Raw genomic sequence first — 72,089 nt, 5'->3', positions numbered from 1 at the left:
GGGCCCCTCTCATCCCTAGCAGGGACATGCTCTGCGGCAAGGTTCTTTGGTGGCCGTCCCCATCCCAGGATGGCAGCTCCATGGCACATGCAGTGGGTAAAGTGGTCAGGGGAGGAGGGAGGGAGTCTCCTACCCACCCTCATCCAGGTACATTCTTCCAGCATTTTGAACAGAGACCCTGAAGAATGTGCATCTTGCACTGGACTCTATAATTGCGTAACGAGCCTCGCCAATAATATTCATTCATTTCTGTTTATAGAAAGCTACTCTGGTCTTTCCCCGCCAAGTCCTATAGTTGGTCGTCTTTGTGCTGCAGGAATCACAGGGAAGAACTTCTTTCTTAGGGCTTCTGCGGGCACAACGTGGTAGTGCTATGCCGTAGCTGACTGACACTGTGAGGGTGTGTCCACATTTCTTCCCCACTCATGTTCACATACAAAGGAGCAAGTTCCCCCGTGTGTGCGACAAGCCACCGTGCTGAAGAGTTGAGGCTCCTGGAAGCAGTGCTCAGCAAACGGCTCTTGGGAGCCAGTGTATAAATACCCCAGCTCCCTCCTCCTGAGCAGCGAGAGCTCCGAGGTGCATGAGCTACGCTGTCTCCCGGCAGGTTCCCCCACCCCCCGCCCCGCCCCGGGGATTGGGCTCCAGCTGCCCACGGTGCTCGCAGGCTTGGTGACGCTCCCCTTATTGGCCACCTTCAGTTCCCTTTCTCACCTCCTCACTCTGCTACAGCTGTCTCCTGGGATTTGCTCACATGTCAACCTGCTTGCACTCAAAGCCTGTCTCAGGGTCCGCTTTTGGGGAAACCCAGATCTGGACAGTTATCCAACTTAGAGCCCCACTGTAGGCATGAAGAAGACTTGGGTCCATTCACGTTTTAAGATGACGACAGTGCAGCAGCAAGACAGAGCGTGGGCTCCTTAGCCCTTGGCTGTGGGGATTAGCAGACAGTTGTCAGCTGCGGTCTAAAGAGAGGGTGCACCAGCACCAGGGACTGCCGACGGGAAAGTACAGGCCCCACGGCGGATGTGATTAACGGTTAATGTTTTTTTCTGTTTGGTTCATAAATGTAGCATGTCAAAGCTAAATCAATTGCTCTACAGCTCAGACACCTGACCCTTCAGAAAACAACATCTCTGTGGAAAAAAGAGCGACCAGAGAAGGGAACACATGGGACACCACATCACAGTCTCAATTACCTGACTCACTGGATCAGACTTCTCAAGCAGAAAAGATTAAATATTGATTCTCAGTGGGGGCAGGGAGAGAACCATCTTTATTTCTCCTCCTCTATTCCCTGCATCTGCCTCGTTAACCCCTACGTAGAAGGAATATTCAAATCCCCCTACACGTCCATGACAACGTCCCACCTTTTATAGGATAAGTGATTTTTGGAAGAACCATTTTACTGAGATTGTTAGCCATTAATTGTCGCTGAAAAAAATATGATGCCCCGCCCCTTGCAGAGAAAATATAGTTTTACATTAGTGCTAGTGAAATTTGAATGTCAGAATTATTAGCTGTTGCATTAAAACTCAGTGCACACGTGCGAGGTTGAAAAGACTCTTACTATCTCTCGTAGTCTCGGATGGATTTTTTTTTTTTTTAAACATGATTGCTTCTATTGTAATGGATGGAAAAGTCATTATTACATATAGTAAGTAAATGATAAAAACAAACCAACTAGATTTTAAAAGATACTTCAAAAATCTGCTTCTCATCATCCTTCTAAGCATTCAGGGAGATCATTTCTGTTTTTAACAAGGAAACATAACAGTTTCTTACTGTGACTTCTTAAAATATGAAATAAGCAATGATGGTTCATTTCAGCCATTTAAATCTTTCTATTCTTTTTGGTTCAGTGATGATCAAACCCGAATCTACTAAAAATACATAGTGGATTGCTCTATTTGAGTTGCGGCATCATCTTAAGCTTCCTGCAACTGTGTTGGCTCCTGGCTTGAATCTCCACAGGGGTTTTCTTGCATATTTGCAGTAATACATCAAGCTTGCTTTCCTGCTACTCACGAGTGCCGAGGAGGACAAACCAGCTAGCTTTTACTATGAGGAGTGTTTCCAACCCTACTTCACAAGAGAAGCCAAATTGAGAAGGGATCTCTTCTCAAGGCCGAAAGTAGGGGGCTGGGGAAGACGGTGAAATTAACTTCTCGCTTCTGTCTTTCGGTCATGCCTATTTTGGATTCCCACAACCTTGGTCTTCTCTCGGGTATTACAGCTGATGATGGCGTGCATGGGTAACTCATCCTGTACAAGTAGGAAGGTAACTTTCTGCGCCGCTGAGCCCCACCAAGACCAGAAGAAGCACCTGTCTGAGCCCAACCCGAACTGCTGGCCCAAGAACCATGAGCTAAATAAATGGTGTTTGTCTTAAGCCATTAAATTTCGGAGCTGTGTGTCAAACAGCAAAAGTTAACCAATACAAATACTTTGAAGAGTTATTTTTTTTTTAGCTCTAATGAGCATACAAGAGTGATGGTCTGAAAATCATTCAGCAACTCAAAAACAACATTTACAGTGGTGAAAAAAATTTAATCTTAAAGCACAATTTTTTAAAAAATTAAATGATCATAGAGTAGAAAGCAAAGAATGCCACCAAATATCACCATCTAAAACATGGTCACAGATCCTGTGGGATTAAATTGTTCCATAGATCTAACCACAAAAAAACCCACAGCTATTTACATACATCATCTTTTTATTTACAAGTAGCAAGATAACTTTCACATTTTTTAAATTGAAGTCTAGTTTCCATACAGTGAAATGCATAAGTCTAAATGTTCAGTTAGATCAGTTTTAATGATGCATATGCACATGTAACCCAAGCCCCTATCAAAATATAGAACATTTCCATCATCCAGACAATTCCCTCATGCCTCTTCCTAGTTAAACCTCTACCCAGAAGCAACCACTGATCTGCCTTCTGTCACTAAAAATTAGATCTGTCTTTCCTAGAATGTCATAAATCATGTAGTATGTACTCTTTCATGACTGGCTTCTTTCACTCAGCAAAACGTTTTGGAAATTCATCTTTGTATGTTGGTGCATGTAGCAATAGCTCTTTCCTTTTTAGTGCTGAGTAGTATTCCATTCCATGGCTAGGCCACTGCTTATTTACCCATTTTCCTACTGAAAGATGCCTGGACTGTTTCCAGTTTTTGGTGACTGGAAATAAAACAGCTATGAACATTCTTTTTTGGGGGGGGGTGTATTTTGGTTTTTTTTAACATCTTTATTGGAGTATAATTGCTTTACAACGGTGTGTTAGTTTTTGCTTTATAACAAAGTGAATCAGCTATACATATACATATATCCCCATATCTCTTCCCTCTTGCGTCTCCCTCCCACCCTCCATATCCCACCCCTCTAGGTGGTCACAAAGCACCGAGCTGATGTCCCCGTGCTATGCGGCTGCTTCCCACTAGCTATCTGTTTGACATTTGGTAGTGTATATATGTCCATGCCACTCTCTCACTTCGTCCCAGCTTACCCTTCCCCCTCCCCAAGTCCTCAAGTCCATTCTCTACGTCTGCATCTTTATTCCTGTCCTGCCCCTAGTTTCTTCAGAACCATTTTTTTTTTTTAGATTCCATATATATGTGTTAGCATACAGTATTTGTTTTTCTCTTTCTGACTTAACTTCACTCTGTATGACAGACTCTAGGTCCATCCACCTCACTACAAATAACTCAATTTTGTTTCTTTTTATGGCTGAGTAATATGCCATTGTATATATGTACCACATCTTCTTTATCCATTCATCTGTCTACAGACACTTAGGTTGCTTCCATGACCTGGCTATTGTAAATAGTGCTGCAATGGACAGTGTGGTACATGACGCTTTTTGAATTGCGGTTTTCTCAGGGTATATGCCCAGTAGTGGGTTTGCTGGGTCGTATGGTAGTTCTATTTTTAGTTTTTTAAGGAACCTCCATACTGTGCTATGAACATTCTTGCACTAGGCTGTTGTAGACATACATTTTAATTTATCTTAGATAACTACCTATGAGTAAAGTTGCTGGGCATAGAACTGATACGTTCTAAACTTCTTAACAAAATGCCAGTCATTTTTCCAAAGCACTTGTGTTATTTTAAATTCCCACCATCACTGTGTGAGAATTCTGGTGGCTCCACATCCTTGCCCTCCTTCAGTGTGGTCAATAACTGAGCCATTCCAGGACATGGTATTTCATTGCAGCCCAAATAACTTTTTTTTTTTTTTAATTTATTTATTTATTTTTGGCTGCACTGGATCTTTGTTGCTGCGCGCCGGCTTTCTCTAGTTGCAGCGAGCGGGGGCTACTCTTCGTCGTGGTGCACGGGCTTCTCATTGTGGTGGCTTCTCTTGTTGCGGAGCACGGGTTCTAGGCGCGCAGGCTTCAGTAGTTGCGGCAGGCGGGCTCAGTAGTTGTGGCTCGCGGGCTTAGTTGCTCCGCGGCCTGTGGGATCTTCCTGGACCAGGGCTTCAACCCTTGTCCCCTGCATTGACAGGCGGATTCTTAACCACTGGGTCCCCAGGGAAGCCCCCAAATAACTTCTTTTTAAAAGTTTCCTTTGCATGCAAATGTTGAGCAACACTTGTTTCACTAAACAATAATGATTTGGGCTAACTCATTCGCATCACAGAGGCAGCTTGTTCAAGTACCCCATCATAAGGTTAAGAGCCACTGGGACATGTGATGATAATGAATAAACAGAAATGAGCATGTGGGAGAGGGGGTTGAAAACCAGAAACCAGGCCACTACTATCCAGGATTAAACGTGTCCAGCCCCTTAATCATCTTTGACGGTCTTGAGTTTGTCATGGGTGATGGTTGGAATTTAATTCATTCAGATATTTATTAAGCCTTAATTTTGCACTGAGCATTGAGTATAAGGTCATGAACAGGGCAGATGTTACCCCTGCCTTCATGGAGGATACTGTTCAATATTTAGTGGGTGAAAGTCGCCAAATAGAAAGGAACTTCAGGACAGTGCAGTGAGGACCATGGTCAGGAAGCACGTAGGAGGCACCTATCTAGGACTTGAGGGCTTCGTAGAGAACGTCTGGGAGGGTGAACTGCCAAAGCAGGTGGAAAGACGGGGGGGTTCCAGGCCGAGTCATGAGCCTATAGGACAGATGAGAGAGAGTGGTGAGAAAGAGCGTGGTAAGCAAAGAATACCACGTGTGGAGCAGAATAGGTAGGCAGGGGCCAGGTCTTGGAAAGCTTGTCATGTCAAAAATGTGGCTGTTACTCAGAGGACAATGGGAAGCCATGTTTTTGGATTTATGAAGGAACGTGAGCGGGGATGTAAAAGGGTATGGCCGCAGTGGAAAATGTTTTGATGGTTCCTCGATAAGTTAAATATGAAATTCTCATAGGACCCAGCAATTCTACTCCTGGGTATGTACCCCAAAGAACTGAACACAGGGGCTCAAACAAATATGTGCACACAAATGTTCACAGCAACACAATTTACAATAGCCCCAAATTGGAAACAACCCAAATGTCCACCAACAGGTGAATGGATAAATAAAGTGTGGTATTATAATGGAATATTATTCCAGTATAAAAAAGAGTGAAGAACTGATACATGCTACAGTGTGGATGAACCTTGAAAATACTGTGCTAAGTCAAAGAAGCCAGACCAAAGCATATTGTGTGATTCCACTTACATGAACTATCCAGATTTGGCAACTCCATAGAGACAGAAAGCGGGTAAGTGGTTGCCAGGGGCTTCGTGTTGGGGGGAGAATGGTGAGAGACTGCTTAGTGGGTGCAGGGCTGCCTTTGGGGGTGATGGAAGTGTCCTGGAACTAGAGAGCTGAAGGTGGCACAACGTCGTGAATGTACTGAATGTCACTAGCCGTCAGTTTTATGTTATGCGTGCATTACCACAGTTTCTTTGAGAGGGAGTATGGTACCATGGAGTTTGTTTGGGGAAGATCAGTGTGGCTGTGAATAGGGAGAGACAAGTCTGGAGTTAGGGAGACCAGGTAAGATCATTTAATTCAGGAGGGAAATGAGAGTGCGGGAGCAGTGAGTGACGGGAGGAAAACAGCAGACGAAGGTCACATCGGGAAGAAGTCAGGGCATGGTGACGAGCGTCTGGGGATGAGGAAGGCAGGGAAGGCAAAGATAAAGCACCAGGTCATCGGGGCAAAGACGTCTCAGAAATTATTTTGCTCTTTTCACACTTCTCTCGCTTTTAATAATACACCTGCATGGCCTGCTATTGGAGACAGTATGGATTTTGCATTGTAAATATTTCCATTTTTTCCATAGCTGTGTTTATCCCAAAGCATGCCGGCTTTCTGCTGTTGGAGACAGGGCCTAAGTCCCTAAGGAGAGATAGGCATCAACCAGTTCAAAAAGCTAGACTGCCCTTCAGGCATCTTACCCATTTCTAAGGCCCTGCTGACACAGATGGAGCTTTTCCAGCTCCACAAGTGGTTAGGATTGTAATTTCTAATTCAAACGATAAATACAGAGAAAATTGTAGTTTATCTGATAAACTCATCACTGAAAGATAAAATTTATCTTGGGGAAACCGTCATTATAACGATAACATCAACCAAAGAGCCCGGCTATTTACTACATGCCAGGCACCATGACGAGTGCTTTACATCTCCGAGTGTGCGTGGCCTCTCCTCCCCAACCTACAAACCCCCGCACCTCCCTGCCCAAGAACCCAGGTCCTCCTCTCAAATAATCCCCAGTCAGGGATTATCCGGGGTTCTTGCTTCTTGTCTCTATTTCTCCTCCCTCCCTCCCCTTGATAAGGTGAGAAGAAACCCTATTCAAACCTGAAGCTCCACAGTGTCAAGTCCTAACAGAGCTGTTGTAAACTCAGGAGAGACAGATGGCTTCAATGGCCTTCTGAACCAGGAGTCGGCAGACTTTTCTGCAAGGGGCCAGAGAATAGGTATTTTAGACCTTGCCTTCCATTCGGTCTCTGTCGCAACCACTCAACTCTGCCATTGAGGCTGAAAGCAGCCAGAGACACTATGTTCATGAACGGGAGTGGGTGTGTGCCAATAAAACTTTATTTGCAGAAATAGACAGTGCACCTTACTTGACCCATGGTCTACAGTTTGCCAGCGCTTGTTGTAAACTGAGGGTTTGCGACCACGTTTTGATTTTACTTACCTATAGTTGGCCTGGTCCTCCCCGCGAAAAATAATCCAGGAGTGATGAGTGGGCTGCCAGGGAAGGGACTGTGGGCTTCAGCTGAAAGCACAACCTCTGCTTTATGCCCCAGCGGGCTCGTGATCATTACTGTCCTCTCACCATTACGCGCTCAGATATTGTTGCGGTAACGGCCTAGTTAGAGGCTGCTTGGTCATGTTCCACTCAGCAATGCCTGGCCCTCCCACCAAGCAAAGTGGGGAAGAGGAAAACCATCCAACTAATTAATTCTTTGGTCCCCAGCAATTATGCAGGCCAGGACTAGTGAATTATTTAAAACTGAAAATTAATTATTCAATGAGAGTTCCCAAGACGCATCTCTGGCCACACAGTCAGAGAGAAGAAAGCAGGGCATGCCGCCACTTTAGAATTCAGATGGAATAGAGCGAGAGTCTGAACTTGCTGCTGCTGGTTGGGTCCGGGGAGGAAGGAGCCACGGAGGCTGCGACAGGTGTGAGGGCGGGCACAGTCGGCCCCACAGTGGACCGCATGCTTCAGAAGAGGGAGGGTACAGACATAAAACGCAGAAACGATCTTAACGTGGGCTTCCCTGGTGGCGCAGTGGTTACAAATCCACCTGCCAATGCAGGGGACACGGGTTCGAGCTCTGGTCCGGGAAGATGCCACATGCCGCGGAGCAGCTAAGCCCGTGCGCCCCAACTACTGAGCCTGCGCTCCACAACTCCTGAAGCCCACGCACCTAGAGCCGGTGCTCCGCAGCAAAAGAAGCCACCGCAATGAGAAGCCCTCGCACCACACCGAACAGTAGCCCCCGCTCGCCGCAACTAGAGAAAGACCACACGCAGCAGCAAAGACCCAAAGCAGCCAAAGATTAATTAATTAATTTTTTAAAAAAGAAAAAACGGTCTTAACGCAAATGCCCCTACCCATTAGCAGACCGAGACTGAATAACTGTGCCTTCATCGTGTGTTTGGCTTGTGTCTTTCTCTGTAATTGCGGATTCTTAGAGAAAATGTGATTTTTAGACAAAGGTACTTGAGGCACTTGCTTCTCTTAATATTGCCGGCTAAGTATTGTTACTTGCCTGATAAGAAGCTGGAAGGCGCAGAATACGCGATCCATTCCAGGTGAACTTGTCACCAGGTGTGTGAATGAACTAATCCAGCAGATCTCACGGAGGATTTCCTAGGAGCCAATATTTTTTCCACCAAATAACTTGTATTTTGAGCTAATTATAGATTCACAGGAAGTTGCAAGAATAATGCAAAGGAGTCTCTTGTTCCCATCACCCTTTTTTCCCCAATGGCAGCATCTCACATAAAACCATGGCACGTTATCAAAGCCAGGGAATCGACAAAGGCACAGTACAATGAACTAGCCTACAGTCCTTACTCGGATTTCACATTTTTTTGTGCCACTCATGAAATGGGTGTGTCATTGTGTGTAACTGTATGAAGTTGTACCACTTTTAGATTTGTATAACACTGCCACTATCAAGACACAGAACTCTTCCATCACCACGAGGGAAATCCCCATGTCATCTCTTTACTCTCACATCCCCCTTCTTCCCCAGCCCCTGGCAGCCAATGATCTGGTTTCCATCTCTATACTTTTGTTATATTCAGGAAGTTCTGCAATGCAGTCATAAAATACGTGACCTTCTGAGATTGGCTTTGTACACTCTGCATAATTCCCTGGAGATTCTTCCAAGTTGTTGCGCGTATCAATAAATAGTGTGTCTACACTGAAGGGCGTCCAGACTGATACCAGTTTTGGGCTCTTACATATTTGGCTGCTGTGGGCCAGTGTCTGTGTGAACCTCAGTTTTCGTTTCTCTGTGATAAATGCCCAGGGGTGACTGCTGTTGTCCAGATTTCCAGAGAGGGATCCAGCAAAGTTGAATGATTTTACGTTTGTCCCCCTATTCCAGTTCCAGAGCAAACCACTGGTGTGCACCAACTGTTTGGGTTCCTGACGAGATGTACCGTTAGCCCCCAAAGGCAGGGAACACCCTGGCTTCAGTGACTATTATTCAATCTCTTCTGTTTATGCAAGAAATCTGGATTAGAAATAAGTCTTTCCTATGGGGCGAGGAGGGGCGGAAGACAAACTTTCTCTGCAAACAGGTGTTCGTGTAACCGAGCAGGACCTTCTGGGGCCTTCCTGGGACAGACCCCTCCCCCATATTCATTCTCTACTGTAGCTCCTCTCTGAAGTACCTAGATAACAGTACTTGATGCACCTTCCTGAGTTGTTTTACAGATGCTAAGCCCCCACCAAATGGAAGAGCTAGCTACTTGGTGACCATGAGCCCATAGCCCCCGGGCCTACTAGAGCCTAAGGAGTGATAATGTTAACCCACGGGACACGCCCTGTTACCTCACCATCAGCCAGTCAGAGAACTGTGTACAAGCTGATCACACACCCTGCCACCTGCCTCCCTAAGCTGGGCTTTAAAAATGCTTTTCTGAAACCCATTTGGGAATTCGGGCTTTTTGAGCACTAGCTGCCCTGGACTCCTTGCACGGTGCCTGCAATGAAGGCTGCACATTCCTTCACCACAGCCCCTGGTCAATAGATGGGCTTTACTGTGCGCAGGCGATGGGACCCAAGCTTGGTTCAGTAAGAGCTGGTTCAAGCTCTTGCTTTAAGAAAGCAAAAGAGGGACTTCCCTGGCAGTCCAGTGGTTAAGACTCCGCACTCCCAGTGCAGGGGGCACAGGTTCAATCCCTTGCTGGGGAGCCAAGATTCCACATGCCGTGCAACGCGGCCAAAAAAGAAAAAGAAAGCAAAAGAAAAAGAGTTTCTAAGAGATATCTGTCAAGGGCCAAAGAAGTCTAGAAAACAATGCAGGCTTTCATACGGCAGGCTCTCGTGAACAAGATCTCCTCCCAGACATGGATAATGTACCGCAGGGTCCCGTGGGATTCCTTTGCAGCACCTACTGGAAGTAAGTATCGCTCAAGAAAACCCACATTTGTATGGGGAGCAGTGTTTCCTTGCCAGTTCCTCCACCTTGGACTCGGATCTGAGACTTGAGGCTTGGGAACAGGACATCTGTTAAGACTGGCCCAACGGCCCCCAAACCCCCCTCTCCCCAAGTCACATTTGCTTTGGGTCGTTTTGAAACCAGCACCTCTTTGATGATGAGTAGGTAAAAAAAAGCAGGTACTACCCACAAGGTTAATTTTTCACTACGTCTTGTTTGCATTGTTGGTTTCCATTGCCCACAGTAGAAATTAAGCAGTGATTTTTATGCTCCAGGGGAAAAACAATGTTGAGTAAGAAGGCAAGTTTCAATGACTTGCTTCTGGCCAGAAGGAGATGGTGTGTCCCAGGCTCCTGGAGGAGGGGGAAGAAGACCAGCATCCCCCGCCAAAGTCTGGCAAGGGCTGCTTAGGTAGGGCATGGCCAGAGCCATGCACCACAGTCTCCACTTCCCCACCCAATGGGCAGAGGCTTACTGAGGGCCCTGTTTACATTGCCATTCAGGCACAATCTCATTCCTTCCCCAGAATGCAGAGAGCAAGGACTCTGTGTGTACCGCTGCCACCTCACCGACTGTCCGTTGTGAAGTCCAAGTTGTGCGAACACTTTCTCTGAACATGTAGCTGGGGGGAAAAGGTGATGCAATTAGGTAGGGCAATAGCTGCCGTGAACAACAAGTTTTCTTGAGTTGATGAAATAAGTAGGAGAGAAAAGAGGTCCCTTTGTGTGTCTTCCCCATCTCTGTGTCTATTTTCAGATCCAAACTGTTTCCTGTTAAAATATGCATGCCAGCATTTTATTTGTAACAAATGCTAGCCAAAGTATGCATTAGTGTCTTCTCCTCAGTCTCTAAAATTGGGTACGATGACCTAAATAGCTGGGGAGTAGCAGGAGGAGGAAAGGTTCTGAGAAGAATGCATAGACAGGAGGAGCTGAGTGGAGGGAAAGGAGAAACTTGCTGTCTTGGTGGTGAGGGGCAGACTCCTGGGTCAGCCTCCAAGCGGAGAGGACAGGGGTGAGCGGAGGGCAGGGGTGACTCACTGAGGATGCTCTTAACCCCCTGGCTTGGGAAATTCGTTTGCAAGGGTAGCTTTTTTTTTTTTTTTTTGCCTGCGTTGGGTCTTCGTTGTTGCACACAGGCTTTCTCTAGCTGTGGGAAGCGGGGATTACTCTTCGTTGCTGTGCGCGGGCTTCTCATTGCAGTGGCTTCCCTTGTCGCAGAGCATGGGCTCTAGGCGCGCGGGCTTCAGTAGTTGTGGCTCGTGGGCTCTAGAGCGCAGGCTCAGTAGTTGTGGCGCACGGGCTTAGCTGCTCCGTGGCATATGGGATCTTCCCGGACCAGGGCTCGAACCCGTGTCCCCTGCATTGGTAGGCGGATTCTTAACCACTGCGCAACCAGGGAAGCCCAAGGGTAGCATATTTTTGAAACTTGCTCCTTTATGTTGTATGAGGAAAATCACACCATAAAGACTCAAATTCTGGGGACATTTCATTTCATACAAGGTAGCTCGGCTGGCGAGGAATCTCCTTGTACTTGAAAAAAAAAGTATTAAATCAAACTAAAGCTCGCATGGAATTCAATCAAAACGACTAACTCTCAATGCCCCACTCCATCTCTCCTCACCCCCATCCCATTCACCCACCCCAAGCAACAACTTTCCATTCCTACCTGTTTCTTCTAGAATTTCTGTCCATATTTCTAAGTACTAATAATATGCACATGCTGTTATTTCTTGATTTGTTCATTTCAGTCAACTTCTATGATGGTACCTGGGGATTTGGCTGGTGTAACCACCCCAGTTCAACTCCCTCCAGCCCCTCAACTTAGATGTTATGATTTTTGTTTATATAGTCTTTCTATTATTTTTTTTATAAATGTATTTGTTTATTTATTTATTTTTGGCTGCGTTGGTTCTTCGTTGCTGCACGTGGGCTTTCGCTAGTTGCGGCGAGCGGGGGCTACTCTTGGTTGCGGTGCGCGGGCTTCTCATTGCGGTGGCTTCTCTTGTTGCGGAGCATAGGCTCTAGGCATGTGGGCTTCAGTAGCTGTGGCACACAGGCTCAGTAGTTGTGGCGTGCGGGCTCTAGAGCGCAGGCTCAGTAGTTGTGGCGCCTGGGCTTAGCTGCTCCGCGGCATGTGGGACCTCCCCGGACCAGGGATCGAACCCGTGTCCCCTGCATTGGAGACCACTGCACCATGAGGGAAGTCCCTAGTCTTTGTATTATTATGGCTTCCTATGTTCTCTGCTAATCCAAGTGGCAAGCTATGATTACATTTCCTTTCTTGTTGAGCTCTGAATATTTTCTGGAATTAAAACCTGTCGCATGCCATTGCTTAGTTTTCTAGGGATGTATGCCAGTTTCTTCCACATGCTTTGCACTGTCCATTGATGACTCCCCCAAATGCTCAGGCACATTAAGTAACCTAACCGTCCTCGTTTTCCCCATGCAGAGACCACCGCTTCACCCGCCTGCTCTGCAACGCACTGGTTTGATCTGGAAACCAGCACACGGCTTGTGCTGAAACACCCCAGCCTCTCTCCTGCACTGGCTCTCGCCTCCTGGTCTCCTTGTGTTCCCCGTTCTCGGTTTACTACTTCGTGTTTCAGAAACACATTCTCCAGGAGCTTCCGAAGAGAGTGTGCGGGTGAGGTGCCTACCGTTGCTATCTTTGCAGGAGGCGGAACCTGCTCCCTCGACCCCTCGGTTCTACCTGAGAGAGAGCTGTCTGCATTGGAAACGTCCTCAGAATGTTCTCTGCTTTCCTTCTGGTCCTGCTGCCCTAAGGATCCAACTGCCCTTGGACTCTTGTTCAACCTCGTCGGAAATGACTTGTTTTCCTCTGCAGAACCTTTTCACCCCTAGAAATAGAACAGGTGCCCCAAAGTCAGTGGTCTAATAGCTGCAATTTAAAAGGTAAAAAAGAAAGATGTGACATTAATTTTAAGAATATATTTTATTTATCCAGTATATCAAAAATGTAATGGTTTCGACCTGTAATCAATATAAAAATGATCAATGAGAGGTTTTACCTTGGGGAGGTCTTTGAAATCAGGTGTGTATAGCACACTCACAGCCCACTTGATTCGGACCTGACATGTCCAGTGAGCCTGGGTGCTCAAGTATTTGGGTGAGGAAGAGGGTCTTTGTGGATACAAAGCTGGCCAACCTTCCTGGTAGGTGGCCGTCACACAGCAGGTCATGTCACTGCCCCAGGACTTCTCTAGCCTCTGACACAGGGCCCAACATTTGAGATGTGTTCTTGGAGTCCTGGAGGAGTCTTCAGGTTTGCAACATTTTCTGTGAAAGAACCCACAATTCCTGGAAGAAGTGACTCTTTGGGCCTTACTGGGTAACAGGCAAAAAGGAAACTGGGTATACGGCCAGCAGAGGGCCGGCCCCTGCCCAGTGGGTCTCAGGTTGGGTGACGGGCCGAGGGGCGGAGGGCAGGAGGAAGGAATACAGGACAGGGCTACTCTCCTTCCCCTTCTCTCTCTCTCTGTCTTCTCTGTCTCCCTCTCTCTCTCTCCTCTTCCCCTGTCCCCTCCTCCTCCTCTGCCGTGCCCCTCCCCCAGTCCCCATGACAGTCAAGACCCAGAGGTGCCCACCAGGGGACCTTTTATGCTCACTCAGGCGGCGAAGGATTCCCCACTTGTATCTGTCATCTTCAAACTACAGACAAGAGCAAGGTCCTACTTTGCTTGTCAAACATTTACATCATTTACACAGCGCTCATTCTCAGCCTGCCACTGTTCTAAACCCTTCTGCAAATATGCCCTCATTTTAGCCTCATCACAGCCCTGTCCCCATTCTAAGGATGAGAATGCCGAGGCCCCGAGAGGGTCAGTGTATAGTTCAGGTGTGTCCCCAGGCAGTGGCTCCACGCTCCAAGCTCTCGGCCACTGCTGGTGGCTCCCCGTCTCCACGGGGCTCCCGCACAGTGAGGTGGAGCACGGCAAGTGTGGGTGCTTCGCCGTGACGTGGTCTGCGCTGGAAACAAAGCCCGGGGGCTTTGAACTGAATTGTGCAGAATGGGTGTAAATCCAGAGCCGAGGCGGCACTTCCAGCAAGGTCTGAGTTCCACGTGCTCCCTGGGGCTTCCGTCCTGACCCTTTCCGGTTTCACCGAGTCTGGCCCCCTCATCCACCCTCACTGCCGCAGAGAGCCAGCTAGAGACAGAGGGCATAGCTCACCGGCTGGTAGTACCTTAGAATATGAAAATCCCACTTGAGCACATTCCAGCCGGGTGAGGCTCCCTACTGTTTCCAACTATGAACGTTTACTCTACCTTTTCCTTTCTGCCTGATTCAACTTTCTGACTTCCAGGGTTTTCAACATGTTGGTGAGTCTCAGATCCCTTGTATGTGTCTTGCTAGGAACCAGCAAGCTCATAATTAATAAGATTGATAAATTTGGACTCCACTTATTTGCATTATATGATGGTTTTGACAGAAGCTGGGCCAGAGTGAACCTTCACTCTGTGAAGAAAAGGCTGGCTAATCACTGTAATAGAGTAAACATTGCAGGGACTGGATTAATCTGTTTTTCAGATCATGGAGCTATGATGCTTGTTTACGCCTATATACCAGCACGTGCAATTTCATACACGTAATAATAAGAGCTGATCTTTTGTTTTCAGGACCATTGGTTTAGCTATCACGTTCTTGGGTAATGCAAGCGTCCTGCCTTTTTTTTTTTTTTTTTTTTTGGCTTTGTTGTTACATCTGTGTTTGCCCAGTCGTGGTTTCCCCTGAGCCTCTTGCAGCCACACGGACCTGGGAATGTATAATTATGATCTCGTCTCTTAAAATCCTACGCGTCTTGCACTTCAACAGTTCTGAGCTATTGGAGCTCTTACTTAACAAGCAACCCTAGGTGGAGAGACTGCTAAAAGAGAAAAACGGTTTTCTGAGTCAACAAGCAAAACCTTGCTGTAAATTTCCTAAAGATAGCATTGACAGGATACATAAATATTCCAAACTCGGAAGCAGAGACTTTTGAGATAAAGCCTCCAGTTTTGGGAGACAGTGAAGGGTCAGGGATATATATTCTAGTCTGAGAAAAAGAAGTGGAAATTGCAAATCTGTACGTGAGCTATGAGGAGTTCGTATACTGGTGGCAACGCAATTACCTTCGAATTAATCGTCAGGAAAATGAATGAATACAGGAATGTGGCTTTTGAGTTTTAATATGATTTTTCAGTAATAACTATGTAGGAACAATTAACTAATTCAGGACAAGTGTCTTCAAAAGTCTATTAAAATATAGCTCTGGTAAATTAAATGGCACCATTTTCTCGTGCTTCTCTCTTTAACACAACTAATAAATTATTTTTCATGCGTGTAATAAATATTAGATAACTTGAAATTGGGTTATCCCTTATTGTGGTGCTGATATTTTTAGCATGCATCCAAAAATGTGACCTTGGATATTCCAGAAATACTCCTGGGTTCTACCATGGTAATTAGTACTTAATTTCACTGGGATTGTTTTCCCCATGCTCCCAAAAAAGAGCACGCTAATTATGAATTATCCTCATTTGTTCATTAAAGCAAGCCCTCAAAGGACATCCTTAAGATGACAATTTATTAACCTAAACCAGGCTATTCTATGTTCTTAAAATAATACAGCCTTTCAAATATTTTACATTCAGAACTTGCCTATGAATTTATGGCAACCTCCCAAATAATCTGACTCACTGTCAGTTCACCCTGATTCCTGACCCATCCTTTCAGAATGAGCACAGGCGGTGCCATCGCTAACCACAAAGTGCATGGAATGCACGCCTCCCAGCAAGAGATGGAAACTCTCATTTCTGTTTGCTGCCTGCCCTGCACCCAGATGGCTGAGACATAACCCACCTTGGCACCCAGCGCACGGCGAGGCCTGGACAAAGGTAGGCAACAAAGCCTTGGCTGGAGGCCCCTCCCCCCAACCCAGAGGGTAAGTCCCTTGGGGTGGGATCCATCTCCCTCCACTCCTTTCCCTGGAGCCTCCCAGCACCTGGGACAGGAGCCGCCCTCAGGGTCGGCTGCAGGGATGTATAAACACCTCTGTCTGCAGGATTGGCGCCTACTCTCTGTGCCCCAGTACCTTTGCCCACGAGACTGCTTCTCCCAGCCTTCCTCCTGTTCCCCAGCAATGTTAACGTGAAGGTGCTTTCTCAGCAGTGCCAGGGTTGCCCTCCACCTGAGCTCAATTAGAGCTCCCACCAGCAGTGGGAGGAGGCTAGGAATGGTCCCCTGGGGCTCCAGTTCTGGTGGCCACGGCACTAGACGTTCCTCACAACTTGCTTGTGAAGTATTAGTGGACCCACGCTTCAGGTACAGAAAATAAGGCATACTGAGGTTTGAGGGACTCACTGAGTGGCCTGACCTCTCAAGTGCCATGTGGGCCTCTGAGCCCAGGTCTCCAACATCCCTCTGCTTCCGCCGTGAGGCCAGGCCAACAAGTTTGAGTCTTTAGTGCACAGGAGAGGGAGACCCAGGAAGAGTGTGCCAGAGATACCTGTGCAACCACATTCTGTACCATCCACAGAAATAGGGGTGGGATGCTATATTCGTTTCCTAGGGCTGCCATAACTGGTACCACAAATCGGGTGACTTAAAACAACAGAAATCTATTCTCCCCCAGTTCTGGAGGCCAGAAGTCTGAAATCAAGGTGTCGTGGCAGTGCCATGCCCTCTGAGGGCCTTGGGGGGAAATGCATTTCATGCCTTTCTCTTAGCTTCGGGCACTGCTGGCAATCCTTGGTGTCGCTTGGCTCGGGGACGCATCCCTCCAACCTCTGTCATCACATGGTCTTCTGCCTGGGTGTCCTCGTGTCCTCGTCCCTCCGTGCGTGTCTGTGTCTGTGTGTCATCGTCTCTCCTCACAAGGACATCAGTCCTACTGCGTCAGTGCCCTCCTTGATCCAGTAGGACCTCCTCCTAACTAATGACGTCTGCAAAGGCCCGGTCTCCAGCTAAGATGACGTTCACGAGAACTAGAGCTTGGAACTGCCCATATCTTTTGGAGGGGGAGACACAATTCAGCCCCTAACATGTGAGCTGCGACGTCGCTTGCTTTCTGCTCAGCTCGCTGGAGGCGTGCAGCGAGGTGAAGCCACCGCTGGTAGAGGATGTCTTGCTGCTCAAGGCGGGCCCCACACCTGAAGGCAGCCGCAGTTTTGGGTAGATCCTCACAATCTAAAGGTCACCCGCGGGCTCCGGGGTCTCAGATCTATCCAGGGATGCTGCTAGATGTCCCCCAATGCTCAGGATGGCCTCCACCACAGAGAACGACCCCGCCCATGAGGTCAGTAGGGCTGAGTCTGAGAAACCCTGCCTCAACCCCGGAAGGGATCAAGTGAGACGTTCAGGCGTCTCTCTGTGGGAGATACATTTTGGGGTCCAGCTTGAGGAACCCTGCCCTAGGCCATGCCCCTCGCTGTGTGAAACGCTCTTCAAATTGTCCAGTTCAGGAAACCCTGTTTCCTGCCCAGGTGGACCCTGATATGCTGATTTTTTTTTCAGTCCATTAGCAAAGGACTAATACAAGAGCAGGCAAGTTTTGAAGATGGAGGGAAAAGGTGTCGGAAGGTTCTGGAATGTGAGAGGCTGCCTGATTGGACAGAGCAGAGGCAGCAGAGAACACATGGTTTTAAGCTGGTGGGAAGCAGGGCGTGGTGCTGTCAGCCCCAGGGAGAAGCCAGGCTCCCAGAAGGGAGGGGAGGACAGCTAGGGAGGAAGTGTGTGTGCCTCACAGCGTGGCAAGTGAGAGCGGACCACAGTCCTACGTCAGCCAGCCGCTAGGAGAACGGAAAACCTACAGTCGACTCTGGAGAGCTTGGCGTCTTGGGTTACGTCTCATAAAAAAGTCAAGACCGGGCGAGTCAGAGGCAACGCTTGCTCCACTGAATCGTCTGCAGTTCTGAATTGTCCGTTTGTTTGACTGCATACGCCGCTTCTCTCAGTGCATGTGAAGCTCCTGCAGTATTCTCCTGCTGACTCTAACTTTCCACCCCCCTTCTTTTTACGTTTTATATTTGCTTAGTTATCTTATTTATTTGCTTCAGATGTTTGGATGTATGATACTAAATGTCAGCAGAGCGTTCTTACACACCCAGGCTGGCTTCCAACACTGCGTCTTATTAAGTGATTTGCTTGGAACAAGAAACATTTTTCTATGAAATTAATGTCCTAAAATGGTGGGCTGTCCCAGGCCACGCAACAAAAGCCTCCCATAGATAAACTCTCCCTGAGGACCTAGCCATAGTCGTATGGGACCTGGTATTTTCCTGGAGAAATACCTTTGGTGGGTGATCCAACCTGGAATTTCAGATCGACCTGTACCACGATTCCGTGTCAGGTGAGATGGAGGGCCAGGGAGCAAGGCACCTTCAGGAAGCAGGCATAGCTCTGTCTCCTAGCATAGGGGCTGCAGATCAGCCAGGAGCAGCAGGAATGGGAGGTTTGAAAGGTCCAAAAACTGGGACAGGGAGTTGGCATGATGAGTCAGCTTGGGAGACGGAACCCTTAGGAGAAGATGAGCTTGCGTAGAGGGGGAGGAGGAGTGTGGTAGGCAGAATAAAGGCCCCCAAAGATGTGCATATGCTAATCCTCAATGCCTGTGAATCTGTGACCTTGCGTGGCAAAAGGGATGTGAATAAACCACAGATCTGGAGATGGGGCGCTTATCCTGGATTATCCGAGCAGGCCAAGTAGGTCCCAAGGGTCCTTATAAGAGGAAGGTGAGAAAGTCAGGGGCAGAAAAGGAGATGTGCGTGCGGATGGAAGCAGAGGTGAGTCAGGATGTGAAGATGTTACGCGACTGGCTTGGAAGATGGAAAGAGGGGCCAGGAGCCAAGGAAAGCAGGCGGCCTCCAGAACCTGGAAGAGGCAGAAAAACAGAGAGTCCCCTGAGAGCCTGAAGAAGGACCCAGCCCTGCCAACAACCCCTTTTAGACTGCTCACCTCCAGCACCATGAGAACTTAAATGTGTGTTGCTTTAAGGCACTTTCAGCTTGTGATAATTAATTACAGCAGCCGTGGGGAAGGAACGCGGGGAGGATTGAGCACTAGCGATGAGGGGAGTAAGGAATGCGGAGGAGGAGTGGAGGTCATTCCTCCCTGCACGCCACCACCTCTGTCCCCTGGCCACTGTGCTGAGGCAGAGAACTCAGGCGGGCGTGGCACCCGAGGAGGGACTGGGCCCCCTCTTCCCCCGGGCCTGCCCTGGAAAGCCTGTCTCCTGGTACCTTTCATCACCAAGGCCCGCTTGACCCAACACTGTTCTCATCACTCATTACTTGTCTTCTAAATGTGATAAGACATATGTAACATAAAATTTGCCATTGTAACTATTTTTAACCTCAATCCAGTGGCATTAAGGACATTCACATTGTCATACAAACATTACCATTATCCATCTTGAGAACTTTTTCTTTTTTTGTAATCGTATAAGTCTTCTTTTTCCCCTTGAGGTATAGTTTTAGATCTTTTTTATTTATTTCCTTTTTTTTTTTTAATTTTTAAAATTTTTTGGCTGCACCGCACTGCAGATGGGATCTTAGTTCCCTGACCAGGGATCAAACCCACGGCCCCTGCATTGTAAGCGCAGAGTCTTAATCACTGGACCACCAGGGAAGTCCCAAGGTATAGTTGATGTACAACATCTCCAGAACTTTTTCATCTTCTCACACTGAGACTCTGTAACAATAGAACAATACCTCTCCACTACCTCCTCTTCCAGCCCCGCCCTGGTAACCTCAAATCTATTTTCTGTCTCTATGAATCTGCCCATTCTGGATATTTCATATAAGAGGAGTCGTACAATATTTGTCTTTTTGTGTTGTCCACCTTATTTCAGCCAGTGTAATACTTTTAAGGTCCATTTGTGTTGAAGAGCGAATCAGAAGTTCTTTCCTTTTTTTAGGCTGAATAATATTCCATCACATGGATAGACCCCATTTTGTTCATCTACTCATCTATTGAAGGACAGTTAGGCTGCTTGTACCTTTCGGCTATTGTGAATAATGCTGCAGTTAATGTTGGTGTTCAGTATCTGTTTGGGTTCCTGCTTCAGGGTTTATACCTAGAGGTTGAATTATTGGGTCATATGGTAACTCTATATTTAACTTTTTTAGGCACCACCAACTGTTTCCCACAGCAGCTGCACCATTTTACATTCCCATCAACAGCGTGCTAGGGTTCCCATTTCTCCACATCCTGGCCAACACTTGCTATTTTCTGTTTGTTTTCATTATAGCCATCCTAGTAGTCATGCACAACACTCATGCTTGATAGAAAAACACAGTTAAGTACCTAAGCTGCCCTTCGGAGAGCAGGGGAACTGGGTGAGGAGGAACCACGAGAAGCCTTCAGGAGCGAAATCTTCAGCACTCAGGAAAGAAAGGGAAGAGAAAGGAAGTTCCTTGAGAGTCCCACGAGGGTGGCCCCTCATGGGTAAGGGACACACAGGCAGGAATCGTAAGCCAGGCACCGGGCGTGCATTACCTTCCGCCTGACCAGACATGGGGGCCTGGCCCTAATCCCTTCATCAGCATCTTTTTTTTTTTTCAATATTTATTTATTTATTTGGTTGCACCGGGTCTTAGTTGCAGCAGGCGGGCTCCTTAGTTGCAGCTCACCAGCTCCTTAGCTGTGGCATGCAAACTCTTAGTTGCGGCATGCATGTGGGATCTAGCTCCCCAACTAGGGATCGAACCTGGGCCCCCTGCATTGGGAGCTTGGAGTCTTAAGCACTGTGCCACCAGGGAAGTCCCCCTTAGTCAGCATCTCGAATACCCACACAAGGACAGGCACCTGTGGACCTCCTTTGCTTTATGATGATCCAGCAGAGCAAGAGACCTCAGAGGGAAAGGAGCCGTTGTCTGCTCAACCGACATGACTATTTGATGAACCCTCATCTCCGAGCATCACGGTGGGCCGTAATTTGACCCGCAATACCATCCATCCCTACGAACCTGATCAATTTGTGGCTGGAGAGTTGGAGAGGGTGGAGGTGTGGGATCGATAGGCCATCACACACCGCTTAAGACAACTAACTGCTCTTCTGGCAGCATGTTTTCTGAAAAAACGTCCAAGAGAAAAAAATAGGTGTATGATACAGCGTGCCGTGTGCGAATCAGACATGTCTGCCAATTATGTGGACCCATGAGGACATCTGCCTAGTGATCTTTTTCCTTTGTTACCATGATAGACAGAAGCAATTTTATGTCTTTAAGACATACAAATAGCGAAAAATCTATGCGACTTGGGTGTTTTCACAGTTGTGTGCGTGTGTGTGTGTGGTAAAAAACATAACATAAAATTTACCATCTTATCCATTTTTAAATGTAGAGTTCAATGATGTTAAGTATATTCACATTTTTGGGAAACAGATCTTCAGAACTTCTTCATCTTGCAAAACTTAAACAACTCCTCATTTCTACTTTCTGCTTCTGTGAATTTGAGTACTTTATACACCTCAGAGAAGTGGAATCCTATAGTATTTGCCTTTTTGTGACTGGCTTACGTCAGTTAGCATAATGGCCTCAAGGTTTTGGGGTTTTAAAAAATATTTATTTATTTATTTATTTGGCTGCATCGGGTCTTAGTTGCGGCACACAGGATCTTCGTTGTGGCACACGGGCTTCTCTCTAGTTGTGGCGCTCTAGAGCCCAAGCGCCACAACTGCTGAGCCCGCACACGGGTTTGGTTGCCCCGCAGCATGTGGGATCTTAGTTCCCTGACCAGGGATCGAACCCACGTCCCCTGCATTGGAAGGCGGATTCTTAACCACTGGACCACCAGGGAAGTCCCTGGCCTCAAGGTTTATCCATGTTGGAGGACATGTGACAGGATTTCCTTCTCTCTTAAGGCTAAATCATGTGATAGGATTTCCTTCTCTTTTAAGGCTGAATCATATTCCATTGTGTATACATATATTGTGTGTATAGACCACATTTTGTTTATCCTTTGATAGGCATTTGGGTTACTTCCACCTCTTGGCTATTGTGAATAATTTCGCTATGAATGTGGGTGTGTGAATATCTCTTCAAGACCGTGCTTTCAGTTCTTTTGAAGACCTGTCTATCCATCTGTATCTCTGGATGTGGGATTCCTGGACCATAACAGAATTATCATCTTTCTGGACTACAAAACAACAAAATTAACAGTACAAAGACCAGTTGACAAACTGTATTTGTACACCAGGGGCGAGCTCATAAGAGGGAAATTTTCTTGCTCCCTTTATGCCTTATTTACAGTTTACTATGAGAGCTTTTCTTTTCACCTGTTATGGAAGAATATATATATAGAAACATACAAAAACCTTAAGTGTGCAGTTTAATGAATTTTCTTAAACTGAACACACTTGTGTAACCCACATTCATGTCAAGAAAGAGGACATTACCATACCCAAGAAGCTCCCTTCCCCTCATGACCTCCCCAAGAGTCAACTCTGTTCTTTTTTTTTTTTTTTTAATTAATTTTATTTTATTTATATTTATTTTTGGCTGTGTTGGGTCTTCGTTTCTGTGCGAGGGCTTTCTTTAGTTGCGGCAAGTGGGGGCCACTCTTCATCGCGGTGCGCGGGCCTTTCACTGTCGTGGCCTCTCTTGTTGTGGGGCACAGGCTCCAGACGCGCAGGCTCAGTAGTTGTGGCTCACGGGCCTAGTTGCTCCGCGGCATGTGGGATCTTCCCAGACCAGGGCTCGAACCCGTGTCCCCTGCATTGGCAGGCAGGCTCTCAACCACTGCGCCACCAGGGAAGCCCCGTCAACTCTGTTCTGATCGCCCAACCTAAATAAGCATTGTTGATACTCAGAACATCATAGGGGAATAAAGAGAAGAGAAGAGAAGAGAGGAGAGAAGAGAAAGAGGAAGGGAGAGAAGGAAGGAAGGAAAGGGGGAAGGAGGAAGGAAGGAAGGAAGCTGAGTGTGAAGGGCCCTTCCCTTGAGCTGTGTGACTTTAGGCAATTCAGTTAACAGCTAAGCCTCAGCTTTCAACCTTCTACAGTGGCGATCCTCCTACATGCCCAGTCATCGACCAGCTCAGCACTGTCATGAGGGCCGTAACCTGGTTATCCAATTTTATTAAAACTGAGAGAAAGCAACGTTCTGTTGGGGCTTGATGTGATAGAACTTCTGGGTCCATCCTCTCCTCTTTGGGTTGGAAATTCTAGAAGAGCACTTGCCACTCAGTCATGTCCACTCTCAAGTTTATTTGGGATTTTGCAGTGAGAGACAGGAAGCTGAAGGTCAGATAGGATCTGAGAGCTCTACTTCCGGTCTGGAGGGAACAACCTCAAGCCAACAGGAAACATGAAGACTGAGGGATTCAATGCCAAGTGAAATGAACGTCAGGTCTGCCGCTAGCGATTCTTTGTTAGTCCAGGTGGCTCTTAATTTTCATGTCTGTACTTAGCACAACTTCTGAAAGCCTCATTGAGTGAGGTGTGGAATCATTCCCCCACCTTTAGGTGTGTGTGAAATAGGACAGTTCTCTTGCAAGGCTATGTAAATCCTGGATTATCTGGGTGGGCCCAATGTAATGACAGGAGTCCTTAAACGTGGAAGAGGAAGGCAGAAAAATTCAGATCAGAGAAGATTTGACTATGGAAGAATGGTGAGAGAGATACAGTGTTGCTGGATTTGCAGACGAAAGCCTTTGACCTCCAGACAGAACTTGGCTCCAGGTTTAGGAAGACACATGGAGCTGAGCCAATCCTAGCTCAGCAGAGCTCAGCAAGGGCAAAGTTGAAGCACAGCCTGCATGCATTGTGAGCAAGAAATAAAGGATTGCTGCAGCTGCAGCAGACAAAGCTCGTACAGTACACCAGAGGATGCAGTCTGCAGGGACCAGCCTCCAGTGCACATCACATGGCAGAGCAGGGCTGTGAATGGATCTGGGGACCAGTGGGGGAGAGCCACCACGGCAGAGCATGGTGGAAGAAACCTAGAGAGAGTTACTTTCATGAGGGACTTTGGGCAAGAGACTTCAAGCCATGTGGAGGAGGCCAACAGAGCAGGCTGAATGAGAAGAGGAGTGGAGAGCAGAGAGGACTCTGCCCAGGATGGCATCACACTAACACTGGGGTTCGTCTCCCAGCCTGGCTTTGCACTGGATTCATGTTCCAGTCCTATGAGGAAAGGGGCAACCACCAAGGACTGCATGAGACACTCTGGGGTTCAAGTAGTGGTGATGTGGTCCCTTCCCAGCAGAGGGTCACACATACAAAGCCACCCCTGCTTTGACTTGTGAGGGCTTGTAGTACACTGAGGGCAATGACCAAGGCAGAGGAGAAGACAGTGGTGCCCTGCATGGCACTGTGGTGACCCAGGAAGCTTATCCTTGACAAGGCTGACATTTCTCAACCCCCTATACATTCCTTAATGTCAGGGACCCACCTGTCTGTAGATTCCAGTGGCGGGCACTGTCATAAGTATGCACTGGTAAATGTCTCCAGCTGTGTGGGTGCCCCACCCAGCTCACCAAGAGATGTGAGGGAGACAGGAAATACAGGGGAGGAGGGGAGGATAATCCGGGCCTTTGCCGGTCAAGGTCACGTACCTGTCACCTTGTTGAATTCTCTACATGGCTCACGCTGGATAGAAACAAGAAACGGATTTTCTTATTTTTCTTTGTGGCAATCTGACCTCATCTTTACTCATCGTTTAAGATGAAATCTTGCTGAGGAATTTGACCTTCTAATATTTTAAATTAGAATCCTACACAGGAGAGGTAGAGGGTCTTAAACAGGATGACCTAGGTTAGCAGTCAGGGTAACAGAAGGCTTTGCTGGGGAAGCAAGACCGAAGGTGAAGTCTAGTGGGCTGACCCAGGCAGAGGGGAGAGAGGGCATTCTAGGAAGGGAAAAATGGGCACGTACAATTCCTGAGAGCGGATGGAGAAAGGTCCCCTTTCCCAGGGGGAAAATGACTGGTGATGCCACTTTGTCATGCCTCGCCTACACTGTACCCACCAAGAGGTGATGGGGAAAGTAAGCGCTGTGCTTAGAATCCAAGAATTGTCCTGAAACTGGTAGCACATTGTAGCTTTGAACACGAGTGCAGCCCGGATCCTGCCCTCAGTGAAGTCTGCTTAATTCACTGCTGTGGGGCGTGGCCTGGGCTGTGGAGTTTTTAAAGGCTCTTCTAGGGTTTTCGCTGTGCAGCCAAGATTGAGAATTGCTGATCTAAAGCAGTGGTTCCCCAACTTCAGCATTCACCTGGGCACCCCGGAGGTCTGTTAAAACACAGGAGTTCTTGGCCCTACCCCTAGGATTCTCAATTCAGGAGGTTTGGAGAGGGGCTGGGTCGTTTGTAGTTCCCGTAATTTGCCAGGTGATGCGGATGTTGCTGATCCCAGGACCACACTTTGAGAACCACTAAAGGGAGAAAAACACTGAACTCAGGCGCTGGGAGTGGGGGACCAGGGTAGGTCTACAAGTGAATAAAAGATGCTAATTCCAGGAGATTTTCAGCATTGGACCAGGTTGGGAAGAATTCAACACGGCACAGTGTGTGGGCATCCCTAGACTATACAGAGCATGGCAATTGAAAGTCAGTTTTGCCAGAAGTCCAAGTAAGGTAGAGAGATATCCATCTGCAGGAAGCAGGACCCATTCCTGCGCTGTGTTCCAGTCTCTGGAGGCCAGAGCCAAGCTTGCCCGTGAGAGGCAAGGACACAGAGAACCCAACATGGATCCCTCTTGGGATGTATGAACAGAGGCTGTAGAAGGGGATATGGAAGAGGGAGAAGGGAAGAGGGAGAGGCAGAGATGTTGGAACCCAGCTGGCAAGCAGATATTGAGAGCCAGCACTGAAGGAGCCTGGAAATTCAGGGTGCCCAAGACTCACCTGGAGAAGCCCAAGCCCCACCCACTGAGACTGACTGAGGGCTCAGGAGTCAGCATGCTTAACCCACGTCCCCCTCCCCTTCTAGTCTAGCTGGCCCCATTTATGCTTGTATAATAACACTTCTGGAGGAGGGGGGCAGAGGGTGCCACATGGAGGTGAAGGTGGCATGGGGGGGTGGGGAGGAGGAAGCTCCCCATGAAAGCATGGTAGGCAGATGCTCAGGGGGCCCCATGATTCCCATCCCCCATGGGCATGCCTTGCATAATCCCCTCCCCTTGAGTGTGCGTGGGACCTGTGAACATGACGAGATGCAACTCCTGTGATTAGGGGACTAATCAGTTGACTGTGAGTCAATCAAAAGGGAGACTACCCTGGGTGGGCCTGACCTAATCAGGGGAGATTTGTGAAATGTGGGCCTGGCTTAATCACGTGAGCTTTATAAAAGCAGAGAGACCCTCCTGCTGGTCTCAAACACGAAACAAACAGCAACTTGTGAGCTGCCTATGGAAAAGGGTGGTTTCTAGGGTTGTAGCTGAGGGCCTCAGTCCTGCAACCACGAGGGACTGAATTAGCCAAAACCCAGTGAGTCTGGGAGAGAACCCTGAGCTTCAGATGAAAAGGCAGCCCGAGCCAACACCTTGAATGCAGCCTAGTGAGACCCTGAGCAGAGGACCTAGTTATGCCATGTCCAGATTCCTGACCCAGGAAACTGAGAGGACAAACGTGTGCTGTTTGAAGTCTCTAAATTTGGGGTAATTGGTAATGCAGCAGTAGAAAGCCAATCCACTAGGGAACATATATACACCCTCAGTCAGGCACCATTTAATACTTTTTTTTTTACTGGCTATGATGAAAACAAAATGAGTTGCATTCCCTTTGTCATTTATTCACATGACTTCAGTGAAGAGAGGGCCGGTCTTGGAGGAATCAGCCGGATTCCCTGCAGGAGGCTTGCTACCATCACTTTCCAGGGTAACTGGGGGGCTGGTTCCTTCAAGTTTTTGTTTTTGTTTTTTTGGCTGCGTCGGGTCTTAGTTGCAGCACATGGGATCTTTCGTTGGGGCACGTGGGCTCAGTAGTTGCAGCGCGAGAGCTTAGTTGCCCCACGGCACGTGGGATCTTAGTTCCCTGACCAGGGATGGAACTCGGAACTCGAGTCCCCTGCGCTGGAAGGTGGATTCTTAACCACTGGACCACCAGGGAAGTCCCTGGGGGGCTGTTTTATTCTAACCCTTTCTAAGCTCTTCACTTACCTGAATCTCAACCGCAGGCTTCTGGCAGGTCCCCTCTGCTTCCCGGGAGAGGCGGGGTCCCTGCCCAGGGCCCCCCGAGCCACTCTGCAGGGCCTTGTGAAAGCATTCCCTCTCAACCAGTGTGGGGTTGGCTTATGTGCTTCCTTAAGCTTCCCGCTTTTCCAGGCAAGAATCACGACTTCAGGTTTTCCTGAGCACTTAACCAAAGGCACACTTGCAGTCCGCCAAATGATGATCAAATGCATGAGCTAGTAATAATATCCCAATGGCAAGTTTCTGTAGCATAGCGGTTCTCAAAGTGCACTTCTCAGACCAGCGTCAGCCTCTGCTGGGAACTTGTTTGAAATGCAGATTCTTGGGTTTCCCCCAGACCTGCTGAATCAAAAACCCCAGGACTGGGGCCCAGCCGCCTGGGTTTGGTAAGTCCTCCCAGAGGTTCTGCTGCACTTTTAGTTTGAGAGTCACTGCTCTAGCCTAATGTTTTGTATTTTTCAGGCAATCAGTCCCTTAATAATTCCCGGGTCTCTTTCCCCCGATTTTTTGGTAGTTGTTTTATTTTGGATTTTGAGCTGAAGTTCTCCAAATCATGTAATTAATATGGTGTCTGCTCACATTGTTCCTAATTGTTTGAGACACGTATTTCAGTGGAATCATCGTAGCTTCAATTTGTTGAGCAGTGACTGTGTACTAATCGTAGACCTGAATGCAGAAATCTTCCTCTCGAATCAGCCTCAGAAGAAGAGGTAGCCTTGGCCCCAACTTTCAGAGGCAGAACCTGGAGCAGAGCCCTGTAAATAACGTATGCACCACATCCCACAGCCAGCACCGACTCGAAATTCAAAGCCACGGTGTCTCACTCCAGAATCGGTGCTTGTAACCCCAGACTAAACAGTTTCAGAACCTTAGACTCTGACTTTTAAAGGGCACCGTTTATTGCATCCAAATATTTTGCCACGAGAAGCAGCTTGACATAGGTAAAGTGAAGTGCCACCAGGGGAGGTTGGAGGGCATCAGACGGAAGGTCCCTCGCTTCTTGTGGTGTTGCTTAATCATGTGCTGTGTTCATTCCAAAGCTTATTTGCCGAGCTATTCTTTTGTTCTGGGGACGACCAAAGCCGCTTTAAGGAATAGAGCAGACTATGTCCAAGGCACGTGAAGGTCTTCCTTGTCCGTGTCGCTCTGGCACCCTGTGAAAGCCACTTGGCCCTTCCACTCTGCTCCAAACTCCCTGCTCCCTCCAGCTGGTCCTGGAATCAGCTTCCACCACCGCCGTCTTCATACCGCTTTGTCCCCCTCTCACCTGGGACCCATCCCCAGGGCTTCCAGCTGCCCTTTCCCCTCTACATCTGGCCTCTGCAGCATTTCGGGCGCCACCAGCCATCTCTGTGACATTGGATGCGGCACCACAATTATATCGGGGGGTCCTTAAGCAACCCCCCAGACAAAGGCTGGCAGTTCCCCCTCCTGCCTCCTGGCCCTCTTGGCCCTGCAATGGAAGGAGTTGTCCCGTGGTGCCCGAGCACCAGGAAAACTGAGGGAAAAGGGATTCAACCTCCTGCCGCCATGTTGCTTCCTCCTCTCAGGTTCTCATGTCATGACACAGTCCTTTGGGGCCTTAAAACCTTTCCCTTTTCAGGACTCTCCTAATAAAATGGAGAAGTAACGTTATAAAACTTGGTCATATTTTGTTTGGATTTTTCTATGGCGCTAAAATATACATAACATAAAATTTACCATTTGAATCGTTTTTAAGCGTACAATTCAGTGGCATTAAGTGCGTGTACAATATTGTGTGTCTATCACTACCATCCACAGCCTGAACTTTTTCATCACCCCCAAGAGAAACTCTGTTCCCATTAAACAACATCTCCATCCCTTTGTCCCCCAGCCCCTGGTGACAACGATTCTTTCTGTTTCTATGAATTTGCCTATGCTGGGTACCCCATATAAGTAGAATCATGTGATATTTGCCCTTTTGTGTCTGCGTCATATTATTTTTGGAAAAGGAAGAGAGTGATAGGTGTAGAGGTAGGGCGTGCATAGTGATGAATGGAATTGGTCAACGACCAGACAGGAGTTCCTGTCGAAATAGAATAAAACGTAAGTCCATGCGTGTTAGTTGTCTATTGCTCCGTAACAAATTACCACAAGTTCAGTGGCTTTAAACACACACATTTTGGGAATTCCCTGGCAGTCCAGTGGTTAGGACTCCACGCTTTCACTGCCGAGAGCGCAGGTTCAATCCCTGGTCAGGGAACTAAGATCCTGCAAGCTGAGTGGCGCAGCAAAAAAAAAAAACAAAAACTAAAACCCACACACATTTTATTTAGCTCACATTTCTATGCATCAGGAGTCCAGGCACAGCTTAACCGGCTCCTCTGCTTGGGGGCTCACAGGGTCTGCAGTCCAGATGTCAACTGGGCTGCGTTCCCATCTGGAGGTTCAACTGAGGCAGAGTCAGCTCCCAAGCTCCCTCAGGTTGTTGGAAGAATTCATTTCCTTGCAACTGCAGGATGTAGGGCCCTGGCTTCGTGCTGGCTGCCCTTGATTCCTCCCCACACAGCAGCTTACTTCCTCAATCCTGCAAGGTGGTCTCTAGAGCTTCTAGCTCCAACTTAATCAAAGGAGTGACCACCACCCATACTCTCTCGGTTAGAACTGAGTCACAAGTCCTGCCCACACTTCAGGGGATGGGACCCCACAAAGGCACGAACACCAGGGGGCAGGACTCACGCGGGCTGCCTAGGGTCTGTCCAACACGCCTTCAGGGTGGGAGAACTGAGGGGAGAAGTGTTCATGGAAAGCCAGCCAGGGGGACATTTTGCTCCTTCTTGAGTTTGCATGAGGTTGCCCCGAATCTGGCCAGCAGACCTCAAAGATAGGTAGTCAGACCTTTCACCCCGAAAACATGGGGCAGCAGGTCTTTTCTAAGAGCTTACAATTAAGACTGGAATTAAAAACACAATCAAGGGAAAGATTACTTTTAAGCATTACTTAGTCATCTCCCTCCACCTGCAAGTTTTAGCCTCAGAATAACTTGGAGGAAAAAAATCCCTGGTTATTTACATTTGCTCTCTATTTTTAACCGCCTTTCTGTTTTAAACATTTAATATCTTCCAAACCCCTACTGGAAGCCACTGAACCTGTAGCAAGATATCGTATTTATTTTTGTAGCTATTTTCATCTGCTTAGAGAACTTTTTGTTTTCATCTGAGCTTTTAGGGGAGGTGAAGCAGGTCAGCATGTCTGGCCCATTTGTCAACTGGTTGTGCTGGCTTCTTAATAAAACGGTGCTAAATTCAGAGCTACTTATCATGTGTCTCTTTTTATGTGGCTCAGTTTTTCCATTACTTGAAGTTCCCAAATGCTAATAAACCCTAATGCGCTATATTTGGTGGAATGAATGCATTATGCTTTTCAGAGTTGATGTTTTTACATAAATAGAACATGTTCTGCAAGAGAGAGGAAAAACCACCCTTGTAGGGCGTACATCCATTTGATTTTTTTCCCCCCTATTGATCTGGAGCTGTTTAAGCAGAGAAGGAGGGAGGGGGAAAAAGATAAACGAGGCAGAGGGAAAAATACACCTACAGATTCGGCCCACCTCTTCTGCCTTGTGTCTTTGGGCTGCAGGTTCCTTTTGTATCTGTTGATTTCACAATCACTAATCATACATTCTCAAATGGATCTAATGAAAAAGATGTGTCTGGAAGACAGAAAAATGACTCTCTAAGACTCCATAAGACAATACATTTGTTGTTCTTCCAGCTGTAGTTAGAATAAACATTTTGCTGTAGAGTCACTTGAAACTGATTAAAATCCCAACGATAAAAATCACCTGCAGTGAGAGAAATCAGAACCATTAGCGAACTTCCGTGGGAGTTATCGACTCTGAGCGCAATGAGGGCCCCTTGTAGACAAGAGCCGCGTCTCGATGTGGCTGATGGTTGCTCAGGTGTACCCGTAGGTGAAACACATGATTTTTTGCACTTACTGTATGCAAGTTATAATCAGAGGTTAAAGACAAAAATCCAACCTAACCTAAGGCTGGTGTAGTAGACACTGCAACAGAATGTGAAACCAGCGACTAAAAATCAACAAACATCATTCAGACCCACCATCTGGAATATTCTGTTTTACTCCCCTCCCCCTCCTCCCCGCCCTCACCGCACCCCACCTTCCTCTTCCTTCCTCTCCCCTCCAAATCTGTCTTTGTTGCGTGATAGTTTATTCTTTTTCAACCAGCTTCTGGCACAAAGATGTAGCATTTTAAGAGTTTAATGTCAGATTACTCATATTTCCCTCTTGAATGTTTTCTAATTCCATCCTTCCAAGGAGAGGAAGAAATACGAAATGTATCTCTCTACCTTGGTTTTGCCCTGCAGGCTGTTGTTGTCACCGTCGCTGACCTGTGTTTCTGGGGACAGTCAAGCCAGTAGGTCAATGCGACTTTTAGTAGACAGCACACAAAACCTGGCATTGCTTATCCTTTATCTGTTTAGCTATGTTGTTGTCATTTACTGCTTCTATTAAGGAAAATATGGTTCTTTGCCTCAAGAAGCTCAAGCAGCCAGTATCTGGATTTCATTCTGGGTGGCTGAGGGGAGAGTTCTCGTGGATTCTGAACCACGCACATGAATGTGTGTACTTGTGGTGGGTCTTACTGCACGTGCGTTTCTCTGAAATTAAAGTGCAGCCACATATTCCAATGGAAGAGCCTTTTGTGTTTTTGCAGTCTAGTGGGAAAATAACTTTTGACTACTTTTTCCAATTTTAATTTAATTTTATTTTGAAAAAAAATGTTTATATTTTAGGAACTTCCCTGGTACTTTTTTCTGTCTTCTTTTTTTTTTTTAATTTATTTTATTTATTATTTATGGCTGTGTTGGGTCTTCGTTTCTGTGCAAGGGCTTTCTCTAGTTGCAGCAAGTGGGGGCCGCTCTTCATCGCGGTGCGCGGGCCTCTCATTATCGCGGCCTCTCTTGTTGCGGAGCACAGGCTCCAGACGCGCAGGCTCAGCAATTGTGGCTCACGGGCCTAGTCGCTCCGCGGCATATGGGATCTTCCCAGACCAGGGCTCGAACCCGTGTCCCCTGCATTGGCAGGCAGATTCTCAACCACTGCGCCGCCAGGGAAGCCCTTTTTTTTTTTTTTTTTGGCCAACATGAAATTAGCAGACAATTCAGTGGCATGCATAGTTTATTCACAGCCTTCAAACTCCTCATTCCAGTCTGCCTTTGCTCTGGTCCCAGGCAACCTTGAATCTGCTTTGTGTCTCTGATGATTACCTGTCCTGGGTATTTCATGTAAACGAAATCATGTCACATGTGACCTTTCCTCTCTGGCTTCTTTCAGTCAGCATGTTTCTGAGATTCCTCCATGTTGCAGCATGTGTCAGTAATTCATTAAATTCATTTTTAAATGAAAATAATTTTAGATAAAAAAATAATTTTGAACGCACTTTAGGTGTTCGTTTATTGAGCACCTGCTGTGTGCAAGGCAGTAGACTGTATTTAGCATGATGTAAACGTTGACCTTCTCCCCGAAATAAGCCTGCCCTGGTCACTGGAGCACCCCACCCCCATGCCACAGTCTCTGACATAAAACTGTGCCAGGTGGGTTCCCAAATTAGCCAGATCCTGTGACTCAAAGCCTTTCATCTTTGGGGGGATTTATTCTCCCTCCCCTCCCACCTTTCTTTAGAGCAATGTCCATTTCCCCTGAAAGCACAGACTCGTTTTAGAATTGTCATTAAAAAAAAAAAAAGATATAGCATGCAAACAGTAAAAAAAAAAAAAAGAGGGGAAAAAGAATTGTCATTTTAATTCATAGTGTGTCCATAACAGGATGCAGAGGCCTGTGAATATCACGAAGAAGAGTCAGCCCTCAGGAGCGCTGCACGCTGGCAGGGGAGAAAGGACACCAAGGCAAGATGCAGACAGCAGCGTGAGCAATGGCCGGCAACCTGGTTTGTCCAGGTCGGGAAGGGGGAGGGGGAGGGAAGCGAGGAGGGGGTGGCCCGAGAGGTAAAGGCCCCTCGAGGCCCTCTGATGTGAAATGGGCTTTGAAGGAACAGTCAGACTCTATTGGAGGTGGGTGGGGGACATGGAGAGGTCAGGGTGAGGGCCTTGTGGCCAAAGGGGAGATTTGAGCCAAGACTTAGCTGCAAGAATACGAGACAAGGCACAAATAAGCCATCTTGTTCAGAGTCAAGACTTATTTGGAAGTGAGCACATGGTAGATGTTGAAACTGGCCCACAAGAAAGGGAAGCAAAGAGAAAGTAACCCCTCTCCCTTTGCTTCCTCCAACCTCCCCACGGCCACCGTCTGATTCCCCGGCTGCTCCAGCTCAGGTGCGAATGACGGCGACCACGAGGTCTTCCTGCACCCAAGGGCTGCAAGTTCTGCAGCTTCCTCTATGATGCCAAATGAATTTCCCATCATGCCTCTCTTTCCATCCTTATGGCTCTCTCAACAAGTCTTGTGTGTGGAGACTTTGCTCTGCGTATCTGACTTCGCTCCCCTCTCCCCTCCTCCCCGTGGCAACCTCCTCCGCCCTCTTCCAGACCCATCTCTCCACCCCCCAGGCAGAGCGGCTTCCTCCTTTATATCGTCACCAAGTGTATCATACTCTTAGAATAACTGTTCAATCAAAAAAGACAGAGTTTCTCTGTCCGGGTACACCTTGGGCATTGTCGGTGATGCTGGGGCCTAACGGACCTTCCAACTTAGCTGGAAAAAAAAACACAAAACATAAAGGGAAACCATCTGTTGGGCTCCAAGGCCCATACTGCAAGGTACCCCCAACTGGTAGAGCCCTTAAGTGCTCCAGATATTCAGAGAAGATAGAAAGAGCTGAGTGCAATTTGAAAAGCAGTCAGGGGGTGATGTGGGTACAGAAGAGCAGGGAGGTCGCGACAGAGCAATCGAGAACAAAGATGCGCTGCAATGCAAGCCGGGGTGGATCGTGGGCACGGGCAACGAGTACACGCTTGTAAGAGTCCAGCGTGGGTGATGAGGTCCTGGGTGGGGGGTGAAATGAAGGGGCAGGTGGTAGACAGGCAGCAAGGGCAGAAGGAGCTGGAATGGACAGCCGGATTCGATTGCCTGGGGGTCTGTGGGGAGCAAGAAGTTGCAGATGGTTTCAAGGGTGGAGTCTGTAGAACTGGGAGAAAACTAGAAATTCAGAAATGGGGACAGCGTTTCCTTGTTGGGTGAAGGGCATGCTTGTGCCAGACCGTTACTGGGAGTGGATGGGTACAGCCCCAAGACCCTCAGGCCGAGTCACCCTCCTTCGGTGCTGGGAAAGGTGACAGTGATTTGACACACACAAGCATTATGGCCGCTGCTTGGCATGAAGCGTGACACCTGTCACATTTGTTTTTGGAATGCTTAGGCATTGGGAGCTCCCAGAGATTGAAGAGTGTACATCACAATGCACCGCAGATGTTACATGTTTCTATGAACAGCTAAATGATGCATGAGCCTCAACCAGACCATTTCTCACGGTGGAAACGGTGTCCTACTTCTAGCTCTTGTTTCACTAGTCCAGCCAAGTGATAAACATGTCCAGAGACCTGCTGGGCCGTTCAGCAGGATCCCCCCCAAAACAGGATGTCCTCCTCTGGCCATGGCGCTGTGGTCAGAGACCTGAGCCCTGAAATCCACGGCCCTGCCCGCCCTCTCCAACACAAGGACCAGAAAGGATCTCTTTCCTGGTCTTATTCTTGGGGATGGGTGGGGCGTGGCTAATTACCGGTAGACAGTGAACGTAAACCAGACCTTCCCTAGAACCTCCCAGAAAACCAGCCACCAAGTTACAGCCGGTTAAAGGTGTGGGAGAGGTAGAGGGAAAGGTTCCATGTCAGATAACAGGCTTAGGCTGCTTTGAGTTTTTTCAGGTCAGCACTGAAATCTAGAGTGTCTCATTTGCCAGCCTCAAGATTTTGGTGAACATAGTTTCCTCAATTACCTGAAATGGTGGAATGTTATGAAGTCACAAGAGACATGCTTTTTCGTTTCTTTTTTCTTTCTTTTTTTTTTTATAAAGGTGTGCATGGCCAAACTGAACTTGTTTTTACCCCTTAGGGAGGTGGTACAGGCCGTAGTTATTTACTCAACTCTATTTTTTTTTTTAATTAATTAATTAATTTATTTATTTTTGGCTGTGTTGGGTCTTCGTTTCTGTGTAAGGGCTTTCTCCAGTTGTAGCAAGTGGGGGACCACTCTTCATCGCAGTGCGCGGGCCTCTCACTGTCGCGGCCTCTTTTGTTGCGGAGCACAAGCTCCAGACGCGCAGGCTCAGTAGTTGTGGCTCACGGGCCCAGTTGCTCCGCAGCGTGTGGGATCTTCCCAGACCAGGGCTCGAACCCGTGTCCCCTGCATTGGCAGGCGGATTCTCATCCACTGCGCCACCAGGGAAGCCCTCATTTCATTTTAATATTTCTGCATTTCATTGAGTGAAATTATAAGTAGGGCAATTTCAAAAAGAAAGGAACAGAGAATTCCAAGTTTTTAGAATGCCCAGTAGGCAAAGTCTGAATTAAGAAATGAGATAAATTCTTATGGGATAATGAACCTTCACACGCACGCACACAATCACTCGTTTCTACCATGTATCACCCACAACTTTGTCTCCTACTCGAGTAGAAGCTTCTGGAAGGTAGGACTGTGTCTTAGTGCTTCATTTTTCCCCCTGTGGATCCATAAAGTGCACTCAAGGTTTGTTTGAAGAGAATTATATTTACGTTACTAAAATGTTTTTTGTTTCAGTTTGTGTATTTTTTCTAGAGGACCCATTGAATTGCTATTCTAGGAACAGTTCGTTGCTTAAGAAGTCACAATTGTATTAAGTGAAGAAATTCCTAAAAACATCCAGATTCAGTAAGAAGTAATAACTAATGCAATTTGAAAGGAAAGTTGGGTTGTGCTTTTCATCCAAGTTGCAGTTTTCAATGATTTTAGTACAAATGTATCCTGACAGATTTTTTACCTGCTTTTTAAATTAATTTATCCAATTGTTGTTTCCTTTCTGAAGTATTTTATATACTTTATATCCAACTGTGTGCCTGCCATTTTTATGCAACCTGTGAAATTTGCACATAGGTTCTGGCAAAGGTGTTTTTTTCCAAGCCAACTGAACTGACAGTTAAAAGAATCTAAAGTGTTTTAACCTAAATGATTTTTTTTTGAGGTTGTAGCAGAAAGATCTCCTGAAGGAGAAAAAAACCCTTATCTTGTCCACCTGTATAGAGACTCTGACACAAATATATAATTTAGAGGAGACAAGTGGAAATTAGCACATGCATATTTTTGAGCTAAATTAATTTTAACCATAATAGCTGATGCAACTTTCGCAGCCGCCCAGTGATGAAAGTAGCAACGTGTTATCACTGCCGTTACTGTTACTGTCCCCTCCCTACTTACAAGGGAAAACCTTGGCACTCGGGGGGCACTACAAGCCTTGCCCCATCTCCTGGCTGCCTATGCACCAGCAAAGCCAGATATCCACAGCTATCCCTGTGGTCTGGTATAAAATACTAAACCTGGACCCTTCATAAGCCGGAAAATGCTTTACTGAGTGTGCTTAAGTAGAAACTAGTTCATGAGAACTCAGTTCAGAATGAAGCCCTTGGCATCGACGTGGCCTAAACTAAACATCACCTTTGCGGGCAGAGGAATCTTGCTGTGGCTTGCGGGGTGGGAAGTGGGTGGTGTTGGAGGCCAGGACCTGCCTGGCGGAGGGCTCCCGGATCACAGAGCGTACTTCGTCCCGCTAATTGTATAATATCTGTATGAGGTGTACTATGTATACATAGATGTACGCCTACATGGATATATATACACACCAGATGTATAACCCCAGTGAGGCACACACTCCCACCTAACCTGGCCAAGGCGGTTGATCGGGGCCCTGCCCTGGAAGTCCTTCACACCCTTCTTCCTCTTTTTGTCCAAATCCTGTCTTCCGTGAATGGGTGAGAGATGGCATGAAACAGACAGATGTCACCTGGGTCTTTTCACTGTAACATCCTCTTTCCATCACTTGTTTCTAATCCTCAGCTCCTGCTTTTGAACCAGTGATCTCTGCTCCCCGGAGCTCAGTGTTTTTCTGGGGCTGGGGGCCCAGTGTGTGTTTGGTTGGCACCCCTCCCCAGCCCTCCTCCGCTGGGCCCCCAGCAGGACGGCAGAGAATGGGGAGGTGTGCGATGCAGGTGGTCCCCGGGCTGTCCTCCGGCTCTCCCCACACACCTGGCTGTCCGCACACCTAGGGGACCCATGGAGGGGAGGGGCTGAAGGACAGGAGAGTGGCAGTGGGGCCCAGACAGCACGTCCCCTCCTTCCGAGTGTGCCCCACTCAGCCCCGGCGCGGGCCCTGAATTCCCTGCTGGCCGCCCTCATCCTACCGGAGCCCCAGCCCATGGCTGCCTCACTGCTCTCGGCCTGGAACTATTTCTGGAGTCTTTGCTGCCCTTCCCTGTGAAATACATTTCCTCCTCCAGTTTCTTGGACAAAGTAGCTGAATAACCTCCTTCCAACGTCATGGTGATGTCTGAGCAGGGCCGAGCGTGTGGGGGGCTGAAGCTGGAGCCCTGGACCACGGCAGTCAGGCTCGATCCGGGGGTCAAGTCAGCCTGCTGCCAGGCCCAGGTGCCAGCGTGCGGCCAGCCCAGCGGGCGGACGGGGCCGCTGCCGGGGTTCCTCTGCACTTTTGGAGGGCGCCCCGGGGAAGGTGGACACGTCGGAGCCTCTCCGTGCTGCACCTGGCTCCTTTGGTGTAAAATAGTTGTTACACCCAAAATTGAAAGGCCTTAGTGGAGTCAGAGAGAGAGAGAAGAAGAAGGAGAAGGGAAAGGAGAAAGAGAGACAAAGGAAGAAAGAGAGAGAGGAGAGGAGGGAGGCTGGGAAACCATCTGAGCTGTCACCCCAGCCCCGAAGGGAGGCTCCCTCAGTCCTCTGAGCGCAGCCCAGGTCCGCTGGGCCCTATCCTGGAGGCCCCGTCCCTCACGGGGCTCACACTCACCCACTGCATTTCCCTCCCTCCTGCGAGGGGAGGGAAGCTGTGGAGAGCAGCAGTCGCCCCTGGAGGTGCCACTGTGTAGCCAGTTCCCTCCCCAAGAGTAAGTCGGTTGGCTCTCCGGAGGTGCGAGCAGGCCCGGGGCAGGTACGTTTGCCGAGCCCGGTACCCGCTCCCTGAACCCGTGGCTTTACACCTCAGCTGCGGCGTCGCAGGTACGTTTGCCGAGCCCGGTACCCGCTCCCTGAACCCGTGGCTTTACACCTCAGCTGCGGCGTCGCAGGTACGTTTGCCGAGCCCGGTACCCGCTCCCTGAACCCGTGGCTTTACACCTCAGCTGCAGCGTCGGGCTGCTCAGGAGCGAAGAGACGAGCGTCCTCGGAGCCTCGGTGCCCGCCTGCTCTCCCACCCTGCACCCCTCCTGCCTGAAGCCATGAACCGTGTGCCTTCGCTTTGGTGGACATGCTCCTCGGCCAACACTCAGCCGGTGTGGGGGCAGTTATGGAACGCCAGTCGTGGCTGAAGAAGCTTTCCTTCGCCAGGGGCCCTTACCCCATCGGAAACGGTGTGTCTGCCAGGAGGGAGGGCCTGGGGGTCGACCCAGCTGCCGGGCTCTGTTTTGCTCTGTGACAGTCCGTTCGGCTCCGGTCAAGTCAGATAACACAGAAGGGGTGGACGAACCCCAGTGCCTGTGTTGTGCCCCCCTGGGGGTGCCGGGGAGGGCAGCCTCGGAGAGCTGCCCTGGTTCAGACAGGCTGCAGTGCCCCACCCGGCATGGGCAGCCCCTCAGGGGCGCGCTGTCTCCACAGCCTGACCCTCGGGGAGTGCTTGGGACGCACAGGGCTCCAGCAACACCTTGGCCACCTGGACGTCTGCCAGAGCATCCCTGTGACAGCAACGACCTGGCCAGACCCAGAGGAAGTGACTAGACGTTTGGTAACTCGCTCAAGGCCACGTGGCTCTGAGGAGCGGTGCCAGGACCTGTGCGTGTTTATCTGTCTCCAGCTCTGCTCTTGACCACGACACCCTCCTGCTCTCAGTACTGCCAAGAACCCACTTTGGAATGATGTCATCAAAGCACGCTGGGCTTGCTCTGAGGGAATGGAGGGGGTCGTGAGGAAAAGCGGGGTTGATTTTGGGGTCCCCCGCACTGCACGTGGGGTGGCCTTGTGGGAGGGAGGAAGATTCCCAGGACACAGTGCTACTGGCCAGTCATCCTATGGGCACAGGGTCCTAGTCTCAAGGAGGATCAGAGCCCCCCCAGATTCTGCAGAGGCCATCGATTCTCATAGGTCCCCTCCACGACAGATGTCACACGTCAGCGTGGCAGACGCAGCCTCGTTCCAGAACAGCGACTCAGAGAAGCCCAATCTTATCACGGCTTTTACTAAGCGGACGGCCCGTGGACAGTTTGGCCATTCTGGCAGTCAATTTGCACGTAATTTTGGGGGGGTTCATTTGACTTCCAAACAATGACAAACCACACGTGAGAGGCAAGATGGAATCTAAGAGACGCCTACACCCCCAAGTGTGCTGCGGTCTGTGTGCGGCGAGTCCCAGAGCCCCGCCGTGGTCTTGATGTCGTTGCCAGCTTCTGGGGGTTTTCGTCGGAAAGGCAGCCGCCGCCTCCGTGGGTCATTCTTGCCGAGATGCAGCTGGACTAAAATGTACCAGGAAGTTAGGCCTCCGAGGCTCACCCACAGCCACACACACACACACACACACACACACACACACACACACACAAAACCACCCACCCACCTGGGGCTGCCCATAGAAGAAAAGTGAAAAACGCCGGATAAACCCACTAGCAGCCAGCGCAGCTGGGAGAAGTGACAGGTCCAGCTCCGAGGCTGAGGAGGACCACACAGACCCCTGGAGGGCTGCCTGACCCAGCTGGAGGAGCGGCAATGATGCATCTGCTCTGGGCAGCTCCGTCTCATGAGAAGGTCAGGTGCATATGTATATACACACATACTTATTTTTTAATATGTACTTTATGTATCTATGTATGTGACAAAATGGCCACTGGAATCCACAAAGCAAAGAGAGAGTTTCCCTGGTGGACAAGGAGATAGGGAGCCCGGGTAACACAGCAAAGGAGGTCCCACGACCAGCACGCGTCCAGGGCAGTGGCTAAGTGGGGCGATGGTGCCCCGGGGGTGTCGGGCAAGGCCTGGAGACAGTTTGGATCATTACAGCTGGGTGGAGGGGGAGGGATTACTGGCATCTAGGGAGTAGAGACCAGGGGTGCGATTAGACACCCTGCAAGGCTTGGGGTGTCTCCCTACACCAAAGGATGATCTGGCCCCAGATGTCAGCCCTGCCAAGGATAAGCAACCCCGCTCCAAGTCAGAGCTGTGTCTTACTCATTTTTAAACGCTTTTTCTAGACTAGGGGTTTCCAACTAGAGCAGTTTTGTCCCCCACTGCCTAGGGACACTTGTCAGTGAACAAAGACAGTTTGGAGGGAGGGGTGCTACTGACATCACGTAGGTGGAGACCAGGCATGCTGCTCAACACCCTCCAACGCAGAGGGCACTTCCCTGACGAAGCAGGATCAGGCCCCAAATGATAACCGAGTGCCGAGATGGAGAAACCCAGGTCCCTGCTACTCAGAGTGAGGTCCGTGGACCTGCCGCATCAGCGCCATCTGGAAGCTGGTGAGAAATGCAGAGACTTGGGCCCCAGCCCAGCCCAGTGGAACCCAAGTCCGCAGTGTGACAAGGTGTCCCAGGTGACGTGAGTGCTCAGTGGCGTTCAAGCGGCGCTGATCTAGGGGCCCATATGCAGAGGTTGTAGGCGCTACTGAAAGGGACCAGAAGTCCTCTAATTTCTTTCTTTTTAAAAAAAATTTTTTTTTCACTTAAAGCGTTTGGCATTCTTTTCTTAATTAATTAATTAATTAAGTTTTAATTTTTGGCTGCGTTGGGTCTTCGTTGCTGAGCATGGGCTTTCTCTAGTTGCAGTGAGCAAGGGCTACTCTTCGTTGCGGTGCGCGGGCTTCTCAGCACGGTGACTTCTCTTGGTTGCAGAGCACGGGCTTTAGGCGCATGGGCTTCAGTAGTTGTGACGCACGGGCGAAGCTGCTCCGCAGCATGTGGGATCTTCCAAACCAGGGCTCGAACCCATGTCCCCTGCATTGGCAGGCGGATTCTTTTCTGTCTTTCTTTCTTTTTCTTAAAAATTAATTAATCAATTATTTATTTTTATTTTTGGCTGCATTGGGTCTTCGTTGCTGCACACGGGCTTTCTCTAGTTGCGGCGAGGGGGCTACTCTTCGCTGCGGTGCATGGGCTTCTCATTGTGGCGGCTTCTCTTGTTGCGGAGCACTGGCTCTAGGCACGTGGGCTCAGTAGTTGTGGCACGCAGGCTCAGTAGTTGTGGTGCACGGGCTTAGTTGCTCTGTGGCATGTGGGATCTTCCTGGGGCAGAGCTCGAACCTGTGTCCCCTGCATTGGCACGTAGATTCTTAACCACTGAGCCACCAGGGAAGTCCTGTCATCTGATTTATTGTCATGGATCCTAGGGGGGCTGGGGGTAATAAGTCTTTGTCCAAAAACACAGTAAGGGCAAGTCGTGAAAAGAAAACCTCTATATTCTCCTCAAATCCTTTATACGTGATGCCACTTTTAACTCCCTTCCTCTTTGTACCCTTGGGGTTTTTGTTTGTTTATTACAACTTTATTGAGCTATCATTCATGTACCATTAAATTCATCCTTTCAAAGTGTGCAATTCAGTGGTTTTTCATATACTCATAGGGTTGTGCCATTGCTGTCTAGTCCCAGAACATTTTCCTCACTTCAAAAGGAAACTCTGAAAAAAAAAAAAAAAAAGAATCACTATGCTTGTATACCTGAAGCTAGCACAACATTGTAAATAAACTGTACTCCAATTTAAAAAAAAAAAAAAAGAAACTCTGTGCCCCTTAGCAGTCACTCCATGCCCCGCAGTCCCCCAGCCCCTGGCAGCCACTAATCTGCTTTCTGTCTCTATGGATTTGCCTGTTCTGGACATTCCATATGTTGCAGGCTGGATTGCATCCCTCAAAATTCACATGTTGAAATCTTAATTCCTAGTATCTCAGAATGTAACCAGATTTGGAGATGAGGTCTTTAAAGAGGGGATGAAGGTACAGTGAGGTCACTAGGGTGGGCCCTGATCCCATAGGACTGGTGTCCTCTGTAAGAAGAGGCGATCAGGACACAGACACACACAGAGGGATGACCACATAAGGACACAGGGAGGAGACGGCCGTCCACATGCCCAGGAGAGAGGCCTCACCTCAGGAGGAACCAGCCCTGCCCATGCCTGGATCTCAGACTGCAGCCTCCAGGACCCGGGGACAGTAGATGTCTGCAGTTGGAGTCACCCAGTCTGTGGTGCTTTATTATGGCAGCCCTCGCAGATTGATCCACCATGTAAATGGAATCACACAGCATGTGATTTCTTGGTCTGGCCTTCCCTTGATTTCAGACCGCTTGAAACCCCTAACTCACCCTCCTCCTTTTTGCCCCTCTCTCGGGGTCTCATCAACTTTCTTCTTTGGAAAACCTCTAGTTCCTGGCCACTATTGCCAACCAGTCCCAGTGGGCATTCATATCCTGGAAAACCCCGAAATATTGTTGAGGCAGAACCAAGATGATAATTTGATCTTTAAGGTATAAGGTTACATGAGATCTGAACCTAATGGCTCAGAAATACGTTACAGCGTTTGAAAAGTCATTTCCCCAGCGCTTTCGCGTTTTAGCTTTGAGGATTATTTCTAGTTCTCTTTATAAATGACTGAGTGTTTTCATCCACAGTATTTTGGATTATATTCAAGGCATAGCGTAAACATTTTCATGCAATTTACTGTAGCAAATAAAAAAGATATTCTGCTTTGTGATTCTATGTGTATATATATGTCTGATAAATTCAACGCAGTTCTTCAATCTGGATGTAGCAGTTGCGGTTCAGCCAGAGAAACAGAACCGGTAGAAGACACATGCTAGGAGATTTGCTGCCAAGATTGGCTTATGCCATTGTGTGGGAGGGGTAGGCAAGGCTGACATCTGTAGGGCCTGCAGTTAGGAAGGGCAGGCTGGAATGTCCTTGGGAACTGACGGAAACTGCCGTCCCCAAAAGAAACTTCTTCTTTTTCATAGAAACCTCAGCCCAGCGCAGCAGGCCTTTTACCTGACCGCATGAGACCCACCCAGATTATCCGACGTAATCTCCCTCGTTCAAAGTCAGATGATGATGGGTCTTAATCACATTTACAAAATACCTCCACAGCAATACCTATGATAGTGTTAGCAGTGGGTTAAAGTGTGTCCCATCCAAAAAAGATATGTTGAAATCCCAACCCCTGGTACCTGTGAAAGTGATCTTATCTGGACATAGGGTCTTTGCAGGTAGAATCAAATTAAGATGAGGTCATAATGGACTAAGGTAGGTCCTAAATACAGGTTCTTGGGGTAGGTCCTAAATCCAGGGAAGTTTAGACACACACACACACACACACACACACACACACACACACACACACACAGCCATGTGAAGATGGAGGCAGAGATTGGAATGATGCAGCTCCAAGCTAACAAACACTAAGGATTGTCAGATTCCACCAATAACCGGAACACACGAGGAAGCGTTTTCCCCTAGAGCCTCCCATGGAAACATGTTCCTCTCAATACCTTGATTTTGGACTTCTGGACTCCAGGACTGTGAAAAAGTAAATTTGTATTGTTTTAAGCCACCCGGTGTATGGTACTTTGTTACAACAGCCCTAGCAAATAAACACAGTGTCTGATTGAATAACTGCCAACAGTGTGATATGCGAAGTTGAGACAACAAAAGACCATGACACCTGCCTTCCTTTCTTATCCCTCTGTCCTAATCTTCCTCTCCTCCACGGAGCTCTTATCCTAGTTGGTAGAAAAGCCAACGAAAACAAATAAACATCAACATGTTGGCTCATGAAAGACAGATTGATGGGGGGCGGGGGTCCCACATCCTGACAGAGCCCTTAGTGCAGTGAGGGGGCCTGGGGTAACAGGAAGAGGAACGGTTGGCCAAAGAAACAGTGGGTACAGGGGCAGGAGCAAGCTGGGAAAATTTAGGGAACAGCACAGGCTGGGGTGCAGGCAGGGCAGGAACCAAGTAGGTGCAGGGAAAGTGGGAGAAGTAGAGTCTCCTGCCTCCTATTAATTTTCACTTGTCTTTAAATATACATGAACTACACGCATGTATATATCCTCTGTCTGTATGGCTTGAAATTTTTATATAAAATGTTGTTCCTGTCTCTTCCCCAGAGGCCAGTACTATCCTCAAGTCCTTTCATTTTCCGTTTCTTCAAAATGGGATTGTGTCTGTGTGTACAAGTAGAAGTGTTTTATATTTAAAAATAGTCATCTGTCAAGTCAACTGAAATAGAGCATTCTGATTTGTTGAAGCAAACTTTAACAATTTTGGAGTACTTGTAGAGTGACACAGACTTAAGGCTGAGAGCTCCGTCTACCCCCTCACCCAGTTTCCCCATATTCATGCTTTTCTCACAACTAACAAGTCAACCTTGGTCCAATACTATGAACTAGAGTCCAGACTATATTTGGATTTCCCCAGTCTCTCCACTAATGTTCTTTTCTGTCCCAGGACAGAGTTTAGTTGTCTCCTTACGTGCCTCTGGGATGTGACAGGGTCTCCATCCTTCCTTGTTTTTGACGACCTTGACAGTTTTGAGGAATGCTGGTCACGTATTTTATAGAATGTCCTTCAATTTGGGTTTGTCTCCTGTTTTTCTCATGATTAGACCGGGCTTATGGGGTTTTGGACACGCTCAAGTTTTTATTTACGTTTCTTTGCCTATAATGTTTCAACAGACATTAATATATCTTAAAACAAGAATCATATTTAAGCTAGAAATCATGTATTTAGTAGTTGTGATCATTTGTTTAGAATCATTTATTTAGTGACCATCACGTCTATCTTTGTCCTCTTTCCATAAAAATACGGAAAGCTAGAAGAGCACTTCTGTGCTCTTAGCCACGGCTCAGACCATGCCTTGGAAACCCACTGACTGCACAAGTCAGCCCCATACCCGAGCGACTAGACGGCAGTGTACCACTGTGGGCTTCTGTGACTGGGGAGGGTTTGATCCAAAACAGTTACTTCTAGAAATGTGACCGATTCCCATTACTATCTCAAAAATATATTAAGATGTTCTTTCCCTCCCTCTCTCCCTTACAGACATTTTAAGAATCACAGATGACATATATCTGATCTTAGTAAATGTCCTCGATCTAGTGAAAATAACAGCAAACAAAAAACGTTTCTTACACAGGTACTAGAGAAAAGCCCTGTGTTCAAAGCCCTTTGAGTTTTATGGTGCGTTCCTTGAATCTGCTGGGTTTTCTTTTCTTTTTTTTTTTTTGAAGTCAAGTTTACTGAGGTGTCATTTACATAAAGTCCACCCTTTTAGAATACAGTTCTACGAATTCTGACCAACACTTACAGTCATGTGACGGCACCCAAATCAAGATACAAAACCGCTGGGTCACCCCCCCAAAGCATCCCCGTGGGCCTCTGTCGTCCACCTCTTTCCTGATGCCCAATGCTGGCAACCAATGATCTGTTTTCGGTCCCAGTGGTTTTGCATTTTCCAGAACACCGGATAAATGGAATCCTAGAGAATGTCGCCCTTTGAGTCTGGCTTCTCTCACCTCTCAGTTTACAGCTGAGATTCATCCACGTTGTGGCACAGGCCAAAGCTGTTCCTTTCTGGGGTTCATTAGTGCTCCAACACATGCATATACCGCAGTGAGCTTATCCCTTCCCCTGCCGAAGGACATCTGGGTTGTTTCCAGGCTTTGGCAACTATAAACCAACCTACGCGTGTAGAGGTTTTTGTGTGAACCTACATTTTCACTTCTCTTAGGTGCCTAAGGAGGAGGTGATGGCTGCGTTGTCTGTGCACATGACATATATATGTACGATCTTATCGGGTGGCTGTTCATTTCGTAAAAACAACATCAAAGAGGCCTTCTGACAAAGGCACCGGAGAAAAATGCAAATGTTCCACCTCCATGTAGTTTCACCTGTGCTTTTCTTGAACCTGCTGGATTTTCTTTGTCAATGTGGTGTTGAGCTTGATTATGTGGGAGATGATTTTTGTGTGGTAACTATTTATAAAATCATCTTCTCTCCCAGGCTTGTTCTCCACAGCGAGTTTTAAACACTAAATGCAGAAGTGGAAACAAAGGGAGGGGAAAACAACCACATAATGTCTTATAATGAAATATGGTTACCAAAAGAGAGAGGGTGGAGGAACGGCCTTTTGAAAATTATAATCTCCTGCTATTTTGTAACTGTAACAGCCACGTATTATTTGGGGGAAATCGGTACTCTTACCCATCATGTGCAGCAGCCTTTTCTGTTGCTGTTCTGGTTGTTGCTGGGTGGGTGGGCTGTGAAATTATTCACGGATGGAGAGGCAACGTGGTTTGTGTTAGGAAGGCCATCGGCTTTGGAGTCAGAGGAGTTGGGCCACTCTGGAAAGCAGAATATGGTCCTCTAAGGGTGTCTACACTTGAATGCCCTGAAACCTGTGAAAATGCCACCTTCTGTGGCAAAAGGGACTTTGCAGATGTGGCTAAATTTAGAATCTTACAATGGAGAGTTTAGACTGGATTAGACAGTTTAGCCTAATCTAATCACCAGGATCTTTGAAATTGGAAGGGGGCGGGGCAGCGGAAGAGCAGCTGGGGATTGTGAGAAGGACAGGACCAGAAGGAGGTCACATGCCGAGGAATTTGGGCTCTAGACACTTCGAAAGGCAAGGAAACAGATTCTCCCCTGGAGCCTCTGGAAAGAATCAGTCCTGCCAACAACTCAATATTAATTAGCCCAGTGAGACCCATGTGGGACTTCTGGCCTCCAGAATGGTCAGATAATAAGTTTTTCTTAAGCCACTAAGTGTGTGGTAATTTGTTACAGCAGCAAGAGGAAACTGATACAGCCACTAACCTCTGTGAGATTCAACTTTCCTCCCCTGTACAATGAGTATGATGGCAATTGTATCTCCCCAGTCACATCATAGGTTGCTACGACAATGGGTGAGGTTGTCTTTGAAAACGTTTAGAAAACTATAAGAAAACTTTGTCACATAGGAAAGACATACAGCTCCTGTCAGCTCGGTTCTTCCTTTGCTCACCGGCATCTGCTCCTATCAAGATACATTTAATTTTGCTGAGTCCTTTGGATGGCCCCTACCCACTTTGAGTGGGGGGCTGTCCCCAGGCATTTCTGCTCTTCTAAGATCCGTCCCCACCCACAAACAGGATGGGCTTGGTTCCTAAAGACACCCTCTGCTTCTTTTCCACCATCATTTTCCTCCTCCTTTTTCTTAAATATGTAAAAAAAGGTTGTTCCTTAATTTAACTTTTTCTGAAAAGTTTTTGAAAACACACTATAATAAAGAAAACAATTTTCCTAGGAAGAGGTTAGCAACCTTGAGTCCTTCAGTCTCCTAGAAACAAGGGTTTCTAGGCCAAAAAGTCAACGTTATTCCCGCTTCGTGAGCCACTTGGCTCTGCTATTACAGCGCTGTAAGCTGGAAAGGAGTAGGCATGTTTGTGTTGCAATAAAACTTTATTTATACGGACACTGAAATGCAAATTTTACACAATTTCCATCTCACAAAGTATCATTATTCTTTTGATTTTTTTCCCCAGTCTTTAAAAAAACGTATCCTTAGCTTGCAGGCTGTGCAAAAACAGGTATCAGAGCTGTCCTCTGCCACCTCCTGTCCTAGCACAGAATCTCCATCAGGGCAGGGAATTTTGCCTGTCTTGTTAATTACTCCTTCCCAGAACCTGTCTTTATAACACCTTTTGATATTTTGCTCATCAGGGAGGCATTTTTTGGCATTAATTTAGAGTTTTAAAATACGGCGTTATAATATTACTTATCTTTTTAAAAAAATTATTTGCTTTATTTTTAAAATTTTATTTATTTATTTATTTATTTATGGCTGTGTTGGGTCTTTGTTTCTGTGCGAGGGCTTTCTCTAGTTGTGGCAAGCGGGGGCCACTCTTCATCGCGGTGCGTGGGCCTCTCACTATCGCGGCCTCTCTTGTTGTGGAGCACAGGCTGCAGACGCGCAGGCTCAGCAATTGTGGCTCACGGGCCTAGTCGCTCCACGGCATGTGGGATCTTCCCAGACCAGGGCTCGAACCCGTGTCCCCTGCATTGGCAGGCAGATTCTCAACCACTGCGCCACCAGGGAAGCACGTATTACTTATTTGGATGAGTAAGTTTTTGGCATCCCCTTAAAGTCATCTCACTCTAGGGTCCCGGCCCATGAGCCATGGGAGGGGATCCATGGTGGTGGCATGGATGAGTCTAGGTAGGCAGAAGGGCCATAGAGAGTCATGGGATGCAGCTTGCACTTCCTCCCTTGGCAGGAAGGTCCCAGGGAGAGATTGCAGGGGGTCCATGAACATGGATGGGGAAAACCTCTGCAGTTAACCCAAATTGAGCATTTCTGACAACTATGACTATAGAGGAGATGACAGTAGCATTAACTGTATCTTTGATTTGTTACCAATTTGTCACCAAGAGAAGTCTGATGTATTTTCAGAGCAGGTTAGAGTTGAAGCAGATTTTATTTGTACCCACCACTACTTTGAAATGACAGAAGTTATTAGTACCACCTCTAGAGCTTATGATTGGAAGTACTGAGAAAGAAGCACATGTATTATGACATTGGAATTTCTTTTTTTAATTTAACTATATTTTTACAGAATCGAGTTTCCTTGTAATCTTATGTATATTATTTTATGTATTTATGCAGTGGTAATCAATATAGTCAGTAACTTGCCAAAGAAGGTCTGGGGCGTAGAAGTGCTTACAAACCCCCTCCTCTCAATCCTTTAACCTCCTGGGCCAAGTCTTTTACTCTGAGCATTGGAGATAAAAATCCCTGCCCTCCAGTATTACTGGGAGGATCAAATTCGACACTGTGCACGAACATCCCCATGCCCAATGTGAGGTGTTTTCAGTATTCAAAGGATGTGAAGTGAATGTGACATTCCAAATAGAAAAGAAACAGCAATAACTCACATGCATTTGCTGCTCGTGCTGCCATAACAAAGCACCGAAGATTGGGTGGTTTAAATAACAGAAATTTATTAGGACTTCCCTGGCGGTCCAGCGGTTAAGACTCTGCACTCCCAATGCAGGTGGCACGGGGTCGATCCCTGATCGGGGAGCTAAGATCCTGCACTCAGCGTAGCCAAAAAGAATGAGAAACAAACAGAAACTTATTTTCTCACAGTCTTGGAGGCTGGAAGTTCAAGTCAAGGTGTCGGCAGGGTGGGTTTCTCCCGAGTCCTCCCTCCTTGCTGTGTCTTCACACGGTCTTCCCTCTGTGCATGTCTGTGTCCCAGTCTCCTCTTCTTATAAGGACACCAGTCAGATTGGATAAGGAAGGGTCACCCTAATGACTGCATTTGATTTATTTACTACTTTAAAGGCTGTCTTTCCAAAAATAGTCACATGCTAAGGTACTGGGGGTTAGGACTTCAACATATGAATTTGAGGCGGGAGACACAATTCATCCTATCTTGAAAAAAAGACTGGATGCCTACCCAGGTCAAGGGGAGCAGAAGGGGCGACCACCCACCTCATCTCACATCCACGGCAGGTGATGGAAATCTCTGTCCTCACTCCTGTTTACTTCTCCAAGTGCGTTCACCACGTGCTACCACCTGATACAACCATCTCCCTTTGTAGTTTCGGTTCCAGTCTCCCTGAGGAAAAGTAGAAGCAAGCCCCAAAGCAAACCTCGGCCAGAGGGTTGTAAGTGAAGTTGGCGAGCACACCCCTCTTCTTTGTTTCACACGAGAAGCTTGTGGCAGATGCTTCCTCACAGCTGAGACATGCTCTGCAAACATCACCGAGAGGCCACTGCGGCATGGAGCACACGACTCCTGGACTCGCAGGCCTTTCTGAGTAGGCCAGTCATGCAAACAAATATTGGCCTATGTGTTAGGAGCCGTTAGATGGGCCTCGATGAAATTACATATTGGATTCCATGAAAACTGGGCAGTAATTCTCACGAGAAGTTTAACACCTCTTCCTACTGTCTTTTTTTTTTTTTTTTTAAATAATAGACTTTTTTTTAAAGAGCAGTTTTAGATGTACAGAACGGTTTAGCATATAGTACAGAGAGTTCCCAATTTTCCTCCTCCCACACACCATTTCCAGTGTTAACATCTTTTGTGTAACAGTAGTACATTTGTTACAATGAATGAATCAATATTGATAAAATCCACAGCTGACATTGGAGTTCACTTCCGTTTCTGTACAGGTCTACCTGTTTGGACAAATGCAAAATGTCATGTATCTGCCACTACAGTATCATGCAGAATCCATTGACTGCCCTGAAAATCCCTTGTGTTCCCCATATGCGTCCCTTCTTTCCCATCCCCAGAACCCCTGGCAACCACTGATCTTTTCAGTTTTGCCTTTTCTAGAATGCCGTAGAGTTGGACTCATACAGTATGTAGACTTTTCAGATTGGCCTCTTTCACTTAGTGATAGGCATTTAAAGTTCCTCCTTGTCTTCCCATGCCTTGATAGCTCATTTCTTTTTATTGCAGAATGATATTCTATTGTGTGGATGTGCCACAGTTTGTTTATCCATTCACCTACTGAGGACCATCTTGGTTGCTTTCGGTGTTTGGTGAGTAAAACTGTTGAACATTCCTGTGCGGGTTTTTGTGCAGACATAAGTTTTCAACTTAGTTGGGTAAACACCTAGGAGCATGGTTGCTGGATCGTATGTTTTGCTTTGTAAGAGACTGCCAAACTGTCTTCCAAAGTGGTCTTACGTTTCGCATTCCCACCAGCAACGCGGAAGAGTTCCTGTTGCTCAGCACCCTGTTAGCATTTGATTTTTTGCCGAGCTGCGTGGCTTGTGGGATCTTAGTCCCAAGACCAGGGACAGAACACAGCCCTGGCAATGAAAGCGCCAAGTCCTAACCCCTGAATTGCCAGGGAATTCCCCATATTTTGTCTTAATGTGCGTTTTCATTGTGATATGTGATATTCTGCATCTTTTCATATGCTTGTTTGCCATCTGTATATCTCTTTGGTGAGTTTTTTTTTCCCAGATCTTTTGCCCATTTTTATTCTGTATTGTTTTCTTATTGTTGAGTTTTGAGAGTTCTTTGCATATTTTGGATATAATCCTTTATCAGATATGGATTTTGCAAATATATCTCCCAGTCTGTGGTTTGTCTTTTCATTAACAGTGTCTTTTGCAGAGCAGAAGTTTTTAATTTCAGTAAGTCCAATTCAGCAGTTTTTTTTTGTTCACGGATCATGTTTTTGGTGTTGTATCTAAAAACTCACTGCTAAACCCAAGGTCGTCTAGATTTTCTCCTACATTATCTTCTAGGAGTTTTATGTTTTTGCTTTTGACTTTTAGGCCCATGATCAATTTTAAGTTAGTTTCCGTGAAAAGCCTTGAGGTCTGGGCTAGATTAATTTTTTTGTTTGTTTTGTCTATGGATGTCTGTTGTTCCAGCACCATTTGTTAAAAAGGATATTCTTTCTCCATTGAAATACCTTTGCTCTTTTGTCAAAAATTAGTTGACTATATTTGTGTGGGTTCCTGCTGCCTTTTTATTAAACATTTGGCTACTGTTTAGGGGGAATACTGATAGCATTTGTTGCGAGCGGATTCTTGTATTCCAGCCCCCTGCAGTCAGCAACCAAAAATACTTGTTTGGAATATAGATATTGTGCAGTGGATACCTGTGTAGATCGTTGCTGCTCACGGCCTCCAAATTAACCTTTATACTTTTGTCAGAACGCACTAGCTCCTTTCCTGCTCTACTTTAATGTGCTTTTTCTCCTCTTTTCTTACACCATTCGAAAAATCTGCAAAACAGATGAAATAAAATAGTCTAATTTAACACGTTCCTACCACCCGTCTAGCATTCAGAAGGTGGAATTTCTCGGTGTTATTAGGATAAATGTAGGGGGTCGCGTTTCCTGTCTGAGGTCTTACAGAGTCCCTGGGGGCTCCTAGGAGTCTGTGGTAAAAGTGCTCGACTCCTTACTTGCAAGAAGATCGTTGGGATTATTGGGACACGATCAAACAGGCAAGATGGATTCCAAGCTCCCTCGCATTGTTAGCTACGGAAGACCAGCTGTAAAAAAAGTGGTCACACCGGGTCCTAGTTTGGAAGCGAGGATTTCCACCACTTTCTCATACTTTAAATGATTGGCGTCTGCCAAGTAATCAAAACATACCAAGGAACCTTTTCATGGTGTTCAGTTCGGAATTTCCAAGCGGCTAAGGACAAGCACGGCTGGCAAGCCAGAGGGCCAGTTTGGCTGCGCGGCTACTCGAGAGTGTGCGGTAGCCGGGGGCCGTGTCCCAGTAAAGGCGAGAGCTGTAATGCTGTCAACTTGTTATTTACTTTCCAAATCTGAATGACTGAGCAAGGCGAAAGGAGAATCAATCAACCACAATGTGACCCTACAGGCGGAAAAAACGCAGCGCTCCCATCAGCAGGCGGTGGGGGAAGGGAAGCACGTGTAACCCGGGCAGGGTTGCATCAGGAGCTCGCTCGGGTTTTCTGTTGCCCCCCTGGTTTTTCGATTGCCTGTTAATACCTCAGCATCAGTCCTCACAAGCCCAGGGAGCCCGGGAGCAACGACGGGCAAGCTCAAGGGAAGGTCCCACCACGTCCTTTTGGGGGGCCTTGAATGGCAACTGATACAAAATAAGGCAAAATCTATTCTGCTGATTCACAATTATGGAGACTGTGTAAGTGTATCTTTTATTGATGTGCTCTAATAATAATGTGCAGCAACCGTCGTTTTACATCACTGACGTTTCACAGCAATATTTGGCAGCATAATTTTTAGTCTGCCTTTTTGATGGAGGACCAGCCCCTTAAACACTCACTTCGGGCCCCCTCTCTGCACAACCAGTACAGCAAATGGCCCGGTGTCCCAGCAAGGAGCAAGTGAGGTGCCAGTGTAAAACGCTGAGTGTGTACTGGGCTCTTGGGGCGAAGCTCCTTATACGCCAAAGGGAGGGGCAAACTTATTCTAAAATATTCGGCAAAGCAGACACCCAAGGTGCCGGCGGGTGGGTGCAGATGTTTGTTTAAGTGAACTCAGGCCTCGAGTGGGGGGCAGTTGTCGCCAAGCAGGAGGGGAGGCAGGAGCGCTGGGGCCTCGGGTTCACCAGAGCTGGGCCGAGCGAGCTGCGGCAACCTTAGCACTTGGCTGGGGCCCGAGGCCCGACGCCTCCGGGCGGGGGCGGGGGTGAGAAGGCCCGAGCGCCCGGCTTCTTCCCCCTGCCCCCGCCGGGAGCCTCCACCCCGCTGGGCCCGAGTTTCTTTCTCCCCACGCACTGCCGGCTCTTCACTGGAGGCATTTTGCAAAGGTCGAGGCTCCCCCCTGGGCCCCCACTTTTCCGGGGAGGGGAGGAGACCATTGGGGTGCCCTGCCGGCCGCCGATTTTGAGGGAGCGGCGTCCTCAGGCAGGTTGCAGGGGTTCTGCTAGGGCAGCTGGGCGGCTGCTTCTTGGAGGTGGGGGAGGGTAACAGAGCGGTGGCCCGGTTCCCCCCTCCCCTGGAAACCGCGGTGCTGGTGACCGGGCTCCTGTCCCCTCCTGGCTGGGTCCGGGCCTGGGACGGGGTGGGCACAGGCCTGCGTCTCCTTCCGCCCGCATGGAGGCCACGAGGAAGGGACGGGGTTCGGATACACTAGGGAGACCCGGGTTCCCTTCAGCCACCCCGGGCGCGGCGGGGAGAGCAGAGTCAGGGGTGAGGGACGGGGGAGGGTTGCAGGTTCCCCCGCCGTGGGGACGGGGCGGCTCAGGACGCGAGTCTTCCCTGGAGCCCTGGGGGAGGGGCTGTGTTGGGGGCGGACTCTCCCCCTCTTGGTTGTGGGGGAGGGCAGGCCTGGTGGCCTCACCCTCCGTGGGGGAGGGACCGGCTTGGGACGCGCCCCTCCCCCCCGGGCGTGTGGGTGGGGGGTGTGTCGGGGGGGGAGGACCCGGGCTCCCGTTCCCCGGCGGTGGGGGAGGGTGCGGGCTGGGGGCCGTGGGGGGAGGGGCCGGCCCGGCGGCGGAGGCGGCCTCCCTGGCAGTCCTCCCGGCCGGGGTCGGCTCGCTGGCGGCCGCTCCCCCCGGAGGTCACTGCCCGTGCGGGTCCCTCCTGCCGTCCCGCCCTCTGCCGCCGCCACCGCTCTCGCCCCAGCCCCCCCCACCCCCCCGCACTCTCTGCGCTCGGGAGCGAGGTGGCGCCAGCGCCGCCGCCGCCGCCGCCGCCGCCGCCCCGCCGCCGCCGCCGCCGCCGCCGCCCCGCCGCCGCCGCCGCCGCCGCCCCGCCGCCGCCGCCGCCGCCGCCGCCGCCGCCCCGCCGCCGCCGCCGCCGCCGCCGCCGCCCCGCCGCCGCCGCCGCCGCCGCCGCCGCCCCCTCGGCCGCCATTCGGCCGCCATTCGGCCGCCATTCGGCCGCCATTCGGCCGCCATTCGGCCGCCATTCGGCCGCCATTCGGCCGCCATTCGGCCGCCATTCGGCCGCCATTCGGCCGCCATTCGGCCGCCATTCGGCATCCGAAACTTTCCAGCGCTCGCGGCTCTCGGGGACTCGGCTGCGGCGGGGCGGGGGCGGCCCGGGGGCGGCGCGCGGCTGCTCCGGGTGCCGGGCCCTCCTCGGCCGCGGCACGGCCCGGGCTCGGCGACGGCCGGCCGGAGGGAGGTTCGGGGCGGCGGCGCCGCCGCAAGTTGCGCTGCTCGCGGCGAGGTGAGTGCGCGGGGCTCGGCCGGCCGGCTGGCCGGGCGCGGGGTGGGGCGGGGGGGAACGCCAACTTGTCCCGCATGGGGGCCGGCGGTTCCCTCCCTCCGGGGTCAGGCCGGCGGCCTGGGGCGCCCGCACGCTCCGTCCGCCTCCGGGGCTTTGGAGGGGCAGGTCCCCAAGTGTCTCTCGGGCTTGGGCTGGGGTGCGGCGCGCTCCCTGCAGGCTGCACAATACCCCGTTTTGGCTGCTCCCCAAAGTGCCGGCGCGTTGGGGGCGGGCGGAGGCTGGGGGGCTCCTTTGTTTCGGGGCGGGGGAGGCGGCCGGCAAGTTTGGGGAAGCGCTCGATTTGTCCCCCGGTGCCCCTTTGTCTGCCCAACCCGGGGTTGGCTGGACGGACGTGCGCCGCCGCGGGATCCCCCGTGGGGGGAGGGGAGCCCCATTCATCCCCGGGCGCGGGCCGGCCAGCCCCGGGCCGGCTGGAAGCGCGGCGGCGCGGGCCCTGGGCGGCTCAGTTCTTGAGCCGCAGAAACCGTCAAGGAAGTCGGGAGCTCCCCAGCCCGGGCGAGGAGTGCGGGCTGGGGGCGACTTCGGCGGACGGGGGGCGTCCCTGGTCGGGCCGGGTCTGCGGAGAGCGGCCTGGGGAGGCTGCAGACCTGTTGCTCCCGGGCTGGGGGGAGGGGTGCCCCCAGATTCGCGTCCTGGGCGCTGCTCCCCAGGGGGACCTTGCCCACGGGGGCCGGTGTTCGGAACGGGGTGGGGCGCGCCTTCGGGGGTCGCCGGAGGTCGCCGGGTCCTTGACAGTTGGGGGCTGCCAGAGGCCCGCGGGCGCTGGGTTAGGGCCTGCCCTTCACGTGCGCTGTCCGTGCGCGGTGAGGCCCGCGCGGGGGCTCGTTCTTAGCACGGCCTCGCATTCTCCGAGCCCCTCGCTTTGGAAATTCCACAAAGTTAGAGTCGGAGGTGGGGTGTTTTTTTTTTTTTTCCTTCTTTCTTTTCTGTCGCTGATGTTGTAGAGCAGAACCCCAAAAGAAACAGAAACCCATGCCCTATTCTTTGTGCCACGGTTTCTGCTTTGCTTTGTCACATGTGGTTTGACCTGACTGCTGGATGTTTTTCTCTCCAGGCGCGCCGCCTGGGTCCCTGGGTTAACCTGAAAGGGGAGGGGCGGGACTCCAGCCTGGGAGGGGGAGGGGAGCGCCACTCTTCCGTCCTGAACGGTGGCCTCGGTGTAGGAAATTGCCCAGGACGATTTTATGAAAAGTTTACAACTAGTCATTCCTAGGAAAGACGCGATGGGTGGGAGGGGGGCACGAATGTTGAGTATGGAACAGTTGAGACGTGAAGATGACTCTTTTATGTTTAGGGATGTTAATATCTCAAACGTAGGGCAGATTTTCGTGGAAAACCCCCCAGCTGGATGATGAATCCAGGGATGAAAGTTGAAGTGCATCACTTGACCCACTTATTAAGATAGCCCCTTAAGGATATTCTAGATCTGAAGGGAACACACACCTGTGGGACGAAAATGGAGACTTCAGGTGTTGATTTGGTGTTGTGCACAGCAGGGATCATTGGATCTTCTGAGGTTGGCTCTTCTTGTGCTTCTGTCCAGGGCTTAAGTCACTCTGGGAATTGTCAACACCCCTCATTTAAATTTCACACCTTGACCCTTAAATCTCCCAAAGCTCACCCCTCCTGAAAGTTTGGGTGTTTAAATGAAGTGTGTGGTATCCTAGTTGGTCTCGAATCTCACCTTTAACCATGGGAGTGTCAGTTTTCTCATCTGTGTGATGGCATCATGAGTCTACCTGGGTGAGCTGTTAGGAGGGTTTCAGCGCTAGCCAGCAGAAAGGGGAATAGAGCCCGAGTCCAGCTCCATCAGGACACCTAACGCTTTGCTAGAAAAGCAGCCTTTGTCCCCGTTTGGCCTGAACTAGTGAAAGGGCCCACCCTGTTGTTCTGCTCTACCGTTGACCTTCAAGTCCTGTAACTTTCCTGAGTGTCGTTTTCTGTATGTAAAAATAAAAACGGGAACTGAAATCGTGGTGCTCATTGGGTAGTGCAAGGACAGAAAGAGGGAATGTACGTGTAATTTTTTTGAAAACTACAACGCTGCCTGTAAGTTTTAGTTGTTATGGTATTGTGCAGGTAGAGTAGTTTTCCTAATGTTACTCTAATGCCATGCAGTGAGGATTTTACAGGCACTTAATGCCCTGTGTGCAGCAATTATTTTCATTCTACTTCAGAGGACACTGACTTGTTAATATATGGTGGAGGGAGGATTGTTTGATTCCGAAAGCCCAGCTCTTAAGCTTGGTGTTATTTTGCCTTCCTGTGTATACATAGTGTGAATCTTCCCACTTGGAGACAAGCTCGTTAAATTACACACACACACACACACACACCATTTCTCTTTCTCTCTCTCTCTCTCTCTTTCTCTCCCTCTCCCACACAGAAGAACCTACATTGAAATCTGTTTGTACACCTAGATGAATCTCAGCAGAAATCATGAAATGTCCACCACAGTGGAAAGATTGTTTTCATCTGTAGCTTAATTATCTGGTGTGGCAGCCACTAGCCAACATGTGCATATTTAGATTCAAATAAACTAAGATTCAGTACCAATTCTGTTGTTACTAAAATAAACAATTCTGTTCTTTCAGTGCTCTACCCATAATTCACATACCCAATAGATGTGTGTAACTAGTGGCCGCCATATTGGGACAGCGCAGAACTTGCAGAATGTTCTATTGGAAGGCGATTCTCTATAGTTACTGCAAGTAAGGATTGATAAAGAAGGCAGTAAAGAGAGTTAGTTTACTTTTTGTGGGAGGAGGGGAGAGGCTGTAAGAGTTTGAAATAATTTACTGGTAGACTTTTAAAAAAAAAAAGGTAGGCCCATTTCAGCTAGCAGGTGACCTAGGAAAGTGATTTCAGTGAGGTTGACAGCTGTGGTTTTTTAGATTGAGGTGGTTTGGATCACTTTTGAATTAGAAAACCAGAACTCCAAGCTGGAGTCTCTCACTGAGTATTTAACCTTGGACACGGCATTTAGTGTCTTTGTGCCTCAGTTTCCCCATCTGAAAAATGGCATAGCCAGTCCCCATGTTGCCTGCCTTTGAGTGTGTCGTGGCGAACATCTCTTGGGATGGTGGGGAGCCCAAGGTGTCACCGTCAGTGAAGCCCCTCGTAGGTGATTTAGAGGCCTTAGGTGATGTAGAGGCCTTATCTGATATGTTTAAAGCGGTGTTCGCCATGGGCTACCTACCCCTCCCCCCAAGTTTATGTCTTAAGTTTTAAGGTTTAATTTCTTGAGGGTCAAATCTTCTCTTATTAAAAGACTGATCAGGAATCCTTCCAACAAAGTGAGGCTTAACAATAGTCAAAGTATTTTTTAAAAGCGGCTGAGTGCTGGCCGTTTCCTGTATACTGGTCCCTGAGTCAGGATGTTATTTTTATTACTTAGTTGGTGTGTTCTTTGCATAGTCTTTTGTATTTTTTTATAGCAACGTATTAGAAATTTTATTTGTGGTTGGGGGGAAAAACCCAGTTTTGCATCTGTGAGAGAGGTGACTTCCCAGATCCCCCTCTGCCATTTGTCCTCACTCTTGCTTTCTCTCAGGACTGCTGTGACCTGTCAAGCTTTTGAGACACCTGGGATATCCATGATTCTCTTCCAGAGGCGGGCAATGGGTTCCTGCAGAGGGAAGCCAGGCCCACAAGAGCCATCTCATGTAGGTCCTGAGTGTCAGGAATTCAGACCCTTCATCAGTTACCTATTGGGAGGGAGGACCCCACACCCCAACCCTGAGGCTGCCCCCTCCTTGAGCTTTCCGCCAGGTGTCTGGGTCTTGGGCTCTGCACACGTGGTTATTGCCAGGCCTGACCCGGGCCAGAGGACAAGCACGATCACTCTGCCCTGTGAGGCGAGACTGTCCCAGGTGTGGTGTCCCCGGATACCTTGCATTTGCCTCCTTTTTCTCCCTTAAAAAAGAAGAGTACGTGACTTCCAATAAGTTGTTAATCTTTCACCACCCAAGACGTTTAAAAAATAGTTTCAATCAGGAAGCAAGACTAAAGTCATTTTGTAAACTTTTTTGTTTTTTAAGTTGGAAAGATAAACTTTTTTTTTTTTTTCCATACCTATTTTTAGCGTGAAGGAAGTAACTGGCCTCGTGAGTGGAGACTGGATGTGAGTTTCTCCCTCGGGTCTTGCCCTCCTTGGCCCTCCCTCCTGTCCATCCTTTCCATGGGGCTCGACCAACTGGATGGCCCCGGCCACGTGAGTAGAGCGAGACCCAGCAACCAAAATAAACGCTGGATGTGGGAAGGGACAAACAGTCAACATGTTTGTAGAGGGAAAGAGAGCCTGCTGTGAGAAAATGAGTTTAAAACCTCAGGGGAAAAACGCAGTCATTAAGGAATGTGCTCCCCGGGAACTTGACCATGGAGGTGGCCGCCTCCTGCAAAGCACTTCTGTGCATTATCGCCGTCGTCAAATATTTATTGAGAATCCACTGCCTGATTGAAGATTGCAGATGTGAACTGGAAGCCATTGAAAAGTTAAATTGGAGCAAATTTAAACTTGGAAACAGAGGAGAGAGTATTTTCTTCTGATGGAGGAAGTTGGGTACCGTTTCCATGGCTTTGGTTTGTTCTTGGTAGTTGGGAAGGAAGAGGTGGAGATGGAGCGTGTGACTCGCAGGTTCGAGAGAAAGGGACGTCGTAGGGACGAAGGTAGCGGAGATGGTGGCTTACTGGAACCGTGTTTTCAGCGTTGAGCTCTAGAAGCTTGTGGTCAGCCCATGGTTCTCAGGGCAGTTTTGTCCCCTACCGTCAAGCAGCTTTTGGCAATATCTGGAGACGTGTGGTTGTCACAAGTTGGGGGAGGGGGACGGTGATGCTCCTGGCGTCCGGGGGGGCGGGGGGGGGGGTCCGTGGATGCTGCGTAACATCCCACAGTGCACGGGACAGACCCACCCCAGAGAGCGACCCGGTGCTTAATGGCCGTGATGCCAGGGTGGAGACACCAGCCCTGAGTTCTGCTGTCAGCCGTGCAGTCCTGTCTTGAGCAAGGTCCACGGGCAGCTGGATGTCAAGATAGGTATCCGGCGCTGTGGTTCTCACGGCTCCGGCTCCCGTAGGCCGTTTTGGGATACATTAGGAAGTAAATGAGAAGGGAAAGGAGGAGGTGGGAAGTGGATGGCGGGAGCGGCGCAAGGCCAGGAGGTGTTGGGGGCGGGGGGGCGGCTGCGAGTCGCCTGAGCTCTGTCTCAACTCGAGTATTTTAGAGCCCCGATGCCAGCGCGCCTGCAGGGCTCCTTCCTGCTGGTTTTGCGGATGTCATTGCAGATTTAGCGGGTCTCACCTTTGGTCGGCTTCTTGGGACTTGGGTATTTATCAGGGGAACACCTGGTACCTGTCTGCTGTTTTCGGACCCTCTCTGTGCCCAGCGAGATGTCGGTTAACCTGGACTTGGGGTAACCTCCACCGCCGTGCTTGGGAGGGCGGGCGGACACATCAGTGTGGGAGGCGTTTGCGGCCTGCAGGACTCTGGATGCTGTTTCAGGCCCTGTCCTCTCCTGTGAGTAGTTGATTCGTGAACGGCTGGGGGCAGCTGGGTGCGGACCTGCAGTGGGGCCCTCTCCCACGAATGGGCACTGCTGGCGCCTGGAGTCTGGTCCTCCTGAGCCAGCCCGTGGCCCCGTGGCCTGTGACCCCCCCCCGCCCAAGAGGAGCGCCAAGCCCAGCCTGGTTGGGGGCCCTGTGGGCTCCTGGTGGTCATGGGGTCGGGGACACTTGGTTTGCAGCCAGCTCACCATGCACTGACCGCCTCTGGGCACATGTTACCTTCTCTGGCCTTAGTTTTCTTCTTGAGAGAGAAAGAAAATAAAATCTGTTTCTCAGGCTTGTATTAACAGAAGGAGGATTATTATCATGCTTGGAGCCCAGTGTCCTTAGGTTTTCCTCTACTCTGAAGTTGGGAATTGGTGTGGAAATATCCAATAATGACAGTAATAATATATCTTTTTTAGTTACGGTGGTCTCCATCAATTGCTTGCTTGCTTTTCTTAAGTTAAATTTCAGGGCTGGCATACGCACACAAACACACACACGTGCTGTATTCAGACACATATGTATTCTCTGTATATTTCCTAAATTTACTATGTGATAAATTATGAATTTCAGCATGCTTAAATTTCTGTAACCACCACCATCATCAGGATACCAAACAACTAAATTCCGTCACCCCAAAGGTGTCCGTGGTGCTTTCCCTCCATACTCCCCGCTCTCTCAGCCCCTAACTCGGGGCACCTGCCGATCAGCTCTGCTCTCCTGGTCTTGGTAATCACATTTTAACTCAGGATGAAATGCCTAATAGTGAATCTCTCCACTCTTCGAGCACCTTCCTTGACTCATGAATTTTATACTGTGGCACACTTGGGCCCATGTGTTTTTCTCAGAATGATTTTGCACTGTGGATATTATCAAAAGCAAGGAAAAGCCAAAACTTAGAGTTTCTTAATACTTGTAAGAAATCATAGTGAAAATATATCGGCTATCTTGTTGGAGCTGCCTATAGGATTTGCACATTTCCTATGCCAGTTGATCCTTGCTGCCAAATCAGTTGAGATGGGACATTTTTGGATGCACTTTCAGAGACTGTTTCTGGAGCAGTACTATGTAAAATGCATCAGTAGGTTAGACTCATGTCTTTAGTTTCAAAAACAGGACACACATTAAGAGGCGTGGTTTTCCCAGTGGGTTGATAACGTGACCAAAAAGTACACTAAAAATATCCAGTTGTGTTTGCATTAGTTTGTTGTAGAAATAAATTCCTACGTCTGTGTTTCTATGTGGTTGTTCACCTGAATTTTACCTTGGGTCGTAATTTCACTATTTGTGATCAAATAAGGAATATCATGTTTTCTAGAGAATCCTTTGCCTGGCGTTTTGGTCACTTGTGTCCTGCCTTGGGTTGCCTGCCTGCTTGTGTGAAGTTGTTGAACCTGTGTGTGTCCTCACGTGTAGAGTGAAAGGCTTGATGAGCTGATCTTGAGGCCTCTCCTACCCCGTGTTTGCGGATTGTAATGTGGAAAAGGCACACGTTAAATGTTGCGTAGGCTCTTTTTTTTTTTTTTTTTTTTAACACTTTTGTAGGTTAAGGATTATGGTGGTTTTATATTAACTAGCAATTTGAGTAAACTATGTTCCATGCTTTAACTAACATTTTACCCATGATTGAAGTAAACAATATTCAACTTAACATTGCTAAGTTAGTTGCATGTTTTACTGTAAAAAAAGACCCCAGCAATTCAGAAGACACTTTGGGCTGTGGGGTGCCTCTGAATAACTCTTACGAGTGTTGTAGTTTCCCAGTTTCAGGAGACCCTGTAAAATAAGCACAAACAATGCTCACGGCAAAATTCATAGTGTTTATTCTTGAAGAGAGTGTCTCTGCCTTGAATTCCTGTCATTTTTTCCTATCGTGGTGGATGGAGCTTGAATACTGTAAAGAAAACATGAGAGTTTTCTCTGCTTACTTCCCTTGAGCCTGGAACCCAGAATATGACCCGAGATAGCCAGCCCGGAGCACTTTCCTTTCTGGAACACTTAACACCAACCCCCAGGGAGAATACAGAGGCAGGAGGAGGTGAGGACTCTCCCCGCCCCTCCCCCCCCCCCCCCACCGCCCCACCGGCGTGATGATCACCTTCTCTCTCTCCAAGATGTTGAAGACTTTCCTCATGTCTACCGCAACCTGGACACCCAGCCTCATCCATGTTGGAGCAAGGCTAGAGGGACACTGTCCGCTTCTTGGGAGAGCTTGGCTCATACTATTATAGACTTGCCCGTTGTCATTGGGCTTTAGAGTCTGTGTGAACATCCGGTATCGAATTTGCAAACACTTCTGCTTGTTTAAACTTTCCAATAGATGGAAATTTGGGCAAAAGAAGCTTACTGTATGTGATGCCATTTTATTTCTTAAATCAGTAATAACAAATACTTTAATATGGTAAGACCACGTAAGTCATGATTGGGAACTGGAGAAAATTCTGTGTAACTGAGCAGTGCTTTTTGTTTCTAGTGCGTTGGGGTGATTTTTAGCCTTAGCTGGGTCAGCTCTACCCGTCGAGGTACCCTTCTTATCTTGACATCCGTTTGAAGATGAGAAATGAGAAAGTGGAGTTGGAGGGATGTTACCCCGTTCATATGATGCAGACATCTGTAGCACCGGTATGCAGACATAATTCTCAGCACCTATAAAGTTCCAGGTGGTTGCCGAGTTTTAGGCTGTATTTAGAAAAGCAATTGAGCAGAGAACTGATGTCTCTACCATTTGATTCATTTGGGAGACAGAATAAACTTGGGTCCTTGCCTTAGGTTCTTTTCCCAGCAGAATCTTATCAGGCATTCTAATCCCTTGAAACTTGAATGCCAACTCTGTGTTGGTAAAGACTCAAGTATTCACAGTGATCAACGTAAAAACAAGGGTTGCCAGTCCCTGACAGTCACAGGTCAGTCTTGGGAGACGCGCTTTGGTTTAACTCCTAATTTGATTATGAAAAAATATCACATTAGGTTTGTATTTCTAAGATGCACGATGATTCTGTGCCAGTTTCAACAATTTCCAGAGATCTGTAGCGTAATTCTTCAAAAAGCCTTGCCAGGAGAAACAGCGTTGGAGGGGCACCCAGCTCAGAAGTTGGTGAAAATAAGAAGTAATGATCTCATGTGTCCAGTGCATGACAGAAACTGTTGTAGACCAGATGAGAACAAGGGGAGAGGCCTGTGGAAATTAGACTTGCCTGATAAATTTCATGGGCCTCCTAGTACATTTCCTTGACACCAATAGTCTCCATGTTTAGTTGGGGTAGAGGGTGACAGAAATGCCTTGTCTCAGGTTTTAATTCACAAAGTGGGCTCCCAAGTGGACTGCATATCCTCTGGCAGTGACAATGGGATTTACTGGAGTGCAGGAAGAAACTTAAGTTCTCTGTTTATGTATTTTTATTTAATAGTTACAAAATGTCTATTTGTGGTCTATGAAAAATGCATATAATGTTTGTTGTGTGTTATCTCTAGTTAATAGGTTACATGAGTTGGAGTTAATGCTTAAAAGGTTTTCACTGAGAGGGATATGCAATGAAAAAGCATCTAGAGATCACTGATGGGGTCCCCAGAGGTGACGAGGGGCTGATATTGAAGTCCCTGAATAAAGTGGGACACAGATGTATTCCCCTGCCACGATGTGTGTGTGTGTGTGTGTGTGTGTGTGTGTGTGTGTGTGTGTGTGTGTGTGTGTATACACACACATGTGTTGTGACTGAGATCTGCCAGCTTAAAGATTGGACATCCCTCCAGAGGCATAGCTATTAATGATGTGATTTGGGGAAGAAAGAACAACGTTGACAGGGTACTGGGCACGTTTTGGATCTACAGGATTGTGCGTGTTTTTAAAGCTGAAAAAATATTTGTGTTTCAGAACCAGATGACAATATCCCAGTTGCAGGTGCACGAGGAAACTTTGGAACAATGCTGTGCTTTTTAAGCATTTCATGACGCCGCAGTGTTTTCATAATCACTTAATTCTGTTTATAAATCAGCTGCTTTCATTGACGGATGCCCTCAGGGCTCCCCAAAACCAGACTTTTTGTCGAATACGTGATTCAAACTTTAAAAGATGTGAGAGAGCGCTGGAACTGGGTTGTGATAAAAGTCTCTGGGTGCCTTCAGTCTGGCTGTTTATTTGTTGTTGTTTTTTTCCAGAAATACATTTCATCCATCATGGTTGTCATTAAATCTTTTATTTTTTTACTTTTTGCATTTCACATTAGAGGCTTTTTAAAAGAGAAAACTGTCATTTTGGTTGATGCTGTATTACTGGTGTTACAGAGAGTAAATAAATACAAAAGTTACATTCACAACCCAGACCACATTGTGGGCTGTGGAGGTGAGACATAGGACTCACCTCCAAACTTCAGGTCTTTGGCTGAGGTCGTTTGCTGAGAATGGCTGAAGCTTTGGTTTTCATGACACTAAATGTCGACCGCAAGTAGTTCCAGGTTTCCACAGCAGCGTTTTTGTTTGTTTAATTTGAAATGATTGATACGTTAGCTTCGGTTTTGGTGTTTGTGCCTATTTTTCCCTTTGTGGATACTGAGTTTGCAGCGTAGCTTTGTATGTAAAGGGAAGCAGAGACCTGCACTGTGCATGCAGACGCCTGCAGCTAGCGATGGTCTTGTTCTCCATACCGTCCGGGCACCAGGAGCACACCTGATTTCACTCTCGTCAGGATCCACGTGGACATTCATTTGTCCTTTGGTAGAATAATATATTTATCTCCTACTTAAAAAAAAAAAAGATTGCTTCTCTTTACAGTAATAATTCAGAAGGCACCTACTGTGAAGAGGGGAGAAGCAGGAAGTAGAAATTTTTTTTTTTGTCTGTACCACGTGGCCTGCGGGATCTTAGTTCCCCCACCAGGGATCGAACCCAGGTCCTCGGCAGTGAAAGCACGGAGTTCCAACCACTGGACGGCCAGGGAATTCCCAGGAAGTAGAATTTTTTGACATCTCCATTATGCACCTTTGTCTCTGCTCTCCAGAGATCAGGACATTTAAGCTCCTGTAACAAATTTAGTTTTAATGAAAGTCTTGGGGAATGTCCTTTATCTGCCCCGTGCCTGCCCATCTAAGAGGAGGGAGAAATTACACAAAGTATTTTGCTTTTAGCCGGTTTCCTTGAGCCTTGTCCAAGTCCTGACTTCTTATTGCCAGCAGGTCAGCTAGACACTGGTCAATCGCTTCAGCTCTGGACAGGAATCTTTTTCTGTCTTTGTTGTTGATAATTTTCTAATAATTATTTAGAGCTCTTAGGATTTGCTCTCTTAACTTTCATGTGTAACATACAGCAGTGTTGATTATATTCACCATGCTGTACATTACATATTCCTAGTACTTATTTATCTTTATAACTGGGAGTTTGTACCGTTTCACTGCCTTCGTCCACTTCCACCTGCTCCCAGCCCCCTCCTCTGGTAAGCACAAATCTGATCTCTTTTTCTGTGACTTTGATTGTCTGTTTGATTGTTTTTGAAGTTTAATTGACCTACAACGCTGTGTCATTTCCAGGTGCACAACATAGTGATTCACTATGTCTGTACATTTCAAAATAATCACCACGGTAAGTCTAGCTACCATCTGTCACCATACAGAGATACGACATTATTACTGACTGTGTTCCGCACGCGGTACGTTTCATGCCCGTGACCCACTTACTGTGTAAGGGAAGTTGGTCCCTCTTCATTTCCCTTTCCTGTTCACTCATCCCTCACCCGTCTTGGGAGGGGTGATCGCACACTCAGCGTTGGCCCGCAGTGCAGAATTTCAGGCTGGTTGAAGGATGGGCCCCCGAGGAGTGCGATGAGCTCAGAATCCGCGTAGGCGCGGGGAGCTGGAGTGCAGTCTGCGGTTCTGCACGGCTGCCCCACGAAGTAGCCGGAGTCCCGCTGGTTTCCAGGGCTGAGACACGCCACCCTCGGTCGTGGGTGCTGCATTTCCTCGGCTGTTGACAGGGAAGAAGAGCAAGAAGGGCTTAGGAGGCTGTGGGTGAAAACTGGTAGGAAACCTCCGTTCCAGATGCTTTTCCTCTCCAAAACGTGGATGAACAGGTTAATGTCTAGAAACACACCACATGGAGGCGTAAACACAACCCAGGACAGAATAGAAAACCTCGTAAACGTGAGGGAAAGCATTTATGAATTCCTCGACTTAAAAGGGTAATTTTGAAAAGCGAACATGAGAAGGATCCTGTTTATCGTTGTCTTTCAAATGAACACATGTCGATAAGAAGCCAGATGTTATTTTAATGGAATGAGGTGGTCTTTTCTCTCATCTTGGCTCCTCTTCTTTTGTTAAACAAGTAGCTTCTGGGTCTGCTTGACCTTGTGGGGTCACCAAGTTCAGAAAACTTTTTTATTAATGATTTTTTTCTGTACTCAAGTTTGCCTGCTTCTTAATAAATTGGCAGAAATTAAGAGTTTCCTTAAATTTTGCCAGCAGGATTTAGAAGCAGTTAAAGCATATTCAGTCATTACATTTGAAATTGTTGTCTGGGTAAATTATAGTTTAAAATTCAATGTATACTAAATCTTACACTTTAATGAACAGACCACATCACATATTTTTATGTTCTTAAATTATCCATGGCTTTAAAGTGGTAAAACAGTGCTCTTTTTTTAAAGTATTGCATGTTTCCTTTTTTCCCCACTACCCCTTCAAAAGTATTTACATTTTTCTTTCAGAATAAAGTGAGAAAATCCTGCTGGTCTCTCAATTTTAAGGAGTAGTACTTGTCTTTCCATCACAAATATGCGTGTTTCTGGCTTGACTTCAACCCGTGAAATCTTAACATGTAACAGGAGGAAGACATTTCTGGATTTGTTCCAAAATACATCTGTTTTTTCAATGGCACATTTTACCCTTTCACCTTAATTCATACCTTCTCATCGTATTTGTAGATGTATTCAATTAGAAACAGCTCCCCTTCTCAAACAATGGAATGTTTCACATTAAAGATTAAACACAGTCACTGTAAGAGCATTTTCCCTGGGCTGTTTGTAAAGCGGTCCCATAGGCAATCAGCAGGTAACCCTGGAGCCGGGACGGGCGTGTTGATGTGAGCACGTTGCCGGCTGGGCTGGTGAACTGGATGAGGAGCAGGAGAGGCCCAGGGGGTACCCCAGATCCCCCTGAGGGGTGAGGCCTCACTGATCCGCTACCCTCCTCCCCGCCCTGGCTCTGCTGGGCTCAGAGCAGTGTCACCTGCTGCCCCCACACATCTCCCCTGGGCCGTCGCGTAGGATCGTAGGATCGTAGGATTGGGGCGCCTAAAAGATTATTTACCTCTGTTTCCGCCTCTCCCACCCCCTGCCAGAACTGCCCCAGCGCTGGCCACTGTTCTTAATTTGGGAATAATAATAGTGTGGATTTAACAACGGCATCGTGAGATTCAAGGTAAAAAAGCCTTTGGGCCCGGCGGGCTTCCTGATCTTCATCTTTCTGCTCCACCTGTGTGCCCACCTCTGCCCCAGCCCCCAGGAGCTTTACAGATTTTTCTGGTGCCCAATTCCTACCTCATAGAGACAGGTTGAATTGGCCTGGGTGCGGCCCAGTTTTAAAAACGATAGTGTGCATTGCATGCTTGGGATGTATGAGGAGTTCTGTTGGGTACTGCGTATTCACTCTCTCAGGAAATCCTAATGATGGCCTTCATGTCATATTATCCCATTATACAGGTGAGAAAAGAGAGGCGTAGAGAAAAAAGCGGAGTTCCACCCAAACACACGAGGGCCCGGGGCAAGACCAACCTTGAAAGCTCTTCCCTTCTGCTTTTTCTGTCCATACCTCGGAGCGAGAGCAGGGCCTGGCACAGAGCATGGCATAGCGTGTATTAATTAGTCTGCGAGGGCTGCCGTAACAAAGTGCCACAGACAGGGTGGGGCAGGCTTCAAAACGTTTATTCCTCCCTGTGCTGGAGGCTGGAATGTGAGATCCAGGTGTGGGCAGGGCTAGTTCCTCCTGAGGCCTCTCTCCTGGGCGTGTAGACGGCCGTCTCCTCCCTGTGTCCTCACGTGGTTGTCCCTCTGTGTGTGTCTGTGTCCTCATCTCCTCTTCTTACAAGGACACCAGTCCTCTTGGAGTAGGACCCACCCTAGTGACCTCATTTAACTTAATCATCCCTTTAAAGACCTGTCTTCAAATACAGCCAGATTCTGAGGTCCTGGGAGGTTGGGGCTTCAGCATCTGAGCTTTGGGGAGACACGGTTCAGCTCTAATAGCGTGAACACTTGACACAGGTGTGTCGGATATGGGAGAGCGTGTTTCCTTTCTGCGTCCTTTGGGATGGTTTTCTCTACCTTCTTATTTTGTAACCATGCATTCCCTTCCCCCTCCCCTCTGGTTTTTCAGAGAAACCTTATGGTCCTTAACGGTGTCTAAATGAAATTTTGTAAATGTCAGTGCTACACTTCAGAGAAATGTTCTGATGTTAGGGAGATAAATTGGGAAGACAGTTTTTGCGAAGCTTTGGTTTCCTTCTCAGTGAAAATCTTCAATGAAAAGACATACTTCCCTTTTTCCCGGTGTTGAGAAAATGCAGTTTTCAAGTTCTAAGCACAAAGAAAATCGTCAGATTGCTCTGGACTCCTCTGTGGACATTCCTGATGCGTGTTAGGCGGCACTAAGGCCAGCGCAATTTCCAAGGCAAAAAAGGGACTGCCTCGAACACGGTAGACCCAGAGTAAGGACAGAGTGATGCTTGGTGGTATTTTGAAAACATGAGGGATGCTGAATTACCAGGCCAGAAGGGTCGAGTTGCCAGAAACTCCGACCTGGTCACTGGCTCTGCTTGTGGCTGTCGTACTTGGTGCTCCTGGGAGAGGAGGGCAGCACCCAGCAGACCCCCTCTGGCTGTGGTTGAGTTCAGCCCAGATCCGTGCTTCGTGTATCACTGGCTTAGAGGTCAGCAGACCCATCATTAAGGGGTGTCATTAATGCTGAGCGCTTAGTATTCATGAACGGCGTGCTTTGTATTCTCTTTGTGTGGGTGTAAATAGATAGACTAGTCTCTGTATAAAGTTCTGTAGCCAGGCGTACCTCTGTACATTCCTACTGTGAAAAGACTATTTAGAGCGAGCTGTTTGAATGGAATCATGGGTGTGGGAGGATTACAGTGATGTACATTTAACAGACCAGCAGTAGAGTATGGGAGACAAAGATTGGTGAAATTGAGGTGGGGGGCATGAATGTTTAAGGTCATATGATTTGTTCCCTAAACGTTTATGAATAATTCACTCTTTACACTAGAATGGCTTGAAATTGATCAGCCTGAATTAGCCAGCGAGCGCCTTGGCACCCATATTATACCAGTCAGATACCCAGCTGTGCCGTGATCTTTCATGAAGTCTGACAGCTTGAAGTGCACAGCAACAGGCATTCTTATCCCATGATGAGTTCAGTCCACGCCCTCTATGTTTTAAAGTACCTTACAAGCAGGTATTATGATAGTTATTAAGTGGCTGTTACATAAAAGCTATCAGATTTTAAGTGTATTGGACAATTCTTGTTTGGCCAAGCATTGGAATTGAGCACTTTTATCATGTGGTGGTGGTGTCGTACTGCCAATACCCTGGAAACTTAAATAAGTTCCGTTTGGTACACACAGGTAATAATTGCGAAATAATTTCCACGGAACCCGCGTATAAACGTTGACCCAGCAGCCTCTTTAGCGTAGGTGTAAAATCAAAGCACAGCTCATTCTAAAAAGGCGAGGGCGCTTCTTCTAAATGGGGCGCTTCCTGACCTCTGTGGTGCATTTAACCTCAGCGGGAAGGGAGTGGAGCTACAGACGGAGAAGTGACGTGGAGGTCACAGACTGCTAATTGAATTTTCACGATAAAGACACTTTCCAGCTATTGGATTGAGGCGATGACTTTAATTTCTCTTCTGCTTGAAGGATGAGAGCCATCTCCCTTTAACAGAAACTGAACTGCAGAATCTGTTCCCAAACATCTTTCTCTTATTTTGATTATTCCTGGAGTGGTTTTGAGGCTCTGCGTTGCTGCTGTTCCTTTTTCAGTCTTGAAGTAATTACTCAAAGGTCAGTCCTAATTCCTTCCAGAGTTACCGAAGGCTTTTGATGTAATCATTTGGAGCGCGGTTCTGTGTGGCCGGTATTTATTGAGCGCTCACTTGGAGCGAAGCACAGCGTGGTGGCCAGGTGGGGCGTCTCAGGGATCTTGGTCCTTACCGTTGAGGCGTGTACTGTCTTGCGTGATCTGTGTATGTTGGTTTCAGAAATGTCGTCGCATTCTTGTTTGGCTGTATTAAAGAGTTTGCTGTTAGAGGCAGTTTTGCTTCCTATTGTACCTCACTCTCCAGCACTGTGTTGACATATAGTAGGTGCTTACTAAGTACCTGTGGAGTGAGTGGGAGAATGACCTTGACCTGCCTGCAGTCTGCACTGTGTCGTGAAAGGCTTCGGCTGTGTTGAGGAGCATTAACCCCTGATGCTTGTTAATTGATGCTGGTCTTGACATTGATGACTACCCAGACACCTGAGAGCTTTGAATTTGCTCAGGGGTGATTTGTCTTAGTCCCTTCGTGCTGCTAGAACAAAATAGTGTAAGCTGGCTGGCTTATAAACCGCAGAAATTTATTTCTCACAGTTCTGGAGGCTGGAAGTCCAGCATCATGGTGCAGGCAGATTTGGTGGCTGGTGAGAACCTGCTTCCTGGTTCACAGATGGTCATTGCCTTGCTGTGTCCCCACCGGTGGAAGGGCTGAGGGAGCTCTCTGGGGTCTCATGTATAAGGGCACTACTGCTGTTCTTGAGGACTCCGCTCTCACGACCTAATCACCTCCCAAAGGCCCCACCTCCAGATATTGTCACACTGGGGAGTAGGTTTCCACGTCTGAATTTTGGGGGACACAAACGTTCAGTCCATAGCAGTGATCATATAAAAATAGGTGACTTTGGTGATGGCCTATGGGGTATGCCCTCTCCTGAGAGGCACTCCCAGTAGACAGAGGAATGGAACCGGTTCTCTGATTCACAGGTCAGACAAGGAATTGTGCAGCCCTGCTGTGGTGGTGCTTAGTGGTGATCAAGGTGAGAACAGCTCAAATTCTGCTTCTGATGCCCCCGTGGAGATGAGAGTTCTCATTCTTTCTTTGTGTGGGCAGGTGCATTTTACTTTAATCTTTTTAATTGAGGTATAGTTGAGTTACAATATTGTATAAGTTGAGAGTTGTCATTCTTTAAGAAAACCTTCGTTGAGCAACTGTAGCATATCAGGAATAACTTGTTCTCGGTGTCTTGGGGAGATGGCACGATAGGTTAGGGAAGCTTGGGTTAGTGGCAGGCCAGGAAGGTCACTGTAACCGGAGACAGTGATCTTTGTAAACGTGGTGGCGTTTGCACGGGGCTCTGCACGTGTGATGGATCTGGGCAAGGATCACTAGACA

Source organism: Balaenoptera physalus (genome assembly GCF_965194825.1).
Source record: "Balaenoptera physalus genome assembly, chromosome: 6".
Taxonomy (NCBI): Eukaryota; Metazoa; Chordata; class Mammalia; order Artiodactyla; family Balaenopteridae; genus Balaenoptera; species Balaenoptera physalus.
The sequence above is the reverse complement of the archived record's forward strand: the minus strand, read 5'-3'. Positions refer to the sequence as shown.